Source organism: Budorcas taxicolor, chromosome 7 (assembly GCF_023091745.1).
Source record: "Budorcas taxicolor isolate Tak-1 chromosome 7, Takin1.1, whole genome shotgun sequence".
NCBI classification, from domain to species: domain Eukaryota; kingdom Metazoa; phylum Chordata; class Mammalia; order Artiodactyla; family Bovidae; genus Budorcas; species Budorcas taxicolor.
In genome coordinates this window covers 97,228,450-97,289,397 of record NC_068916.1, presented here as the reverse complement: position 1 = coordinate 97,289,397, position 60,948 = coordinate 97,228,450, and the positions used below count along the sequence as shown (strand labels likewise).

Here is a 60,948-nt window from a genome sequence, read left to right as displayed (position 1 = left end):
AAGCGACATCCTCTTTGCTACCAGTCTGGTAGTGCCACTCATCAAAAGGAAGAAATTTACTTGGCCAACTAAAACTAGGCACAACCTTGACCCAAATCTCTGCGGCCTTTCAAGTTCACCGTCTGCTTGCATTTATGTAAATGATTCAACTACAAACTCTACCACTAATTCTTGGAACCAGATATTTACATTTTAGGTATAACAATAGAAACCTTCCTATCCTGGAGTTCACGTTCGCAGCTACTGCTCTTGCCGTTGGGTGGTGGTGGTTTCCTTTTTTCAAGAGGTGCCAACAATGATGGAATGGAAGAAGGAAGGAGTGTAGCTCGGTGAAATCACTATCAAGTTAAACGAGCAACTAATAAGTCACCTACGCATATGAAGAGGGAAAGTGATTAAATCGAGAGGCCACGTGGGGAGCAACACTGGCCAATGAGAATGTCTGACCAACCAGCACCCAGTCAAGCTGCATACAGGGTCAGGCCAAGGAAGCACGTCCATTGTCAGGACCCCAGTCCATCCCATCACACACACAGACACAAAGTGGGAGACAGGAAGACCACGGTGGGGGGGGGGGGGGGGGTGGCAAGGAAGAGGAAACCTTTGTGATGGGATCTGGGTCTTCACATGAAAGAATCAAATACACCCCAGAGCCTGGGCTCCCGGGCTCCAAGAATGAGCCTGGGGAGGGCTTACTGGGCGTGGACACGGTGAGTACAAGTCCAGACAGCCGGAGAGGAGGCGGCTGAGAACGCGGGCTTGTACAAATCACAGAGGGACGAGCAAGGCACGATCGCTGCACTTAGGTGTTTGCCGTTCTTTGTTCAATGTAGAATGGAGTTAAAAGAGGGAAAAGAAACAGTTTGAACAGGGAATGAGGGATGACAGAAGTCTGAGAGGGCTCTAGCAAGGTGCCTGCTATCTCCTTACCCATTGCCATCTGGAGCCCCTCCCGACCTCGAAAAACAGCAGTTCCATACCGTTTAACCTGCCACGCTCTAAGTGCTCGGATGTAACAATCCTAGTTAATAAGAACTGTGCTAACATTCTCCCCACCCTCTGAAAACAAGTGGCAGCTGTCCAAGAGGGAGAGGGCTTCCTAGAATCAGTGTTTAACAGCCAAAAGCACCTGTCGGGGGGTGGGGTGGGGCGGTTAACAATCCTTCCGCATGGAGCGAGGGCAGGAGAAGTGGGCAAGGACCTAGTTCCAAAGAACGAGGCAGTGGCACCAGGAGGGCAGCAGGTGAAAGCTGGGCGCGGTGATGGCCAAGGCCGTGAGGGCACCGCCAGCAAGAGCTGCAAACGAGGTCGCCGGTCCTCTGCCAAGGGCGCGAGACGCATCCGGTGTCTGTGCGCGTGTACTATATACGTACTGACCAGGTACACACATAAATATTTAATATATAAAAAATAAAGTGCTTTCTAACAGGTCCCCGGGCAGGGACATTATAAAACATTTCACAAAACTGCAAAAAAAAAAAAACAAAAAACAAAAAACAAAACCAAAACACCAAAAACCAAAATTGGTAACGGTCCAAAACACTACATCCAACATTACGTGGAAAACAGCCAAACGCGATATGTACAAATCAGGTGGGCATCCCGGGACACACGCATCCTGTCATATACATGGTATATACATATATACTCTTTTTACTCAATATATTATGACAATATATATTTTTTAAAAATTTTGTTATAGACAGGAGAAACGGAACAGGGAAAAAAAAAAAAAACGAAAAAGACAATCCCTTACAAAAACACAACAAGGATCAAACATGTGAGTCCCAGACTGACAGACGACAGGGGGCGTCCACGGGGAGCCCCGCGGGCACTGCTCGGGAAAATATGCCAGCGTTCCTTCCTGGGGTGCAGCGCCTCCACGTCCTCCAGGGCGCTGTGCGCGGCGGCCGTGAAGTTGGCATCGCCGGTGGTGAGCAGGTCAAATACACAGGACTGGAAGTAGATGTCCTTCACCGGCATTTGCTCGTGGCACCGTGCACTGGCTGTCTCTAGCGTGTAGCCGGGCCAGGCCGCGGTCGCGGGGCTGCGGGGCAGGCTGGGCCCCAGGATGGCGGATACCTGGCCCTGCCCATCGTCGATGCGCTCGCCCAGGGGGCAGCCGGTCACGCACAGCTGCAGGTCCTGGCTCTCCTCGTAGGCCATGGCCAGCGCCTCGGGCATGCGGATGGCCAGCGTCAGGTAGCGGCCCAGCTGCCGCACGAACACCGTGGTCCCCATGTAGCGCGCGTGCATCTCCACTGAGCGGCCGCTCTCCCGCTCCACGATCCGCAGGCTCTTGGGGTCGCCGTCCCCGCCGCTGGTGCTGCCGTCCACGAAGGCGGCCGGCAGGTCATCGGTCACGGCTTGGTACACTTTCTGATCCGTACACTCCCGGTGCGCTTTGAAGATGATGGTGATCTGTGCGGGAAGGAAGGCGGACAAAGTTTTAACACAGATGGGAGGGATATGGGCGCGACAGCATCCTTGGGCCGTGAGAGCTGCCCTCCAGTTCTGGAGGCTGAACCGGCTAGAGACAGAATCTCCCGACTCAGCCTGTATCTGCTTCTGCTTGCAAGCGAATGGTGTCACTGTTAGGGACAATTTTGAAGATCCTATGTATTCATTCATTGGAAGGATGGATGCTGAAGCTGAAACTCTAATACTCTGGCCATCTGATGAGAAGAGCTGACTCATCGGTAAAGACCCTGATGCTGGGAAAGATTGAGGGCAGGAGAAGGGGACGACAGGGGATGAGGTGGTTGGATGGCACCATTAACTCAATGGACTTGAATTTGAGCCACTGAACTCATGTATTTTTTCTTGATGTGGACTTTTTTTTTTTAACTTTTTATTTCATATTGGAGAACAGCTGATTAACAATGTTGCAATAGTTTCCTGGTGGACAGCAAAGGGACTCAACCATACATATACACGTATTCATTCTGATGTGGACCATTTTTTAAAAGTCTTTATTGAATTTGTTACGCTACTGTTTCAGTTTTATGGGCGGTTTTTCTGGCCATGAGGCAGGTGGGATCTTAGCCCTTCACCAGGGATCGAACCTGCACTCCTCTACACTGGAAGGCGAAGAAGTCTTAACCACTAGACGGCCAGGGAAGTCCCAAAGTCCTATGTATTTAGAATGTAAAACTGACACAGATCCAGAGAGTGTCTCAACAAAAAATTTTTATTTTCCCAAGACTGAAAAATGTTGTCGTTGGGATATAGGCAAGTTTTATTGATCATCTGTATCCTATCTCCTCAAAGACAGATGAGTTGTGGTAGATAGCTCTGAGAAAAAAAGAAAGAAGATTCCTTTCTGAGTTATGCAGATGCTCTAAGTGGCTTCACTAATAATAAACCTACCAGAACTGTGATTTCTAAAAAGTTTCTCCCTTGGACTCTAAAACAATATCCTATGACTCATCACTGCAAACTGAGCTATACACACATACTCAGGGAAGAGAGAAAGCTGAGGAGGGAGCCAGCCCAGCAACAGCTACCAACCATGTGCCTCAGGAAAGATTCTCTTAAGTCTCTTAATCAAACGTTTCACATGACCAGCTAATCCTTGGGACAGCGAAATCACTTGGCAAGTGCGCTCCCAAGCACTGGCAGAGAATAAATACCCTAAACCTAGTTACCGCAAATGTTTTCCCCAAACAGCATGCCGGCCCTTCAGCTTCTCAGAAATCTGTCCCCCAGTCAACTCTCAACTCTCCAAATTAAGCAGAAAATTCATGGAGGGGAAAAAAAAAATCTACTGATAATATAAAAACTTCCCTTTAGTGAACTTTCTTTCCTTAATTAGAACAGTACTTAGGAAAAAAAAAACAAACTCTGAGCACCTTCACCTCCAAACTCCTCGACATCTCTGCTACAGAGAATAGAAAGATGCTAAGACAGATACGGGCTTCTGGATCACCCAAGGTGGGAGAATGGCCCCCAAGCGGCAGCGGGGCGGGGAGAGGAGGGAGACAACATTTTGAGATTTGAGTTATTGTCTGTAAGTGAGGTAATGGCTTATTATGCTTTCTTCTTAAAGAAAAGAAAAAAGTATCAGGTGACTTCAGTCAAGGAGGAAGGGAGACAGGCCAAACACTCTACAAATTACTCTGGATGGAGGCAAACGGCCACCTCCTGCAAGGGGACTAATCAAAACAATAGACCCTTGTTAAAAGGCCACGAGGGCCTCCCTCCCCACCCTTCTCCCTACAAGCCCCCCCGCCACCCTCAGGCTTATGTCTGAAGGCTTTCCCCCCGGCTCAGCCGGCATTTGCTCACGCTATTTAATTCCACATGTTCCCACTGGTGTTACTTGACTGGAATTTTCCAGCCATTTCATTTCACTTCAGCCAGTTGTAAAGCCAGATCCGAACCAGCTGTGGCTGCAGCAACTGGTTAAATTCATATCCGTTGTTTGCAGCTGCAACCAAAAGCCAGACAATGCACTGTGAGAATGCCTGGTGTTCTCCCTGCCTAATTACTCTGAGCCACAATTTAATTTCATGACCAGCCTTCTCACGTTTCAACACCTTCCTAACAACCTGAAGGAGGTGTACCAGAGATGATTTCAGGAAATTTTCTGTGCATCCAACCGTACGACCTTCCAGAGCGAGTGGGATTTTTCGAGCTAGGTATCTAATGGGACTATAAAATAGATTTATTTGGTGACTCTAAAGACAGTTTGACAAGTGCTTTTTAGAGGCAAGCTTCGATCTCTTGGAGGTGAAAAGATTAATTCAAGTAAATTCTGCACCTGAAAGGACCACAAGTTAATACAGATGGCTACAATAAGAGTAACAGACTTTGCATACAGCCGCTATTCTCATTTTCAACCAGAACATCCACACTCAAAGAGTAACTGAATTCTTCTACAACAGCTAAGCCATTTGTCCTTCCAATCTAACAAACCTCAAATTTAAACCAACTTGGCCTTATCTGCAACAATTAAGGACTTTTCAGTTCGCCTTAGGAAAAACACAGAGGAATTAGTTTTGTTGGGACAACACAGCAGAGATCCAATTCCAAACAAGTTTCCTACAAAGGCAAGCAAGGGTCAATATTAACATGAATGGAACAGTTCCTTGTCTCACCAAGTCTCTGCTGTTTTCATTAAAAACACCAATTCCAACTCAGGAGTCATTTCAAACACCTCTCACGCTACTGTTCTCTGCTCTACCTGTGACACCAACAGGTAACTCCCATGCCTCTGGGAGATCAGGTGAACCTTAAAGTTTGACCTCTGTACTGCTATCTACACGCACAAAATATTCCAGTTTACCTAATGCATTTTTGTCTATCTGTCGAATTTCCTAGGAGTGACTTTCTCTGCAAGACAAGGAAGTTGATGTTTCTCTAGTTGTTTCTCTTTTCGGTGAGATAATTTGCTCTCAGAGTCTATGTATAGAATCAGCCCTTGAATCAAAACGTTGAGGGGAATGAATTAACCTCAAAGCATAAGAGAGGTTTCCTGAGCGGTCCTCAGGAGTTTCAGTAGATATTGAAGAGGTACCTAGAGATATAAGCAATGAAAATGTAGAAAGCACAGGTAACAGTCCCTGACAAGCTGTGTAAGGTATTTTCATCCCTCATACAATTACAATCTCAGGTCTTAAGCAAGCACTTAACCAGAAAGGGCCAGAAATTCATTTTCCAGTTCTATCCTCCTCTTCAGAAAAATTAAATAAAATTTATTCATTCTCAATAATTCTTCCTTTAAAAACACTCAAATGTTAATGGAAATGTTTGGAAATTCCACACGTTTTCTATTTCCAGCTAGCAGCTATCAGAGGGTCAGAACAGGACATTCAAAATTGTATTCTAAAGCTCTTAAACAGATCATTTAGAAACAGCTATGGGAGTTGGTGATGGACAGGGAGGCCTGGCGTGCTGCGATTCATGGGGTCGCAAAGAGTCGGACACGACTGAGCGACTGAACTGAACTGAACTGATGCTCTTTACTTTTCCCCCCTCTATGAACTGATCCATATGCTGTAATAACTCAATTTGGCACATCTGTTCTGTGCCACACCATTTATTATTGATGGATGGCATTTCTGTGCATTTAAAACATCAATGCCTTTTGTTAAACCTTCCCCGCCCAGCTCCTCCCAACCCCCACCTCAGACACACTACTCCAGTCTCCTCATTCATTTTTAACGTTTCACTGCCTGAGATCTTTACCACCTACAGGGTCTCTTAGGAGAAGCAAGACAGCAGCTACAAATCAACCTTGCCACATGAGAAAGGCAATGAGGATTCAGGGTCTGCTGTGAAATGCCAACACTGAGAGGCACCTGTCTCCTTTCCATCAGGAAAAAACATAAAAATAAAAATGAACTAAATGAAAGGGAGGTCACCTAGAGAACCAAGCACTGCCTTGCCAAAGCACAGAGCTTCTCCAAGCTCAACAGCCTTGCACAGTGCTGTGAGGTTTTCAAACAGCAGAATTCCCCATAGGCTGTGCCCTGAACTATTTGTGCTTGTCATTCTTTGGAAGAAACGTTTATCGGGGTTTAAATCAGACCATTTGGCACTGCATGTGTGGGACCTTACTGGAATTCTCTTAATACCAGAATTGGGACTTTTATAGACAAGGGGCTCCAGCTCTCGGGTTAAGATGGGCCAGCAAACCAAACTGAAAATCACAGGAAATCAGCCTGGAACACGGGGAAACCCAATGTTGACAGGTATCCAGTTAAAATTCTGCTTGTGTTAAGAAAGCTAAGATTAATTTTATTTCATGTAATTAGCTGATATGTCTGCTTCCTCAGATCCTCTGGGTGCAATTATAGGTTGAAAAAACAGATGACTGTGGGAGAAATCAGAGAACGCTGTGCCCATGGCCTTTGCTCTTACCAGGTCAGCAGCATACAGCCTCTGCTTAGTCCTCAGAGCGGAACACAAAGGAGATCATTCCTACGAGAGCGTGTGTTTCAAAGAAATAAACACACCTGCTCTATCACTAGCTCTAAAACACATCATCTTAACTCAAGGGGGCCAATGTTTCTCAACGTTGAGAAGTCTGAGACTAGGAAGCTCCAAAGCACTAAGGAAGGATCTCGGTTAGGCTGGGGAGAACTCTGGATTTCGCTCCTTTTTATGAGGCAGGAAATAAAAGCATATCCGTCTAGAATAACTTTCTGTTTGAACAATTTCACACAAAGCCTAGGAGAGTACATGGACCATACATAAGGAGGTCAGGAATTGATGTCATTGATCATTTTCCTGAAAAACTAAAAAAAAAAAAAAAAGAAATGAAAAAAAAGTCTGCCAGGAAGGCGTGAACTCAATGAAACAAATGGAATGTTACCATTGCAATTCAGCCTAGCATCAGCTATCTACCTACAGGAACTCTGAATTCAACATCTACAAAAGCACAGTTTAAGTCATTTCACTGGGCCAGGACAAGATAGCTCACAGGAAGATAGCCATACATGAGTTTCAGAGGAGGGTGGCAGAAGAAATTTCCCCCTAGATTCTTTTTCGGGCTTGAATGAGACTACAAAAATCTACAGCCTCCTAAAGATACCCAAAGAGGTTTCTCTGTCATCTTGAGTTTCTTTCCACCGAGCTCTGCTGTATCAGCAATCACAGGATTCCAGAGACACAGAATGGATCAGACTTATTTATTCTTCAGGGTTGCCCTAGGTAATACATGCAGGAACAAGGGCTGCCTTGGCTGCTGGAGGGGTTCTTGGCAGCAGCTGGAGAAAGAAGAAACCAAACCAGAGGAGAAGGACACCCACGGCTGAGGCTGCTAGGGTGGTCCAGGGGGGAAGCATTAAGCTCGGTGGCTGGAAGGCGCATGCGAGAGAGAGAGAGAGAGAGAGAGAGAGAGAGAGAGAGAGAGAGAGAGAGAGAGAGAGAGAGAGAGAAGCAGGCCCAGGGATAATACATAAAAGTGACAGGCCTAAAAAAAAAAAAGTCGACATCCAAAGAGCAATTTTTGTACATTTAAAACAAGGAAGGCTGGAAGCATAAATAGGCTCAGAGGGAAATGGGCCAGCTTCCTTGTACAGACCAGAGGCACAAGGTGCTGAGTTTACAGGGAGGAGGGAAGGCCTGGGGTGCTTTGGCCTTCCTGGTACCCCGAGAACTCCAGAGGGACCTTCTTACTTGTTGTGCCCGGTCTCTGCATTGTCAGGAGGCCCTTGCTAGACCTCTGGATGGGAAGTCAGGCGCGTGGGGACAGTATTCCAGGCCGAGGCTGCCGCTACACTTTGGAAAAGTGAAAGTGAAGTTGCTCAGTCGTGTCCGACTCTTTGCGACCCCATGGACTAGAGTCTACCAGGCTCCTCTGTCCATGGAATTTTCCAGGCAAGAATACTGGAGTGGGTTGACATTTCCTTCTCCAGGGGATCTTCCTGACCCAGGGATCAAACCCAGGTCTCCCACATCACAGGCAGACGCTTTACCCTCTGAGCCACCAGGGAAGCTGCTGCGGTTTGGACCAGAGGCTAAAAATATTGCAGTCACTCAGGGGCAGGAATCTGTCCCGGCAGGTCTGGCTTTCTGGGATCTCCCTCCTAATGGGGTGGAGGGGGGGCACACAGATCCCCAGGTTCTCGCAGCACCCCGGGTGAACGCTCTGGGCCGAGGTTCAGCACAGCTGTTTCCCAAACCAATGGGGATTATCAGGAAATCACAGCCCCTTTGATCATTTTTCAGTTTGGGGAGGTGATTTAAAAAGCAAAAGGCCTTAAAGGTCTCACAATGCACTCACATTCTGTCACTTCTAGGTTGAGTTTCAGGTTCCCAGGGCTATTAAAAAAAAAAAAAAAGCAAAGCCCAGTCAGGAACAAGGTGGTTAGAGCTGGTGACCATATATTCCAAGAAGCCAGTTAACTGGAAAGTTCCAAAACAATATCCTTCTGTCTTCATTTTCCTGAGGCAGGGAGTGGGGAAGGCATGAACCCCACATAAACACACACGTGTGCTTGTGTGTGTACTCACACCTTTAAAAAGGAAAGAGCAAACACTGACACCCTTTTCAGGGGCACATGCAGAGCAGATGAGAAGCTGGCCTTTAAATGCCGTCACATTAATCCTATCCACAGTGTACACAGTCAGTTCCAGCACGGAGACAACCCCACCGGCAGGAGCTAAGGTTTTTTGGGCTCTGACTCTTAAAAGAACCAGCTCACTGGGACATACTGAGCTCCTCTCTGCACGGACCCAATTTCATCTGAAGTTCTTTCTAGACCCAACAGCGACAGGTTTTCACTGCAAGGCTCCCCCGTTAACTTCTGCATCTTAGATGTGAGCTGCTATTCTTGTTATACTGAGGACAAGCTGAGCAGCTTAAGAAGTCCTGAAGTTACCCCACCCAGGAGAACACAAAATCCAAACCAGTGGAAGAGCAAGTTCTACTTGCAGTCAAAACAAATAAAGACGAAACGGGTAAGGTAGCAGCTTTCATTGTTCGACACTGTAGGTACGACTCTTTTTACTTGCCACATTCCACAGGGGCAGAAACTGTTTGGTTAGCATTAATTGAAGCCAACAACCAAAAAAAAAAAAAAGTACCAACCATCCAATGTTTCCTGCTTACCCCTTCCTCTCAAAATGTTGACTCAAAGAAAATTTAACAGGGCAGAGAGAGACATTTGGAAACGTTACAGAAAAACAAGTTCTAACTCTCAGCTGTGTATCAGACTTGGCTGGGCGCCTCTGGTTCCAACTATGGAGGAGGGTGGGTTTGTTTTAAAGTAGCAGAGGCCCAGAGCACTCGCAGGGAATTCCGGCTGGCTCAGGCAGGCACTGGGTTACTGTCACTTACACATGGGGGATTCGGAAGGTCCTTTTCATCCTTCCAAACCACGTCTGGGACGGAGACACTGGCACACGCAGAGATTCGAAATGTGAAACTGACAAGGTATACACAGACAAATTTTATACATTTTTAGACAGTTTTCACTGACATATATTTCTTCCTCCAGGGAACAGAGAGAAGACAGAGGCCTAGTTACCCAGAGTACATGCAATTTGTACGGACAAAATGAAGGCAGACCTTGTTAAAGTATGGTCTAAAGAATAAGCCAGGTAGGCCTGTTTTCATCCCACAAAATGATCGTTCACATTACGGGTACATCATGGAGCTAAGAATGTCGCCCCCTTTTCTTCTGCTTAATTTGCCCAAATATACTTTCACCCCCAGGCAGTCTGCTGAAACCTATATGAAGCGAAGTTGAAAGTTTCTGGGCCTAAGACCTTAAAATCCAGTACAAACCAGAGCTATGCAGGAAGCAGAAAAGGGCCAATAGGTATACCACCACCTGGAACAACTATAGCTGGTTTCTGTTCTTCTAGAAACTATTCTTTTAATATTGTCTCTACAATAAGGAAATTCAGGGAGGATGAGGATTATCTAAGACATGCGTTTATGAGTCTTAAAAGATGAGACAGAATGCTGAAAAATCAACTTAACTAAGAACTGGTGATTCTGATGCTCAACTACCCTAGCAAGCTTCTGGGTATTAAAGATCAACTACCTTTCAACAACGGCAACCAGGGTTCCAGACCCTGCTAGGGTATCTCAGAGGAGTGAGGATATCTGGGTAGGTGAGGGACCACCTTGATGGTGGGAGGTGAAAAGGGAAACGGTACCAAGTCCTGGGAGTGAGAACACTGACCTGTGACAGTGGCTGGTGGGCAGAGTTATGTCCGAGGTACAGCAGCCCATCTCTCTGGCCCAACCTCCCGGTCCTGACCCCCGGAAGTAACTTGCAGCACTTGGAACCAGCCTATAGCGTGGGCCCCTAATGTTCTGAAAAGAAACCCTAAAAACGGCTCCCCCCACCCTCACAAAAACCCCGTAATTCTCCATGACATGAAGGCAGCAAAGTTTAGTTATGAGCTTAGACTGAGGCAGAGACGACATTCACCTCGGCATCTCCCAGACATGATAGGCCCCTCAATGCTTGGGGTTTCCAACGTAACACTAAATTGTACATTTTATCAGAGAAATGAACACAGGATACTGCGCAGGGAGCTATACAACTGCAAACTTCTTTCCCATCTGTTCTGCAATATATCTCAACATATCTTGCAACTCTTATCTTTAAGACATTTCTGCAAAACAAGGAGGACCAGGACGAGATGCAAAACTTAAAGATGGCAAGAGTTATCTGTATTAACAGATAATCATAACAAAGAGAAATCTCAGATTTTAAGGGTTAGTTACAATGAATCTGCAAGGCAACTTGTGCGCTCCCGGAAGAACCTATATTCTCAAAGAATAGTGTATCGCCTCTGTAACAGTGTTGCATGCAAGGACAGTGTCCATGTATTCAAAACCTAATTCTGTACACAAGAGGAAGAGGCATCTTCCTTAGTGGACAAAAATAAGAATGATCACCACTGTGCAGCTCACAGAGTCTCCATAAAGATACTAAAAACATAACTGGTTACAAAAACTTAGCTACAAAAAAAAAATCCACTAGGCTTAGGGTCAAAAGAGGACAGATTCCCAAAGCCTGATCCAGAGATACATCTAAAAAAAAAAAAGATCATTGGAAGACTTTGCAACAGAGGCACCTCTGGCTCTGACTTTATAACCAACAGAGAATGACCCAGAGCATTGGTTTAGATGCCCACATTCTCCTGCTGAACAACAGGGCATGCTAAGGGGCATCAAAAGCAGGAGAGGACCCAACTCGTGCTCCAGGACCCTACAAGGAAAGGGCATTTTATCCCCAGGGAACACTGTGGGCAGCCAGCGAGAATGGAGCCCAGGAACTCAAGACTTCCTGTGTCTCCAGTATCATCAGCCAGCGGCGATTTCCAGGAAAATCTCTCAGCAAGTAGCCAGAGCTCCAGAGGTACAGATATTTATGGACTTTGAAAGACAGGCTCTCTTCTCGTGCTTTGGACAGGCACAGAGCCCTGCTGCCCATGGGTTACTGCAGCTGGTGGCCCGTGGCAGCAGCAAGGACATACGAAGCACCTGAGTGTCCACTTGCCTGGCTTGGTCAAGCACAAGGAACACACCTCCTCCCCAAAACCAAACTGCCTGAAGGTAAACCACCTTCTCTCACTAAAGTGTAGCAAGATCTGAAGATCTATTAAGGACTGGCTGTCATCTCAATATCTCCTCCTACTTGTGATTTTGTTTCCCTGACTTTGAAGAATAGGATAAGAAGCTAGAATGTTGAAGAAAGGACATGATTACATTGAAAGGAAAGGTTTGAAAGACAAAGCAAAAGTACACGAGTTATTTGTACAAAATAATTGTTAAAAGTATTGCTACTGTTTGGTGGTTTAGTCGCTTAGTCATGTCTGACTCTTGGGACCCTATGGACTGTAGCCCGCCAGGCTCCTCTGTCCATGGGATTCTCCAGGCAAGAACACTGGAGTGGGTTGCCATTTCCTTCTCCAGGGGATCTTCCCGACCCAGGGATCAAACCCTGGTCTCCTGCATTGCAGGCAGATTCTTTACCAACTGAGCTACATTAGATGTGTAATAAATGCATCCTTGAAATTTTGGGGAAAAGGAAATGATTTTAAATGCACCTGAGAGATTGGAGATTTTCATACACGCTACTAGGACTCCATTTGTGAAGTACAAAATCTTTTTATGAAATAATTCACATCAAAATTGCCTTCTGCAATCATGGCATATGCAATTCCTTCTTAGATCCACATAAACAGGGATTCATAGTTACACAACATGAAGCTGAGACTGAGGGGCGGGCAAAGAGAATGTGGAAGAGAAGATACGCCACCCAGCACCCTCCACAGATGATCTGCTTGTTTACCTGTGTGAGGATCAAGAGAGAAAACAGTACTGTATCCCCTCGAAGCCCCAAACACAAACAGTGCTCCTTCCCACAGAGCCAAACCTGCCCGTTCTCAGCCCGTCCCCTCTCTCGTATCTTTCTGCAGAGCATTTGCAGGTCTGAAGCTGCGTGCCTCTTATAGCCAAAGGTGGGAACAGTGGCCCAGAGTGGACACAGATCTCAGCAGAGGTGTGCGCAGGTGTGCCAAGGAGCCCTGGCAGCCCCCGGGGTGGCGAGGGGGGAAAAACAGCCATGGTGTCCCCTTCAGGAACACACCAAGCTAGCCAGGTGGCCAAGCACACAGACTCTGGGGAAGGGAGGGAACTGGACAGGCTGGTGCAGGGCACAGCCCGGAGCCTGGGCCCTGAGGAGGCATACCTTTGCACAGCTGGGAAGGGGAAGAGGACGTGGACCAGGGGAGATGAGACCACACCGCCAAGCACTGCAGGCCTGGCGAAGAAAGGCTTAGCTGGCAGGAGGAGAAGGGGACCATAGACGATGAGATGGCTGGGTGGCATCCCCGACTCAATGCACATGAGTGTGAGTAGACTCCGGGAGTGGGTGATGGACAGGGAGGCCTGGCGTGCTGTGGTCCGTGGGGCTGTGAAGAGTCAGACATGACTGAGCAACTGAACGGAACTGAACTGAACTGACAAGAGATGACTTCGTTTTCTTTCCCTCTGTTGTTTAGATTTCTTTCCCCACTCAGCTTTGTCTTTCCATAATGAGGGAAACCTGGGTGTTCAGGGGGAAGGCAGAGCTCACAAAGACAGCCTTGACGATGATGGCCTGCTCAAGAAGCCCACGGCCCCAGGACTGAGTTGCCTGTGCAAAATACCTGAGTCCAGTGCTTTACTTTTGTGCTGAGGGTGCTGCTTAGATAGGATAGTTTCAGCATCGCATTTTTTTCGTGGCATGTGTGTGTGTGTGTTAGCCACTCAGTCGTGTCTGACTCTATGGGACCCCATGGATAGTAACCCACCAGGTTTCTCTGTTCGTGGGATTCTCCAGGCGTGAATACTGGAGTGGACTGTTTTCACTGCTTAGAAATTTTTAAAAAGTTTTATTTTGGTCCTGGGTACAGCAAAAGGAACTGCAGTGCAAGATTTTAGGTCTTTGTTTGATTTCACCAGCAAAGGCCATACCACCATGGAGACAGGCCCTCAAATAGTAACCTTCACATGCTTCTGGGGGGCTTTGGAGAGAGTTACAAGAAGAGAAAAGTAAAAACAAAAAAAAACAAAAACAACCAACCACTGGAGGTCATGAAGCCACAGAGCAATTTGTTGCTGCACAGCATGGTCACCAGATGTGGGGGAATACTTTCCCATAGGGCAATTAAAGACCAAGCATTCTCGTTGTCTGCTTGAATTTATGTTAAAAGATAACTTTTCCCTCTCCTTTCTGGAAAGGGCAAAACCTTTGATCCTCACCAAAGTGAGGGAGAAAACAAATTGTACTTACGTATTTGCTAAAAGCTATGATAGGCTCAACCACAACGGAAACAGAACGATCTAAAGTACTTCAGCGTCAACTGTCGCGTTCATGTACTACATGTACTCATAAGGCAACCAGCTGTCCCCAGATTATTTTCAACACGATCAGTAAAAAGTACAGAGTTTTGAATGGCTGAACACCAAATAGGAGTGACATGTGACTGGATACAAGGTTTGGAAAATAAATCTCTGGGCTTGTGAAAGAAACAATACAGCTGACCCCTGAACAACAGGGGAGTTAGCTGCAATGACCCCTGGGCAGTTGAAAACCCACATGTAACGTTACAGCTAACCCTCTGTATACAGGGTTCTGTACCCAAGGATTCACCCAAGCAGGGATCCTATAGTATTGTAGTATTTACTGCTGAAAAAAAGCCACATATGTGGACTGGCTGCGTTCAAACCCATGTTGTCCAAGGGTCAACTGTAAAATTTCCCATGCACACAGCAGTTATTAATCTCAAAAGTATCATGTGAGGGCTACCCTTCCAAGCCCTCAATTATCTGCAAAATTGATGATTTTCTGAATTTTCAATGGAATTGCCTTCTTGAATTTTCAGTGCCATGTCTTTTCAAAAACTATTACCAGGTTTTATGCCCTTTCAGTCTGCAATGATGAATTGTGGCTCACTGCTTATCTTATGACTTTGCAGCTATTAACTTTATAACATATAGCAAATACATATTGTAATATACAGATACGGAAAATTATGTCACAAAAACCAGAAAAAGAAAAGTTTACTTGAGACATAAGGTTTGGAAAGGCAACCTTGGGTTTTATTGGGAACTGAAGTGTAAATAGTTTTTAAGTTCCCCTAAGATGTCTAGACCAATGTATGGTCTCCTTTGATCAGGGTGATGACTTCTAATTTTAGACTTGTGACACCCCAGGGTGTCTCCATACAGTCTCTGGAAGTGTGCCAATATTCTCTCCACAAAATGCCAAGTAAAATAATTTAAATTCACTTAAAAACTATGCTATATACATTTGGAGGCAAGGCCTGGAATCAAGAGAACAGTCCTTAAGTATTATAAAAGCATGCTAGCTGTCAATTACATTTTAGTCTAACCCAACTGATGAAAAGATACAATAAACAAAATGAAATGATACAAAATAAGAAAACCTGTATGTGTGATTTTATAGTTGGAGAAGCAGCCAAGGAGCTGGTTCCTTGTTGTTACACTTTTTTTTAACAATAGAAACATTTGAAAAAATTTGTTTATGGGTCTTGCTTGCTATCTGCAGGCCTTCTCCAGCTGCCCAGAGTCGGGGGTGGGGGGTAATCTCCAGGTGTGGGGGGCAGCCTCTCATTGCGGGGGCTTCTCTTGCTGCGGGACACGGGCGCGAGAGCTCTGACTCAGTAGAAGTGGTATGTAAGCTTAGCAGTCTGGAGGCAAGTGGGATCTTCCTGGACCAGGGATTGAGCCCGCATCCCCTGCATAGCAGGTGGATTCTTCTTTACCACTGAGCCACCAGGGAAGCCCCTGGGACACCATTTTTGTGGAAAACCCTTTTGGACCTCTTTATTTACTAACGCCTGAATCAGCTTGGCCTGACAACTGGAAACCCAGCCACAGCTCCTTGCCACCTGTTTGCACTAAGACTTAACGCTGGCTTCCAGGCTCCCTCTTCAGTGTCAAAGTTTCTTTAAAATGAACAAACAAACACCAACCACAGACAATGGCAGCTAGACGCGGTGAGCTTAATTTTGTCAGTTTTCCCCTCTGGCTGACTTAAATTTTATCCTGAGGTTACACAGAATTAGCTATTACTGCTCTGCAAAATCCACTTCTTAACTTCCCCGGTCACACGTTTTACTATAGCTTCCAAGTTTCCAGTAAGATTTCCTGATGAGTCGTGCTCTTTAGGCTTCACGGCGCTCTTTGTTCAGAACACCCACTGCAGTCATCTGATAAATCTGAACGTGGATTTCTTCAAGAGCCACAGACATCTGCACTCAAAAATGACATCACTGGAAAAAAAGAACTTTTTTTTTCATTAAACAGGCCTGCCTTTTCCCTAGAGAACCCAACTTCACTGTTTCCTTTTTATTTTTCGTATCATTGCCTATTTAAACTTAGACCCACAAGAATTCCAGTGAGAAATTTTTTTTTTTTTTACCAAGTAACTTTCATTTAATCCTTCATCCACCTTCTGTGCTAAGCTGACCAACAGAAGTTCCTTTTAAACAAGGTCTTTCGTATCGTACTTCAACAGTTGTCTGAAGGATCAAACATCTGAAAGTTACAGAAGAAAAGAAGAAGAAGGAAAAAAAATAAGTACACTTGCCTTATTTGTCGCAGTAGCACTGGATCCGGGGACCACGGGCACGTTCGTCACTTGAACCGAAAGATAATTATTGTCTATGAGCGGCCAAGCCCCTTCCACTTTGCATGTCTGGAAGTGATCCTTGAAAGTTCTAAGGTGAGGGTCTCCGAACAAGCCACAGAAAAGGTAATTGGGAGGGTTCTGGCCCCCGCCCCTGTGATAGTTACAAGGGTCATGGGTCACTTCCGGGTTGGTAGACGATGTGGGTCCATCCTTGGAACAGTTTCTCTGGCTCATGAGGTCGCTGATACCCAACACAGCAGAGTGGTACACGAGGTTACCACGGCAGGCTTTGGAAGTCCGCTGGGTGCAGCCAGCGTAGGCACGCAGAGCCTTGCAGAACTCAGAGTCGAAGCCATCGACGGCGGAGTTCAGGTGTGAAGTCAGGGACACAAAGTCCGTGGTGCATTTCTGGATTCGACACTGGGCTGGCTGCTGGCAGTCACCTAGGAGAAAGAAGATTAAGACCGAATGTTTTTAAAAGGCTTCACAACTTTCTGAGCTGCATGAGAAAAGGACATTCTCCTCTGGGAACTGTTTGTTCTATTTCCTATACTCCTATTTTAAGAAGGCCTTCAGAAATAGGGTTGCATTGTGGCTTCTTGGCCTCTCACAAAGTCAGCCACTGGGAGAACCACTGCATGCAGCTGGTTAACTTAACAGCTAAAGCGTGGGCCATTGCGAGTGAACAGGAGTTTAGCCAGGTGTTCTTAGGCTAAACTACAAGGGAACAACAAAGGAAATATTTTATCAACTTTGCTCTTGTTTATAGATTTTGAGAAAGATCCCTTTGCTCTAAGGCCAAGTCAAAGATGTGAACTTTGTTTTGATTTTGAAAACTGCTTAAGTAATTTGCTTTGAAAAGCACAGTCTGTACACAAAACCATGAGTAAAGCCTGCACATTTCAGGGAGGGGAAACTCCTAAATTATAGCATGATTAGTTAAAACACCTTTACCCGATTCTACTCTAGCTACAGGGGAAGAATACCAGGAAAAAAATCCAGGTACTAAGTTATTCTGTCTTTCTTGAGAAATATTTACCGACAAATTGCATGTAAACTAACACATGTAACCCCCTGGTTTCTACAAAGTGTAAATGATCATTTAAAAAAATAAAGTGACTGATTTGACCAAGCTAGGTATTCACTATCCCATAACATCAATCACTCCAGGATTCTAACTCCTCGACAGTTCACAGTAAAAGTATGCTAACTCAGAATGTACACAACACTGACAGGTGATTCCACCAACTATGCTTTTTTCTAGAAACAGAACTGGAGACAGAATTCTTTGCATATATATAAAACTACTTTCCCCCCTTAAATCAATGATTCACATAAACTTAATGATTTAAGTGAAGCTAACATAAAGTAATGAAAAATCATATGATTATTGCCCTACTACGTAAACCAGTAAGTTTTCAAATTATGGTTTGCCCCTAACTTTTTACACAAAAGTTTGTAAAATCTCTCAAAGCACAAAACCCACAACAAACTGCCAATACTAGGTCAGTGTGTGTACTAATCAGTTTAATATTGTATTCCTTAAAAGGAGAACACCAGAATCATGGAAAAGAAAAACAACTTTCTTTATTGTTCACCTCAAATTTTATAGAAATGAACTGCAACACATATTTGTGTTACCTGCACATTCCTTATAGGTATCTCAACTATGGAGGAGCCTCAATCTCAAGTCTTAGGTTCCTCATTTGAGAAATGAATAGGTTGTTCTAAAGTAAATTCTGTGATTGTTTCTAGGCATAAAATATCCGAGGGGGTGCATCAGTCAGTGGAGTATTATTAAATGTGTAATTATTCAAGATTTAGGCATAACAAAACTTCAGGATGATATCAAGATTTAGGACATTATCTGATAAAGACTTAAAACTAACCCTAATAATCACTGTAGAGAGATATTTTAGTCTTTTCAGTAGTAAACTGCTTTTAAATGAGTGAAATAGCCTGTAATCTTTGTTCATGGCATCAGCTGGGGAAACGAGGAGTAGGAGATGACCACCTCGTAAGGCACTTCCCCAACCATTCCTAAGTTTCCAAAACCAAAAAGGGAAACTGTAGTCAAGACTGGATATCTGACTTAACACAAGTAAAAGAGGAGATTAAAATATTTTAATATTTTGGAGCTGTGAATTTACAGCTATTACTTAAAGGCAGTAAATAAAAATCACAGATACATCTTTCTGCATTTGGCCTCTTTCACGTTTTCTCATTCCAAAGCTGACAAAAGCAGCTCTAGTATTTATAGCATTCTTCTCTACAAAGTAGATCAAATCATCTTTCAACTGTTTTTACTCAAAAAGGCAAAAGGGGAAACAAAAAAATAAAACCAGCCAACAACCCCCAAAGTGGCATTAAAGCCATTTTACAGATGGGAAAATCAAGGCAAAGGGACACTAAAGGCCTTGACCTGGCTGGACTGTAAACTGTGAGCGTGAAGCCCAGGACATGTGCCCTTCCTCAAATCTCATTTTCATTCCCTCAACAAAATTTCTGATTCTCAAGACAGTACTTAATAGCTTAAAAAAAAAAGTCAGAAACAGCAACATCCTTTCTCTTTTTCTTTTAAAATCAGATTCACAGCAAGCAGTAAGCAAGAAAATAAATATATGAGCCAAGGCTCATTCAGTACCGAACAGCTTTTGGACGACACATAAATGACAACACAAGAACTTCCCGCTAAACTTGCAGTGCTTATTCTGTTCTTTTTATGGTCTATAAAATCTAGCCGAGCGTACGCTTACTTATAATTATTTCAAATAGTCATAAAAATATCAAAAGTAAGACCAGCATGGAAATGCAGATGCAACTGTTTAGAAAGGAAAAGCAGAATCTAGACTCCCAGATCCTTTTCTGTTCCCTTCCTCCCTTCCCCATGCCCTTTTTCATAGCAGGTAGGTGCTGATTCCTTTGAGAAATCTCACACAAAACACAGTTCCTTGGATTCCTTTGTTTTGGATGAGGTTTCTAACAGACTTTTTGAATAGAGACGGTGGGATGTAGGAGGGCTAACCAGAGAGAAAGTGTATGTGGGTCAGCAGTTTCAGCCCCATCACAGGCTCCTGTATATAATGACTAATTTGCAGCATACACCCAGAAATATCCAGGCTTCATGAATTTATAATGACAATGCACACTTTGCCTGTAAGAGGCAGTAAAGTAAACCTCCTGTCAAAATGCCAAGACAATGCAGAGCAGAAACAATTCAAGGATGCAGCCAAGAAAACCATGGAGTGTATGAGTAAGCAAGGAACTCCCATATTGGATCTCCATTCAGGAAGTGCAGAGGTTTGCTTAAGAAAAAAAAAAAGAATAAAAGTATCCTTTTCATTTCCCAAGGGCAGAATTCAAAATCTGCAGCTACAGACCTATTTTTTCAGATCATACCATCTATGATCTGACCGTATTTTCATCCCAGTAAATGAAATTTACTAAAGGATTTGTCAGTCTAGAGCTCTCATGAATGATCCAGACATAAAGACCTCACCATTCAAGGCGGTTTCCGCAATGTCAGGCCTGCACGGGTGAATCTGCAGCCCAATCATCAGATTATAATAAAAGAAATGAGATATGCTGAAATGAATTAAGTGAAACGCAGAGCCATCTGGGGTGTGGAGGCAAATTATAAGGATCCGGGCATAAAACATATGGTGGCCCATCTGTAAAGAGCATGAGGTGAGGCTGGCTGCCCTGAGGAGACACAACCCCTGCATTTCAATAGCACCATTCTTCAAAGAACTCTCTCAAAAGGAGCCCTCCTTCCTAAAACCGGATTAATTGCTTCATTCCAACAAGCTATCCACAGATATCACTCACTACAGCAACTCTGGGTAGAATCTAATGGGGACTTCAGTGTGAGCACATTAGGATATTGAGAGGAGTTTCACATTCCAAGTTCTTGAACTAAGGCACCTTAATTTTCTAAACCTTTAAACCAAACTTCTTAGGCTTTTCAGAGGCCATCGAAGAAACCTTCAAGGACCACATTCCAATCCTGTTACAGGACCCTATGGCAACTAAAGGAAACAATATCTATGCAGTCAAGAGGGTCACAGTCCTGCCCACCAGCTCAATTTCCCTTTCAAGAAATCTACACTTTGACATTATGGACACTTTTTTTCCCCCCCCCACAGAAAACACTCCTATATTTTTTGACACGTCATAAAAAGTTTTCCATGCAACCGTGAGCAGACTGACTTTATTTTCTAAGGTTCTAAAATCACTAATTAAAAACCTTCATCATTGTAAAACTTGCTATTTACACTCTCTATTAAGACTTCAGTTTGCTTCCACAAGTGACAGTGTTAAAATGCAGCTGTTACATCACAATGCAAAGTTACGCAAAACTAAATTTAGTCGTCTGCTCAAATGTCACATTTTTTCCCCATTACTTAAAAGACCTCCCGGATTTTTAACACTGCTGGTATGACTTAATAAATAAATAAAAATTAACTCTGGCACAGTTGGGTGGCATTACAGTTCAGTATTCTCCAGATCAGAGTCTGGTGATTGCTGTCCCACAAATACAGGACAAAAAGATCTCAAAGGATAACGTATCTAATGCTCTAAGTGCTCTCAAACTAAAAGATAGATTCTTTTTCAATTTGGCACTGAAGAAACTTTTTGTCTAGATATACTGCTAGGAATGGTACTTATTTGTAAAGGGCGTTCTAGATTTTTCCCCCCAGCTTTCTTGAGATATAACTGACATGTATCATTGTGTTCATGAAAAGATCTTAAAAAGAAAAACAGGCAAAACAAGCTAGAAGGCTCATCGTCGCTAAGACAAAAAGGTTTTACTTCGCTAAGAACGGATTCCTCACTGCTGCTTCCACGGGGGAAGTTCCCGAAGGCAAGAGATCGGTCACACTCTCCTGGAACGCCCCAAAACACGCGGCTAGCCACAAAGCACGAAGTTTTCCCAAAGAGGAGGTGAAAGCTGAAATTAAAAGGGGCTTTCGCAAATACGAAAGCGATCTCAGTTTAAAGAAGTTTTAAGTGACTTCGAGATGAACCCCCAGGTTTTCAAACGGGTAGAATTATCTTCCCATCGGGTGCCATTTCTTCGCCTCGACGCCACCCCCAACTCCAGGGCAGCAGCAGCAACCAGGCTCCTCGTCTCCTCAGCCTAGGAGGCGGCGGCGGAAACCTGATCCCAGCCTGACTTTCAGTAAAACACCCATGCAGAGAGCAATAGAGCATCCGGAACGTTTGTCTCGGGAGCGCAGCCCCCCGCCCGCGCCGCTACATCTTTGATAAGCGGCTGCGGGAGGAGAGATCCATCCACTGTCCGAGCAGAAGGCGGGGACGGCGGGCGGGCGGGAGGCAGGGCGAAAGGCCGCTCCGGTGTGCCCTGGGCGCGCCGCTCGGTTGGCGGGTGTGTTCCTGCCGCCGCGCCGCCAGCCGGGCCACGGTGCGGGTCAGGAGCTGGGGAGGCCTTTTCTGCCCCGGCCAGCGCCTTCTGCCCCCCCGGGAGTAGGGGGATAGGGGAACCCAGCCCCCCTGGCCCTACAGGCGGCTCCCCACCCCCAACCCGCGCGCGCGCCCCCCGTACCTGCATGAAGCAGCCCAAGGCTGAGCAGCAACAGCAGCAGCAGCGCCAGGGGCGGCGGGCCGAGCCTGGGGCGGCGGCGGGGGCGGCGGCGCGGCTCAGCCCCGGCGGCAGCGGCGGCGGAGGCTGGGGCGGCGGCGGCGCAGGAGGGCGATGCTGCTCTCAAGCCCATGCCCGTCCATGCAGCTCTCGTGGGCTCCGGCGAGGGCGGCGGCGCGGGGGCCGTGGCGGGTCCCGGGCCGGGGCGGCGGCATGGGCCGGAGGGAGCGCCCCGCTTCCTCTTCTTCCTCCTTCAGCCCCGCGTCGGACGCGGGCCGCCGCCGCCGCCGCCGCAGGAGCAGCAGAAGCGAGCAGGGCGCCGCGGGCGGAGCGCGTCGGCGGCGTCGGCCGCGGGGAGCGGAGGCATCGTGGCGGCCGGAGTCGGCGGGCGAGCGGGCGGAGGGCGGGAGGAGAGAGCGGAGGGCGGGGAAGGAAAAGACACAAAGACGGTGAGCGAGTGCGAAGTCCGGCCGGCAGCGCGCGCGCGGGGCGTCCCTGGTCCAGCGTGGGCTCGGCGGGCGCGGAAACGCACCGGACGGAGCCCAGAGCGGCAGCCCGCAGCCGCCGGCTGCCGCGATCACTCTGTGCCGCTGGGGCCCCCGCGCTCGATCAATCTCAGCCCCGCACTGCCGCCCCGCCCCTCCCAACGCCCCGCCAATCCGCGCCGGCCCCGCCCCGCCCCGCCCCGCCCCCTCTAACTCCATTGGCCGAGAGGCGGGAGCTGTGGACCCAGTCGGCCACTCATAGGGCCCCAAGCGCCCGCCCCGCCCTCCGGCCCCACCCCTCCGGGCCCCCGCCCCCTGCTCCCAGCCTCCCCGGGGTGATTCGAGTTCCGCGTCCCGCCCGCCGCCGGTTGGGTCGGTGGCGCTGCGGCCCAGCCTCCCTATTGCTGGCTGCGGCCTCCGCGCTCCCCTCCACCCTCTCCTGCAATGTACTGTCGCCCCGCGCCCAGTGGAGACGGGCGACGGCAGCTCCGTCGTTACAAAGGAGCCAGCCTTTAGCCTTTCCGAGAAGGAAAGTGATCGGGTTCAACGTCCCTCTTCGTAACGCATTTATTTAGATTACCAGCCCCCGACCCTGTCCCTGCCCTCCAGCCCTGGCTCCTCGGAGGAAACGGGCGCCTTTATGCCTAGCGCCCGGCGGCAGGTCCCTTCGAGGCCAATCGCATCTGCTGAGCCGCGTTCTGAGCCCGCTGAGGGCTTTTTTTTTTTTTTTTTTAAGTAAGTTCCGTTCAGTTCAGTCACTCAGTCGTGTCCGACTCTTTGCGACCCCGTGGACCGCAGCACGCCAGGCCTCCCTGTCAATCACCAGCTCCCGGAGTTTACTCAAACCCATGTCCATTGAGTCGGTGATGCCATCCAACCATCTCATCCTGTGTCGGCCCCTTCTTCTCCCACCTTCAATCTTTCCCAGCATCAGGGTGTTTTCAAATGAGTCTTTTTTTTTTTTTTTTCAGTAAAGCCACCGCCTTCTGAGCCCATTCGGGACGTTTGGTAAAGCCAGTCGCGTTGGAAATGCGAATGTGACCGGTGGTCCGGAACGAATCGGATGGCCTGGGAAGGTAGCCACCAGCTCCCTGGTGGAGTTCGCGGGCAGCTGGTGTTCCCGTCACTCTGACATTTTTCCCTTCCTGAAAGCAGTTGGGGAGGGGGTTCTGAGAGTAGGGAGGACGTCTACGTGTTCCGTTACACTGTAGTTAGATTCATGAGGATAGTGAGTTTTATTGCAGTGTAATTTTATACCATGATCTGTTGTTGCTCCGTGGCTTTTCCACAAATGTTCATCGTCTATTAGCAAATTAATTCAATAGCAGGTCCGCTTCTACTTTTGCGATGGAATGGTTGCAAAAATGAGAGGGAAACCAATTGCTGGCGGGAAAGGAGACTTCCAGAGATACAGGAAAGCATGTTTTATGAGGTCGATGATAGGTTCCAATTTGTTATCAGCAGGTGTGAAGTGGTATCTAATCTCAAGAATGGCCTCAAAGGCCAGGAGCCACTTCATACTGTCCTCGTCTTTGCCTTTCTCCAACACTCCAGCGTTCTTGCCTGGAGAATCCCCTGGACAGGGCAACGGTCCGTAGGGTCGCAAAGAGTCCGACATGACTGAGCGACTTGGCACAGCACAGCAGCACCGCAAACGGCAATGGGCTGCCATTTTAAATGAACTTATATGCAAGTCGCAGTCTGCAACTCTGCTTGCTACATTACTCACAATCCCTAATTTAGGAATTTTCGTATCAACCACAGACATGTTAGTATTCCACATGTTAAAAAGTGCCAGTCAATGGACCAGGATAATTGAGGGCAAGCCCTCCATCACTCCAGCTTCCTCATTACACACCTTCTGAATTATACAAACCACTAGCTCCCTAATGAAGGATGCCTATCTATTTTTACTGCAACTTTTCATTACTTACTTATTACATACTATGATGACTCAAGTGGTAAACATACCTTTCACTGCCCACGATATAACCCAAGTCTTGTGTGTATCCATAATATGCTTAATAGTAGCTTCAGAGTTGCCCGGAGAAATGACTTTTTTGGGGGAGTTATGGGATATGATTTTTAGGTGATACTGTGAAGTAAATACTGTTAAGCCCCAAATTGATTTTCTTGCAATTACTACATATTACCAATGAAATCAAGTCAATGAAACCCTGGTAAACCTCTTTTTCAAAGTAATCAAATGTAAACAGCATCTTTCAAAACATTTTGCTAACAAAGACTAATAGTAAGATGTTTCCTCTTCCTTAACCCAAGATTTAGTTCGACTCCTATGAAAGAAGAATCCCACTTTATTGACCATACTTTAAAACATATAACCAAGAGTTAAGGATCAAATTCAGTTTAGTTTGAGTTCAGGAGTTTTTTCACTCCTGATTTTCTGTAATTTTCCTCCGTTTCCTCTTCTCCCTTTTATATCCTGTTCCTTAAGTACATGGTTGCTCTAGATTTTACCAACAGAGGGCACCCCCGAGTCATTGCACGTCCTAGCGTCCTGAAATGGAACTATTGTTCTTTAGAGGAAAAACTTCATTTCTTTTGAGGTGCTTTATTGCTCCTCTGTTGTAAACATTTGACAAGCCCAAGATTTATACGTCTAAGGATTCACTTTTTATTGCTGCATAAGTGTTCAGCATGCTAGAGGAAAATGTTAATTTTCACAATTAAACCGCAAGGTGGTTCTTATTTTCAGGACATTAGGTTAGTTGACACATTCGCCGGGTACATTCGGACTGTTAACAAGATCCGAAGTCAGCTTGGGAAGCAAGAGCGTGGTGAATGGTCAATTATAGAGTACCCACTTCCCCAGCTAGAATGCCGCAAGTTAAGGAGTCTTTTAAGACTCTACGAAGAAAAATCTGGAGAGGGAGCTAGAACACAAACATAAAATCGATGACTTATAAAAGTTTTATATTTTAATAGAAAAGAAAACCGTGACGTGACAGCTTGCACAACTCAAATCCATCCCGTTTCTTGCCCCTTGTATTCTTCCTTCCTTCCTTTTTATTTTCAGGAAGAAAAGAGGAAAGCAGAACAGTACAATTAGGGGACACAGGAAAGCATCCCATAGTATGAACGTGCCAAATGGGTAGAAATAAAACACATGTCAGCAACATTAATGGATTCTAAACAGACGTGGTTTCTTTTCGGGAACCTTTACATGATGTCTAAACTGTTCCCCTGTTAATATACAGAATCTCCATTTCCAGAAAGCTACCAGGACCCCCTTCTAACAGACCACCCCGAGGCAGAGGAGCCAGGAATCAGACCCGGGGCTGCGATGTGTACCACCCATTTTAGAGGAAAGGTTCCCCACTGTTCCCCAGCAAAGCCGGGGAGAAGCCCGGAGTCCTACAGCCCGGCGGCTAGCGGCTTGTGTATCGTACTTACATCATTCTTAACCCTTCCGCTCCTGGAGGGGGCCTGGCGGGATCGGGGGACCCCTGAGTTCCGGAACACGCAGCACCTGGGTGTGACAGAGGATTTCCAGGGCCGGGGGTGAGCGCTGCGCCCCCGGAAGGAGAGGGCCCGGGGCGTGCGTGGGGCTCATCACCCGCTCGTACCAGACTGGCCCCCGCGATCCCTGCGGGCTCAGCAGCGGCTCGCGCTGCTCAGAGCGGCAGGTGCAAAAAGCATTTGGGAGTCGCTTGCCAGCGCGCGGAGGTAATGCGCTTCCTGTCCATTTATCTCAGGAAACCAGCGCAGCCTTCCCTTCCAAACAGAATTAACCTCTCATTAGCCAGCCACTCATTCCCGAGAAGGCCTTAAAAGCTTTACCAGCTCGCTAATGTATTTAGGCTTTTCTTCCAGGCAAACGCAGCCGCTGCCGCGACTGCCATCAGCCCCTGGTGGCTGGGGGTGGGTGGGTGGGGGGCGTCCTCTGGCTCCCCTGGGAGCCAACCGCTTACCTTCTCCCCTCCTCCCCCTAGCTTCAAGTCAGGGAAACTCTGGCCAACCCAGATCCCCAGACTGTAATCACGGGCAGACCCGACACCGCTGAACCGACTTGCTGCGGGAAACCGCCCCAACAAGTCCCCACTGATTTCGCGAGCGCCCGTCGCATCAAAGCCTCCAGCTCTGTGAGCCTCATGGAACCAGCGAGGGTACCCGGGAAGGAACTTCGACGGCCAGCTGGGCCAGGTTCGCGGGTGCTGATTCCCCATTTGGGGCTCCAGCCCCGTTCTCAGCACTGAGCAAGGTCGGGGGTGGGGGATGGCGTGGGGTGGGGGTGGGGGGTTGTGGGGAGGCAGTGTTCGCCGGGATCCCGCGGATCCAGCCGACGCCGGGAGTGGGGAGTCCAGTGCGGTTCTAGGTCTGCACGTGGCAAGAAGGGGCCTTTGCAGAGCTGGGCTTTTCTCACCCTGGCTCCCCGCCGCCCCGAGGCGGGCAGATTTATACCACACAGGTGGACGGAGACCTAAACAAAACAGTCCCGGTCGCTGCCTGCCGCTCGCCATCCCCCCACCCCGGCCCTCTGGCCCACCGCAAACTTCAGCAAAATAAACAGCTCACCACAGGCATTCTCTTGTCCGCAGCACGACGCTTGCCAGCTGGGAAAACAAGCCGCAAGCCACGCGGCCGGGGCGCTGAGCGAGGCAGCGCGGCGCCCGCTTCTCTTTCCCCGGTGGGGGCGGCGGGAACCAGGGGGCGCCGGGGGGGCTCCGCCTCGCGGTGGGGTGGGGGCTCGCTCTCCCGGTTCCCCGACTGTGAGGGAGCGCCCGGTGAGGCGCTGCGCCCTTGCAGCCCCCGCGATCTCTCCGGCTCCCTAGGGGAGGGGGGCGGGAGGCAAAAAGCCCTTAGCTGCGTCCTCACTTTCTCCAAGCTGCTGTCTCTTCCCTTCCGTTATCAAAGACCAAATCTAGGGGGGGTCTCCACCCCACTCCTCCACGTCTCCCCCTGCCGGCGCGCACCGGATCTGTGCAGCGCGGCTGCAGAGGGGCGCGCAGCCGCGGGCCAGGACCCCCAGCCTCCAGGTCCGCTCGCCCGCGTTCCCCCTACCCCGAGAGCCGGCACAAAGAGCCTTTCGCGCGGCCAAAGCCACCCTCCTCGCCGGCTGCATTGCATTTTGCTCCCCGTCCCCCGCCCCGCCCCCCGCCTCACCAACCTATTCCCGGTTGGTGGCTGTGCCAGCTGTCGCTAGGGCAGGGCGGCAGGGAACGTGGGCACGTGGCTCCTACTCTGCGCTTTTCCGCACAGACGCGGATGCCCTGCTTTCCACCTCTCTCTCGCTGCCCACCAGCGGCGTCTAAATGCCTTCCTCCCTTTCCATACACGACCTCTGAGTGTCTTCCTAATACGTCTAAACTAGGGAGGGGGGCAGTATTGGTCCTCTGGAGTTTCGCTGAAATAAGGAATCCAGCCATTTGTCCCGTCCCTCTAAAAGGGGTTTGAGTTTATAGCTTAAGACAAGCCCAGGACAACGATTTGGGCATCACGAGGGGAGAGAGGGGCTTCCCTGGTAGCACAGTTGGTAAAGAATCTGTCTGTAATTCAGGAGAGCTGGGTTCGATCCCTGGCTGGGAAGATTCCGCTGGAGAAGGAAATGGCAACCCACTCCTGGAGAATCCCATGGACAGAGGAGCCTGGCGGGCTACAGTCCATGGGGTCGCAGAGTCGGACACGACTTAGCGACTAAACCACCACCACCAGGGGAGAGAGACATCTAAGATACAGGCGAGGAAGTGTGTTATAAAGAACAAGCCCAAGTGCACGCAACGTTCAAGGGAAGACAATCCCTTGGGTAAGAGCAGAAGGCGGGATGAGGGGCGGGGGGCTAGAGGGAAGGGACTAGCTGACTTTCCAAAGGTGAAAGTAAGCATCACTGTTATTCAGCAGTAGCTATGATTATTCTGTGCGATCAAGGCCTGAGACAAGCAGGCTGCGTCTCCTCGTTTGGACAAATAGTCCAGCGTCTTGACCTAGGCACTTCACTTCTTGCCTCCTTAGAAGTTTCTCCGACCCTCTCTAGCTTTTCTTCGCCTTCTGCTGTCCCCGCTCTGGTGCTGCTTGGCCTGTCGCTAGAGGCAGCGTAGAGCAGGGCAAAGAGGGCGGGGTGGGAATCCAGGGAGCAGGGTCCTTGAGGGACTTTCTGAAGAGAAGTCAGGCAACTGATGTCTTTGGCTCCTGGGTCACTATGGAGAAAGGGTGGGTTAGGGGCAGTGGCCGGGTTCCTTCTGGTTCTGAAATCCTATGATGAGACACACCTGCTGGCACCCTTTCTGTAGGTTCCTTTTCCTCTTTTAAAGCATTTATCCACTTGGCTTTATCTTGTCCAAGGGCCAATCAAATTGGAAAAAAATCAATAAAACCAAAAACTGGGGATGTTTCATGATAAACGTAAGATACATTGGAAAATGCTCTTTTTGCTACTGAGAATTAAAAAAATAATAATAACCCTCAGCTCCTGGTCCACAGAAACAAGGAATTTTAATGTCCTCACTTTGAAAAGCCACTCCAACAATCAGTAGAGCAGAGCTTTGATTTAAAACCTAAAGGCAAGCCTCCTGTGTTTTTCTTTTCCCTTCCACCAACACAAAGACAAGCTGCCACATAAAATAATGATGAACAAGAGTTCAAAGCAAGCTCAGGGAGCCAGCCCAGAGGACGTTTGCTAATGCAGCCGGAGTCCTTCACCACAGCCCCTGCTAAAGCTGGCCTTGGACAGCACATAAATAGTAGGCAGGAGCTGCCAGAACCCCTTTCCCTTCACCCCTTCCCATAAATATTGGTGAGTGGAACCTGTATGCTAACTTGTCAGCTATCATGTAAATGCATTAATCAAATCAATACACTAAACTTTCCCTTAGCCTCATGGGAAAGCCCAATAGCTTCCCTGGTGGCTCAGAGGGTAAAGCGTCTGCCTGCAATGTGGGAGACCAGGTTTCGATCCCTGGGTGGGGAAGATGCCCTGGAGGAGGAAATGGCAACCCACTCCAGTATTCTTGGCCTGGAGAATCCCAAGGATGGAGGAGCCTCGAACAGGCTACAGTCCCTGGGTTGCAAAGAGTCAGACATGACTGAGAGACCTCACTTTCACTTTCTTTCATAATTCTTTCCAGAATTTTTGATTCACTACTCACTTTGGAATCTTTAGCCTTATTTCTCCCTCTGGACAAACCTGACTGTTTTCTGTGAATCTTTTCTGAAACCAAGACAATAAAAGGTGAAATTTTATAATGAAGTATTAATTTTTAAACTATAAATCTCTTGCTTCTTCATTTTCAACAAAAGAATTTTAGAACTGCTTAGCTTTCATACCAATGCACACTTAAAAAATTATATATTGAAGAGAATTCTTAAGCACACTTGCATTGGGAAATAGAAGTTATTGTTTAAACAATAGTGATGGAGGAACATTTTGAGCTTGTCTAATTCTGTTCCTTTCATTTCTATCCATCACACTACTCTCATGACTGGCCCATTTCATTAGTAAAAGAACATGTCACATTTTCAGTTCAGTCCAGTCGCTCAGTCGTGTCGACTCTTTGTGACCCCATGAACCACAGCACACCAGGCCTCCCTGTCCATCACCAATTCCCAGAGTTTACCCAAACTCAAGTCCATTGAGTCGGTGATGCCATCCAGCCATCTCATCCTCTGTCATCCCCTTCTCCTCCCGCCTTCAATCTTTCCCAGCATCAGGGTCTTTTCAAATGAGTCAGAACTTCACATCAGATGGCCAAAATGTTGGAGTTTCAGTTTCAACATCAGTCCTTCCAATGAACACCCAGGACTGATCTCCTTTAAGATGGACTGGCTGGATCTCCTTGCAGTCCAACAAGGGTCTTCTCTGTTGCTGCAAATGGCAACACTGTGTTCTTGTTTATGGCTTTGAGTGGTACTTTGCTGTCTGTATATTTGTATCCTCTTTATCCATTCATCTATTGAAGGACACATGTTGTTTCTTTATCTTAGCTATTGCAAATAATGCTGCTATGCACTTGGGGTATATATATATATTTAAATTTGTGTGTGTGTGTGTTTTTCTGGGCATATATTCAGCAATGGAATTACTGGGTCAGATGGTAGTTCTGCTTTTAGTTTTTTGAGAAACCTCCATCAGTGGCTGCATCAGTTTACATTCCTACCAACAGTGTACACAGATTTTCTTGTCTCTATACCCTTGTCAATATTCATTATTTGTGTTCTTTTTGATGACAGCCTTTCTGACTGGTGTGAAATGTTATCTCATTGTGGTTTTGATTAGCATTTCTCTAATGATTAATGATGTTGAACAACACATTTTCATGTATTTATTGGCCATCTGTGTTTCCTCTGTCAAAAATATGTTTGGTTATTCTGCCTATTTTAATTTAATTTTTAAATGTTGAGTTGTATGAGCTGTTTATATATTTTGGATATTACCCCCATCAGTCATATCACTGGTAAATATTTCCCCCCAAGCAGTAGGTTTGCTTTTTGTTTTGTTGACAAATTTCCTTTCTGTGCAAAAGTTTTTAGGCTTAATTAGATAGCACGTATTTTCTTGTTCCTCTTTAGTCTCTAAGTCATGTCTGACTCTTTGTGACCCCATGAACTCTAGCTTGACACTCCTCTGTCCATGGGATTTCCCAAGCAAGAATACTGGAGTGGGTTGCCATTTCCTGGACCCACTTGTTTATTGTCGTTAAATCTTAAGAGGCAACATATACATCCTCCAAATATTCACTTTCTTTTACATTTGCTCTGTAAAAGGTAAAGCTCAAGAAATTGTAAAAGAACCTTTATAGAGAGGTAAAAAATTGTGAAGTTACTCTTCTGTAAACCAATTTAGACCTACCATGGTAACTCATAACTTCTTACAGAGGTGTAATCTCTTTTCCCACACTCACCTGTATACACAGTGGTAGGAACATTATAAAAATATGACACCATGAAACATATGAAAATCCTTAAAATACCATGAAACCTAAGACATTTGAGAAATTGGATAACCTCACTTCTAATAGCCAACATTACCAATGAGAGTTTAAATAATAATAAAAAAGTGTGCTCTCATATAAAAATGATATATGTTTATACCTACAGATAGGAGAGAAAATTCCAAGGAGATATATTTTAATCCAACTTAATAAATTGAAAAAAAACAATGGGGCCAAAGGAATCAATGTTCAGATAATCACAAACGCAAAAAAACAGTATTTTCTTTTTTTCCCTCATATTTCATCATGTCATCATTTCAAGTTGTCTAACCACACAAAGTGGAGAAGGCAATGGCACCCTACTCCAGTACTCTTGTCTGGAAAATCCCATGGACGGTAGGCTGCAGTCCATGGGGTCGCTAGAGTCAGACATGACTAAGTGACTTCACTTCACTTTTCACTTTCATGCATTGGAGAAGGAAATGGCAACCCACTCCAGTGTTCTTGCCTGGAGTATCCCAGGGACAGTGGAGCCTGGTGGGCTGCCGTCTCTGGGGTCTCAGAGAGTTGGACACGACTGAAGCGACTTAGCGGCAGCAGCAACCACACAAAGAGACTCAGGCCGCGTTACTCCGTGCCAGAAGAAAGGTGAGATTCAAGCCTGAGAATGAACCTATGGACGGATGAAAACAGTGCATGTTCATCACAAGTTTGAATGAGATAAATCTGCCTGAATTCAAGAGTGGGGCTCATTTCAAACGAAGAGCGGGAGACGATTCTCAGAGGTCAGGCTCTTGCTGCTGAGTTGTTAATGTGCTCTTCAGCTGTCCCAGCTGGGGCTGTCCATCAACCAAGAATGTGAGGAATGCATGGCTGGCACAGGGATCTCTGTGAAATAGATGACGTTTCCCTTGCCCCTGCCCCCTGGAGGGGGTGCCACAAGGGAGATGGGGGGTACACAGCCCTAGGCCCCCTGAAGCATACAGCATCCAGGACACTTGGTCTTTGCTAAAGAAAGGATCATGCGCAGATGTAATTCCTTTCTTTTAATCCTTCCATTAAGCAAATACTTTTTGAGCACACATCAATGAGCCTGGCAAGCTTCAAAATTTGTGGATGTTGCTGAAAATAATTCAGACAGGGCTCTGAATGTACATTCTCATGGTGGGAACACAAACAAGTACAAGCCAATAAACAAAATAATTTTAATAATGCTATCGAGTTTAACGAATAGGCTTTTGTTAGTAATGAGGGTGAGAAGGAGTCACCATTACCAGAAAGGGCTTTCTGAGATATCATGGAAAGGCCTGGAATAATGTGGAAGGGAAAGGGTTCCAGGCAGAGGTCAGTGTCTCGAGGTATGAAGAATCCCGTAGTGTTCAAGGAAGAGAAAAAAATCTATGTCAAAAAATTACCTTACATGGGAGAATTTTAAGCAATCTAAGGTAAAGTTCTTTAATTCTCAGTTGGAATTTGAATGAGGGAGATGTCCTGGTTGTTCCCAAGCCTTAGGAAGGTAAGAAACAGAAGGAACATTTATTTAATTATTATTAGGAACGACACCCTGTGTCTGACTCGGAGGTGGGGGTGGGTGAGCTCTAACTGCCTCGTAACCTCTCTCTAAGCAGAGATTATTGTTTTCCTTTCATAGATGAGAACATTTAGATCGAAAGATTGAAAAACCTGTCCAAAGGTATGTGGCACGTAGTTGGTACAGGATTTGAACCAAGTCTTTCTGATTCTAAAGTCCAATTTTGTTTCCGTTAGACCTTACTGCTCTGTGTTATTTAGGGGCAATCCTGGGGTTAGAGTGCACAGGATTAAATTTTTGTGTCACCGACATATAAAATGAGTGTAATTAATAGGAGAATTAAAAAGTGAGCTTTTGGGAAAAAGCATTAAGAATTATTTTTAGAAATTTAAAATTAAACCTGTAGTCCTCATCTAGCCCACTCAAGAATCTCTCCTCAACTGTGCAAAGACCTGAAGATTTTCTCCACTCACATCTGTCACTCTGTACAGCTCTCGTCAAGACTTGAGTGAACAGTCTTCACTTGATAAAATGTCCAGTAAGTAGCCTATGGCTTGATCATGGGACTACGTGGTCAGATGCACACTCCTGCGGTGGGATGCCTGTATGTTTTCAGTGAATTCACAAACAGAATGATCTTATGCACATAATTGTGCCCATTTCACAACATAGCTTGTGCCGTTTTCTTAGTCAGGGCTGTGTGACTATGGCAATGCTTGTGTGGTGTCCGTGGTCGTTTCCTACCACATTTAGAGCCTGGAAGGAGCACTAGAGGTAATTTTGTGGAAAAAATCTGATTGAATCACAATGGAAAATAATCTGAGTTATTGGTGCACATCTTCATTACTGTGCTCATTATTACTTTTAAAAGAATTAGTACTGTTTTATCCCTACTTCATTCATTCAGTCAGTTAGCTATTCGGCCCATCTGTCTTTCCGCAAACACTTACTGAACTACCTACTATGTGCCATTATTGGTATGCATGCTCAGTCACTCAGTCATGTCCGACTCTTTGCAACCCCATGGACTTTGGCCCACCAGGCTCCTCTGTCCATTGAATTTTCCAGGCAAGAATACTGGACTGGGTTACCGTTTACTACTCCAGGGGATCTGCCTGACCCAAGGACTGAACCTGCTTCTCCTGCTTGGCAGGTGGATTCTTTACCACTGAGCTACCTGGGAAGCCCTTTTCTAGGAACTAGGGATAGACAATGAAAGGGAATAAAAAGACTTAGGAACTGAGACATATATTAATGCATGAATCATAAAAGTCCTCCCTGCTAGCGGGAAAGAGAAATAAACATAAACTTGCAGACAGTGTAGAGTATACTGAAAGGAGTAACATGCTCTGGGAAAAACAGAACATGACAGTGAGATGTGGAATGTTGATTTGTAGGTAACGTTCTTTAAAAGGGTGGTGAAGGTGGGCTTAACTGAGAAGTGACATCTGAGCAAAGACTTGGAGGATTTGATTGAGTGACCCAGGCAGCTATCTGAAGCAATGGAGTTCAAGGCAATAGCCAGTGCAATGATTCTGAGGTGGGAACGTGCCCGGCATTTTTGAGAAAGAGAAAAGAGGCCAGTTTGCTCAGAACAGAGTGAGAAAGGGAGACTTATGAGTTCAGATGTGTTATGGGGCCCCAGATCTTTAAGGCTTTTGTAAGGAGTCTGGAGTCTAACTGAATTTGGGAACCTGAGGAGAAATTTGAGCAGAGGAATGAGGAGTGATTTGATTTAAATTTTAGGAATTCATTCATGTTGTTTGGTTGAGAATTCACGATGGCCAGGCCAGGGTGGGAGCTGAGAGTCCAGTGGGATGATTATTTCAATAAACTGTGTAAGAGATGATAGTGGCTCGGCCCAGTAGTGGTAGCAAAGGAATTGTTTAGAAGTGTTTTGATTCTGGATATATTTCGATGTTTGAATCACGAGAATTTCTTTCAAATGGAGGTGTTAGAAAGACAGGAGTCAAGGAATGCTGTCAGGATTTTGGCCTGAGGCACCGTCAAGATGTACTGCTATCAGCTGAGCTGAGTTGGAACAGGTTTTGGGTATGAAAAACAAAATGCACCAGTTAAGGAAATGATTTTATTCAGTCCGTTGCAATAAGGAGAAAAGTTCTTTAATGGGGGCCATCTCAAAGGAAAGGAAAGGACCTTGAGAGAGAGGCAGATACGAAATGGAATCATCAGGTCGTCTCATGGCAGTCACGAGGAAGGACGGGGTGGGCTCTTTCCCATCTGAGTCCTTTGAGGAAGAGTGGAAGTGAGTTATCTTCAAAAATATTTGAGGGAAGGGTGGTGATTTTTGGTTAGCCAGTTCTTCAGACACAAAAGAGTGGGAGCAGAGGGCGCAGGTAAAGGTAAATATTTTCTGTGAGGAAAAGCAGAACTTTAGGTTTGGACTTATCAGCTTTAAGATTTCTGTTAGATTTCATAGTGAAAAATCCCTTCAACATTTCCTTGCCTGACATCGAGATGAGTGTTATATCCAGCACTGAATTCTCATGCTGCATGTAAAAATGTGCAATTTGAATAATCAATTTTATTTCATTTCAGTAAGCAGATGAAGTCTCGGAATTATTTTTCTCTTGTATAAATATTTTTGTTTTTAACAGCCTTCATATTACTAAAATTACTTTAATGAAATTGGAACCAAATTTTCCTTCATCTGACATTTCAGATGTTTCACTTTTCAGTGATAGGCTTCATGGATCATGAAAGATTGCAGGGTGCTGGTTATGACTGATTTCATATTCATACCTATCTTTGTGTATCTTTGGAGAAGGCAATGGCACCCTACTCCAGTACTCTTGCCTGGAAAATCCCATGGACGGAGGAGCCTGGTAGGTAGCAGTCTGTGGGGTCTCTAAGAGTTCGGACATGATTGAGCGACTTGTGTGTGTATCTTATGTTCTTTCTCTTGTAGATACCCAGATGACCAGTAAATTTTAAAAAACATACCTAGCTTTAGTAAATTTGCCTAAAGATACACAAAACTCTTTTTGATAACGATATACAATAAAATACATAAAATGATGCATTTGGTTATAGTGTTAGAGGTTAATGGTCTAGGTTTTTCTCACATGTCCTGCCAACACCTAGAGTGCCTCATATTTCATATGAAATTCAGGACAGCCGGTTTGATCAAAGCAGCCAGAGAAGTGATAGGAAATGTAGGCCTTTTGGGAAAAAGACTGAAAAAAAGTAGATTGGAAATCATATGAATGTGGAACGAGCAAAGATGAGTAGAGAGCGGTTTTAGGCAGGAAAGAACATGTTGAGTTTAGAAATCTTATCTTAGAAGTTAAAATTTAAGGAACAAAAGGTAATAAGGGTGAGAACAAAGGATAGTTTTGTCTAAAGACAAAAGTCACTCTTGAAATATAACCAAGTATTATGAACAAGCTTTGTCTGCACATTTGGGAATATGATTTAGACTATCCCCTTTATTTGGGGGAAAAAAAGAACTTGATTTTAAAGTAATCCATAGTTGAGATCTGTGTTGTATTACTTGTTTTGGGCTTTAAAAAGGCATAATTGTAACTAAATTCTCTTAATGTAGGAAATTAGCTCAGAAACCCAATGTAAACTACACTATTATCTCATTAAGTTCTCATAACAACCCTCCAATCTGTTACCATTATTTTCTGCATTGTACAGATAAGGAAATGAAAAGGTGAAGTCATGCTTGGTAGTTGAGGAGGTAGGATTCAAACATGTGTCTGTAGGAGACTTCAGAGTCTGAAGAGCTAGCTGAACTGTATCGCTAATATCTGTGAGAAGGAGATGATTAAAAATCACTGACTGACATGTCTCTTATAGAGTTGCCATGTGATCCAGCAGCCCCACTCCTGGGAATATACCCAGACAAAACTATAATTCAAAAAGATGCATGTTCCCCAACGTTCACAGCAACACTATTTACAATAGCCAAGATACGGAAACAATTTAAATCTCCATCTACAGGATGAAGGGATACTGAGGATGTGGTGCATATATACAATGGAGTACTATTCAGGAATTAAAAAAAAAAGTGAAATAGTATGCCATTTGCAGCAACATGGACTGACTTAGAGATGATTGTACTGAGTGAAGTAAGTCAGAAAGAGAAAGATTAGGGACGCGTCACTTATACGTGGAATCTAAAATATGAAACAAATGAATCTATCTACAAAACAGAAACAGACTCACAGACACAGAGAACACACTTGTGGTTGCCAATGAGAACTGGGTGGAAGAGGGCTGGATCGGGAGTTTGCGGTTAGCAGATGCAAGCTCTCATATATAGAATGGGTAAACAAGGTCCTACTGTATAGTGGAGGGAACTGTATTCAGCATCCTGTGCTAAACTATAGTGGAAAAGAATGTAAGAAAGAATGTATACATAGGCATAACTGAATCACTTTGCTGTACAGCAGAAACCAACATTTTAGATCAACTCTACCTTAATTAAAAAAATAAAATAAGATCCCTTAAACATTATCCCTAGTACTATTTTCCATTTATATATTATACAAGAGTTTCATCATTTTTGCTTTGTCTTCTTTTTCTTTCTGGAATAAAACATTTCTATCACTTTTGCATTGAAGTAATTTCTTTATTGACCTTTTAGCAACTCTTATGTTTTCTTCTGAATGAAAGAATTTGTATCTCTTTTATTGTGTAATACTCCCCGAGTGAATTTCACTTGTACTAAAACAAAGCGTTGCAAGTGAAACTCACTCAATTGTGTTAAATACTATATTTAAGGAAGGATAAAGTGCATTAAAGAATTTTTGTCTTAGCGACACATTATTGATGTTTTTCCCTTTTACGCTCTTTGTGTTCTGTTCTCATTAGTGTTTTATACTACTCAGTGCTTTCTATGTGAATAACTTCACAGTTTTCTTTACCGAATGAACTATTTTTATTTTTAATCCATTTTACCAGCTTTCTGGTTCATATTCTATTTTAATTCTAATTTTCCAAAAATATTGTCATATATATATTCTCCTAGTCATTTATAAATTTGATTAGTATTAAAATCTCCACTCCAAGCTTTTAATGAAAATATTGAGGATACTGGCTCCTAAAGGACTACTATAGAACTCTAAGTAGCATTTTCTCCCAATCAGTTTAGTTGGAATATCTTACGTTCACATATAATTACTTTCTGGGTTTGTTTTATTGTCAAATGGCATTTGTTTTTGGGTTTGTGTTGTTGCTTGTTTGTTTAGCAATGTTTTCTAACCAATCGTTTGATTTTAGTTTCTCCGATCTCTGGTCACGGAAGAAATTACACACATTTAGTATTGGCTTGAATGATAATTCCTAGAAAAGCAGTACGACAAGGCTGTATATTGTCACCTTGTTTATCTAACTTGTATGCATAGTACATCCTGAGAAATGCCAGACGGGATGAATCACAAGCTGGCATCAACACTGCTGAGAGAAATAGCAACAATCTCAGATATGCAGATAATACCACTCTAATGGCAGAAAGTGAAGAGGAACTAAAGAGCCTCTTGATGAGGGTGAAAGAGGGTGAAAAAGCTAGCTTGAAGTTCAACATTAAAAAAAATTGAGATCATGGTATCTGCTCCCATCATTTCATGGCAAATAGAAGGGGGAAAAGTCAAAGCAGTGACAGATTTTATTTTCTTGGGCTCCAAAATCACTGTGGACAATAACTGCAGCCATGAAATTAAAAGACACTTGTTCTTTGGAAGAAAAGCTAAGACAAACCTAAACAGCATATTGAAAAGCAAAGACATCAGTTTGCCAACAAAAGTCCGTCTAGTCAAAGCTATGGTTTTTCCAGTAGTCATGTACAGATGTGACAGTTGGACCATAAAGAAGGCTGAAGGCTGAAGAATTGATGCTTTTTAATTGTGGTGTTTTAGAAGACTCTTAAGGGTCCCTTGGACGGCAAGGAGATCCAACCAGTCCATCCTAAAGGAAATTAACCCTGAATATTCACTGGACTGATGCTAAGCTGAAGCTCCAATACTTTGGCCACCTGATGCAAAAAGTTGACTCATTAGAAAAGACCCTGATTCTGGGAAAGATTGAAGGTAAAAGGAGAAGGGGGTGGCAGAGGATGAGATTGTTGGTTAGCATCAGCAACTCAATGGACATGGACTGTAGCCCATCAGGCTCCTCCGTCCATGGGATTTTCCAGGCAAGAGTGCTGGAGTGGATTGCCATTTCCTTCTCCAGGGGATATTCTTGACCCAGGAATCAAACCCAGGTCTCCTGCATTGCAGGCAGACGCTTTACCATCTGAGCCACCAGGGAAGCAATGGACATGAGTCTAAGCAAATTCTAGGAGATAGTGAAGGACAGGGAAGCCTGGCATGCTGCAATCCATGGGGCTGCAGAGTCTGAAATGACTTAGCAACTGAACAACAACAACGACAGGTACAGCTATTTTGGCTATCAGTGCTTTTGGTCATCTTTCCCTCCAGCTGCCAAAATGCTAATGTTTCAAGGGTCGCTGTCAAGGGCCAAGTCACTTAAAAAGCACACATCAGTGTGCATTTGCAATACTCATAACCTGGTGGCTTCAGGAATGCAGTCTCACCCATGGATCCTGGAGCTAATCAATACTGGGTAATCCAGTAAGGGAGTTGTTAAACAAATTACAAAGCTGGTTGAGGGGAGTAACTAAACTCTATGAGAAAGAGGTAAATAAAAATTTAACTTATCATTGAATTCACTGTCTGACCTAACACTTGTCACGAGGAATCTGAGTCCCGGTGTATCCCTTAGTTTTTTTATACTTCTTTGCAAGGCCCTCCATGTTAACTCACTGATTTCTTTAACTGTCAAGACTGATGTTAAACAAGATGCTCATCAAATCCCTTCTCTTTTTTTTTCCCCAGTGTGAAACTTCTAGTTTCTGTTTGGGTTTCTCCCGGAATAGCTTTATTATTATATAAGTCCTCAAGTGAATCTTTCTCTTTTATTTTCTTGAAAATAACTCAATAAAATGTATCTAGATGGGAATTTTTTTTTCTTTCCCTTTCTGTTATCCTTTATAGGATGTTTCGAATCAGGAGGGTTAAAAAAAAGTAAAATAATTTGACATTTTAAATTGAATAGGAGACCATACTCACCCTCTGGGACAGCCCACACTCTGTCTGTGGAGTGTGTTTCTCTGAATGAATTCACTTCTTACCACTTTCTCTCTCACCAAATTCTTTCTGCGATGAGACATCAAGAACCTGAGCTTCACTAGGTCCTGAAACGAGGTCTATGATCTCTGTTTGAAGACTGTGGGATTCCAGGCCCAGCCATGTGGGTTCGAGTACCAAACTGGGTGTTGGCTGGGATCCAGTCCTGAACACGTGGGTTCAAGTCCCAGGGTGAGGTGAGCGGTTTCAGCTGGACATGGCAAGCCTGTGGTCTTTGGCAAAGTGAAAGATGTGAATACGGTGGAGGTGCTGCCATCCAAGAAAGGCAAGACCAGCAGAAGATCACAATGGCTGACTGGACAAATCTAATAAACCTGACTTGTGTTTTATCTTAACCAGGAGACCATCCCCTCTGTAGCTCAGGAGAGCACCCCGTCTCCCCCATAAATCAACAAATTGAATAGGAGAGAGAATTCCGTTATGTACTTTTTATTACTGTCCTTTGTTCTGAGAATAAGCATCAAAACTGATACAACACTTGAAGCTTTCCAATCATCCACCCTCCCGTGTCTGGTTTGACAAGTATGCAGTTTGCATGCTCATACTATAATGTACAGCTGTAAGAATTCATGGTATATTGAGGAGAACTGTGCTATAATTGTTTTTGGGCTTTTACAAAAAGACTGTGTCACAACTGTATGAATTCTTAACTGATTCACAGAAGAGTGTTAAGCTTGGTAGATTTTTTTGTATCTACGTTATAGACCAGAGGTCTCCAACCCCCAGGCCACCGACTGGTCCATGGCCTGTTAGGAACCAGGCTGCACAGCGGGAGCTGAGTGGCCGGTGTGCTAGGGATGCTTCAGTTATATTTACAGCTGCTCGCCATTGCTTGCATTACCACCTGGGCTCCACCTTTTATCAGATCAGTGGTGGCCTTAGGTTCTCAAAAGAGTGTGAACACTAAAAAAAAAAAAAGTGTGAACACTAACTTTAAAGTCAAGGTGGAATATCCTGAGATTGCCACAAACAGAAATAAAGTGTACAATGAACGTAGTGTGCTTATATCATCCCGAAACCACCCTTCCCACCCTGGTCCACAGAAAAATTGTCATCCACGAAACGAGCCCTTGATGCCAAAAAGGTTGGGGACAGCTGTTATAGCCAGTGGATCATGTATTATTTTGCAGTTCTTGGACATCAACAAAAAATATGTTGATTAAATGTTTTGATAGGGAAAGTAGGCTTTCTGGTTTATTATGTTAAATACATTTTATTAATAAAACAAAATAGTCACAGAATGATAGAAAAATGAAATGAATGATGTCACAGTAGAAATATATATAACAGATGGAATGTAACATCTCTGTCAAATGTTTGGTATGCAGAGGAGTCTGAAGGAAAGATGTTATTCTGAAAAGTACGTGCTGAAAACACTTGGTGCTGGAAGAGCAATTCACTTTATTTTCTATTTATGTTTCTCAACTCTTTACACTTTACACTTTACATGTGTAAAAATACACATGTATTTTCATTAGTTTGTGTTATGCAACATGTTCACAAAACACAAAGATGCATTGAAACAAAGTGAGCAAGGAAGTGAATAGATAGATACACAACAGAAATAAAAGGACTCAGAATATTTGAGGTTTTACTAATTAGGGAAACTGGTTGCATACTGTAGTTAAAATCTATGAGAGATAATTCAAAATTTAGTGTAAGCCTCTCTTAGTGATAAAATATATCAAGATTAGCTTCAGTGTCCCAAAGTAACTTCCCTCTCACAAAAGCATATTTGCTAGCCTGTCATTGCCACACTTCTCCTGCTTGAAATAAAATTCCTTTTAGTTAGCATTTTTCTGTGGAAAATATACATTAACAGTGTGCCTAGATGGAATCCAGGGGAGAACCAAAAGACCTGAGACATTTTGCAGGTCATGAAAGTCAAACATAAAGTTTGTGCTCCAGACTTCAGAGCCTATAATTCGTGTGTTTCTTCCTCACTGGGTAGCTCAGTGGACCTCAAAGAGTGGTCCCTGTACACGCCATCTCCTGGAGAGTACCCCAGTACTGCCTAGGGAGGTGTTAGAGATGCTAATTCTTGGGTCTCACCACACCCTGAATCCGCTGAATCAGAATATCTGAGAGTGGGGTCCAATAACCTGTGTTTTAACAAACCCTTCAAGTGATTCTGGTGCATGTTGTGAGAACTTCTGGACTGGCCCCTTGCTGATTCAATAGAGTGGCTTTTAAGCCAGTAGCAACGGTATCACTTGGAAATTATTGAGAGATTCACATTCTCGGACTCTGCCCCAGACCCAGGGAATCAGAATATGTATTTTAACTGGATTCTCAGATGATATCTCTGCATGTTAAGCTTCCCTCTCACAAAAGCATATTGGCTAGCCTGCCTTTGTCACATTTCTCCTTCTCAAAATAAAATTTGGAACCCACGAGCTAGCCATTCTCTCATGGTTTTCAGCTTTGGGTGCATAATGAAACCACTTGGGAGGCTGAAAAGACTACCTCCAGAGATTCTGATTTAATTGGCCTGGGATGTTGTCTAGACACTACCTTTCTTTCAAAGCTTCCCAGGTGATTCTATTGTGCAGGCAAGGTTGAGAGCCACTGTTTTGAGCCCTCAAACAGCATTGATTTACTTTTGTTCTTGACAAATGTCTTTATATGAATATTTTCAACATTGCTGGATGTCTTAATCTTCAGCTATGTGGTAGAAGAACATCCCGGGTAAGAGAGGTGACTTTACTCCAGATGATCAGATCACACCCAAAGCACCACCTTAAGCTCTGGGCTCCCTCCTGGAGAAGAATGTAGAAAAACTAGAGCATGTTTAGAGGGGTGGGACCAAGAGAAGAAATGCAACTCATTCCTGTGAGAAACGGTTACAGGAATTTGTAATGTTTGGGCAGCCGGAATGATCTTTTCAAACGTAAATCAGATTTTATCACGTTCATGCCTGTCACTTGCCTTTGGATTTGGAAGGAAATCTAAGCCTTTTACCAAGTCCCTACATGATCTGGTGGTGTGTGCCTCTTCCACCTCACCTCACGCTCCTTGCTCCTCCCGTTCCTCACCCTCTCCAGTGGCTGTTGTTTGTCTCACTTTGGGAGTTTCCTTATCTAAGAGTGAATTCATGTTGCGTTCCTTCTGCCGGAACTGCTTTCCCTTTGGCTTTTCCTGTGGGTGGAGCACCAACTTTCAGGTCTCTACTCAGATACGATGCTCCCTTATGTACTTAGTATCTTCTAGTGCCTTTCTGGAACAAAAGCCCATTTAGGTTCTGCCTGATAACTCCTGGGATCTATAATTGTCTTATTTTACTTATTCATTTTCTTGATATTATCTCCCTTCCTAGAATGTGAGTTGGATGAGGACAGGGACCTAATTGGACTTATTCATTGCTACATTCCCAGTGTCTAGAGCAGTGCCCCTCACCAAAGAAAGAAAGAAAGAAAGAGAAAGAAAGAAAGAAAAAGAAAGAAAGAAAGATAGGAAGAAAGGTAGAAAGAAAGAAAGAGTGAAGTCGTTCAGTTGTGTCTGACTCTTTGTAACCCCATGGACTATAGCTCACCAGGCTCTTCTGTCCATGGGATTTCCCAGGCAAGAATACTGGAGTGGGTTGCCATTTCTCCTTCCAGGGGATCGTCCTGACCCAGATATCGAACCCAGGTCTCCTGCCTTGCAGGCAGACACTTTACTCTGAGCCACCAGGGAAGCCCTGCTGCTACTGCTGCTAGGTTGCTTCAGTCGTGTCTGACTCTCTGCGACCCCATAGATGGCAGCCCACCAGGCTCCACTGTCCCTGGGATTCTCCAGGCAAGAACACTGGAGTGGGTTGCCATTTCCTTCTCCAATGCATGAAAGTGAAAAGTGAAAGTAAAGTCGCTCAGTCGTGTCCGACCCTCAGCGACCCCATGAGTCCAAGCTCCCCTGTCCAAGGGATTTTCCAGGCAAGAGTACTGGAGTGGGGTGCCATTGCCTTCTCCGAAGGGAAGCCCTAGTAGGGTGTAAATAATGATTCACTGAATGAAAAATGAAGGAAGAGAGAAAACTTTGATAGTTATTTTTAAATATTTAAAAACCTGTAACTAGAAAGGAGTTCAGATTTGAATGGCTATCATTAAAAGCAAAAGATGAATATTGTAAGGGGATTAATAGATAAAAAAAAAATTCACAAGGCTGAAAGGAGCTATATGCAGCCAGAGGATGAAGTCAACTGTCCAGGTAGATGGGTCCAGGTTTCAGCTGGATGGCACTTGACAGGGTTGTCAATGAGGTGACGTAAACATCTGGAAGGTGATTGGTTTCAGGGATCACTGGTGTCCTATTCAACCTCATGATGCTGAGAGAATGAAAATGAAGGCAGGCTGCTAGGGACAGGTGTCCTGTCAGTGTCGAGAAGATGGAGCAGACAGCCTTACAGCCTTGAAGAAAGGCAGAAACATTTCACAAGTCAGGTCAAGATCTGAAGAGGACTCTGCTAGAGCCTGATTGTTGTATGTGTGTTAGAGCAAATAGCTCTATACTCATTCGTAGCTCCGAAGGTCACTACATCACGGCACAATATCTTTCACAGTACCGTTTATATTTTCTTTCTTAAAAAGTGTGACATATTTACCGTCATTTTTCACTTTGTAAACATATTGTAACTGTTGCATAGTCTATTCATATTCTATACTATTTCCATGGCTTTTGAGTATACATCAGATAATCATTTCTGAAACTGATCTTATATGAGTATCTTTGAAGTAAAATACTTGCATGTGTTTATGATTATGCTCTAAAAGTAAATTCCTAGTAATGAAAATAATAGTTGGAAGGGTGTTCAAGTATTGAGGCTTTAATAATTGTAATTTATAACGATCAGTTTGAGTCATTAATATTCTTTGTTTAAAGAGTCAGGCAAAATTAGTGGTTTATTTTAGAAAAAATTCAGCACAATTGAAAGAGTTTGGGTGCATAAATTATGAAATCAGCTTTCCAAAAAAGTTAACTATCCAGATATATAGATATATCTATTCACCAAAAGTCCAATAGCCTAGATGCTACCCTCCTTGCCTAATTTTTTTTTTTTTGGCCAAACCACATGGCCTGTGGGATCTTGGTTCCCAGATTAGGGATTAAACCTGGGCCATTGCAGTTAAACCACAGAGTCCCAACCACTGGACAGCCAGGGAATTCCCCTGTCTAAATTTGTTACAGAGATTTATATTGCTTGAACAGAAATACCGATAATATACACATAATCTCTTTGACCTTATTGGTACTGTCCACTCCATCAGTGGAAATGCATTGTCAAAATTAGGTTGAACTCTTTTCTAAGTAAGGGGAAGAGGTTATTGGGCTAAATTATTTCATTCACTGATCTGTGCTGCAGCCATAGGCTGAATAGATGTTTCAGCCTTCCCTTCATTTTATTATTTAGACATTCCTCATGTTTCCAGTTGGCAAATCTCATCAGAAGGGTTCAGTGGACATTCCAAGAAGGCCTGGTACCAACCAAATATTGAGATTATCTCTAAGGGTAGCTTTACCTCACTTTGGATATTCAGCTGTTTCTTTTCTGCTGTTGCCATATGCTATGTGTTATCATTAAATTGTTTATCAATGAGCTCAGTGCTTACAACTTAATTTGGGCAATTAGTTACTGGAATGGCTGATGGAGGCCCTAACAGAGAATTAGAGTCTGACTAATAAACATGTTCACAGCAGTTAAATTATAGTTTACCACTGCAACTGCCAATTACATTGTTGGAACTTTGGAGGAGGATTTGTTCATCAGCAATAACATGGTCTGTGCTTTTTTTTCTCCCTCCCTGCATCATGATGAAATCATCAGTGGTCGCTCAGTACTCACATCTTCTAGGTTACATTCAATTACCTTTTTTTTTTCAGTCCTTCACCAAAATTTGTTATTTTACTTTATATTTTATATATATATATATATTTATATTTATAAATATATATTTATATTTATATTATATATATTATATATATTTACTTTATTATCTCCTAAACTTGGTCTTCTTTTTTTCCTATAACTGTAGTTCTCTCACATTCTCATTGCCACTTGCTTGAATTATCAATTAATATAATATTTACTGGGAATGGAGTTGGAAAAAACCAACAATTATTGAGGACTTTCTGTAAGCGAGGGATCATAGAGACATGTTTCAAACATTATCTAACTTTTACTCCAAATTGTGAAAGTTATTATTCCCATTTTACATACGGGGAAACTGAGGTACCAAGATGCTATGCGTCTGTGGGTGTGTGTTGGTTACTCAGTTGTGTCTGACTGTTTGTGACCCCATGGACTGTAGCCTGCTAGGCTCCTCTTCATGGATTCTCCAGGCAAGAATACTGGAGTGGGTTGCTATGCCCTCCTCTGGGGATCTTCCCGACCCAGGGATCCAGCTCACGTCTCCTACACTGCAGGCAGATTCTTTACTGTCTGAGCCCCAGGGAAGCCCTCAGATGCTCTATACTATAGACAATATCCAGTTTAAATCTAGCTGTGCTTGCTTTACAAGTCTCTCCACAATGCCACACACATGATCTTGACAATTAGTTTGAGTGCCTAATATGTTCCAGAAGTTAAATTGTGTAGGATCTGTGAAAAGAATAAGATTATAATCCTTTTCCTGGGTGAATTCATATTTTGGAAGGCAAACAGTCCTATACACACATAAGACCATTCTGAAACCCAGGTACATCTGGGGAGGGGCAGAACGAGAGGGCTCACAAAAAACAAGGATGGTTGTGAGGATCAGAATCATTTAGTGAAGGCTGAAGAAAAGAGAAAGAGGTCCATTTTCTTTGATGAAGCCTGGGTTTCAAAGTAGCAACTGACTGGCAGACATGTGGTCCAGCTGGATATAGGGACTCAGTCAATGCCAACTGGGACTGGGATTTCTCTTTCTATCTCTCATCTCTACATTGTCCTGGTCAACTTTGACCTCAGGAGGGTCCTCCCTCGTGATCAGCAGCAGTTATTAACCTTTTGTGGTCTGGTCTTCAGATGCCATGCAAAAAAGCTTGCAAATCTTTGTCCTCGAATTGCAAGAAGTATTTCTTTGTCTCTCGTTGGATCAGGGGCCCATCCCTGGTCAGTCAGCCTGGTCCAGGGTACTGTGCCATGCTGGCTGGTTTAGGTCTGTGTCTCACACCATCCCCAAGCTATCTGGGGCAGCTCACCTGCAACCTACATGTTGAGAGGAGGGAGAAATAGCATCAGGGTTCTGTGCCAAGAGAAACATGAGTGGGTCCTGGGTGGTAAAAACAGCCATTCACTGTCATTGTTCTCCACACCTGTTGGCTTTTCTAGTGGCCCTTTTTCATCTCAGATCCAGTTAAATGCATGCAAAAGACACAGGTCCTATTTTCAGGAAGATCATACATAAGAAAACATCTAATCTCTCAATAGCTAATGTGTATTTTCTTGACATAGTTAACTGTGGCTCAGATCATGAACTCCTTATTGCTAAATTCAGACTTAAATTGAAGAAAGTAGGGAAAACCATAAGACCATTCGGGTCTGACCTAAATCAAATCCCTTATGATTATACAGTGGAAGTGACAAGTAGATTCAAGGGATTGGATTTGATAGACAGAGTGCCTGAAGAACTATGGACAGAGGTTTGTAACACTGTACAGGAGGCAGTGATCAAAACCATCCCCAAGAAAAAGAAATGCAAAATGGCTGACTGAGGAGACCTTCCAAATAGCTGGGAAAAGAGAAGCAAGTAGATACCTATAGAAGAAAAGGCAAAGGAGAAAAGGAAAGATATATCCATCTGAATGCAGGGTTCCAAAGAATAGCAAGGAGAGATGATCAATGCAAAGAAATAGAGGCAAACAATAGAATGGGAAAGACTAGAGATCTCTTTAAGAAAATTGGAGATACCAAGGGAACATTTCATGCAAAGATGGGCTCAATAAAGGACAGAAATGGTATGGACCTAGCAGAAGCAGAAGATAATAAGAAGAGGTGGCAAGAATACACAGAGGAACTGTACAAAAAAAGATCTTCATGACCCAGATAACCACAATGGTGTGATCACTTACCTAGAGCCAGACAGCCTGGAATGTGAAGTCAAGAGGGTCTTAGGAAGCATCACTATGAAAAAAACTAGTGGAGATGATGGAATTCTAGTTAAACTATTTTAAATCTTGAAAGATGATGCTGTGAAAGTGCTGCACTCAATATGTCAGCAAATTTGGAAAACTCAGCAGTGGCCACAGGACTGGAAAAGGTCAGTTTTCATTCCAATCCCAAAGAAAGGCAATGCCAAAGAATACTCAAACTACCGCACAATTGCATTCATCTCACATGTCAGTAAAGTAATGCTCAAAATTCTCCAAGTCAGGCTTCAATAGTATATGAACCGTGGACTATCAGATGTTCAAGCTGGCTTTAGAAAAGGCAGAGGAGCCAGAGATCAAATTGCCAACATCTGTTGGATCATCAAGAAAGCAAGAGAGTTCCAGGAAAACATCTATTTCTGCTTTATTGACTATACCAAAGCCTTTGACTGTGTGGATCACAACAAACTGTGGGAAATTCTTAAGGAGTTGGGAATACCAGACCACCTGACCTGCCTCCTGATAAATCTGTATGCAGATCAAGGAGCAACAGTTAGAACCGGACATGAAACAATAGACTGGTTCTAAATTGGGAAAGGAGTATATCAAGGCTGTATATTGTCACCCTGTTTATTTAACTTCTGTGCAGAGTACATCATGTGAAATGCCAGATGAAGCACAAGCTTGAATCAAGATTGCCCAGAGAAACATCAATAACCTCAGATATGCAGATGACACCACCCTTATGGCAGAAAGCAAAGAGAAACTAAAGAGCCTCTTGATAAAAGAGAAAGAGGAGAGTGAAAAAGCTGGTTTAAAACTCAACATTCAAGAAATGAAGATTATGGCATCTGGTCCCATCACTTTATGGCAAATAGATGGGGAAACAATTGAAACAGTGAGAGACTTTATTTTCTTGGGCTCCAAAATCACTGCAGATGGTGATTGCAGGCTTCAAATTAAAAGATGCTTGCTCCTTGGGAGAAAAACTATGACAAACCTAGACAGTATATTAAAAAGCAGAGACATTACTTTGCCAACAAAGGTTCGTCTAGTCAAGGGTATGGTTTTTCCAGTAATGTATGGATGTGAGAGTTGGACCATAAAAAAAAGCTGAGTGCTATGGAATTGATGCTTTTAAACTGTGGTGTTGGAGAAGACTCTTGAGAGTCCCTTGGATTGCAAGGAGATCAAACCAGTCAATCCTAAAGAAAATCAGCCCTGAATATTCATTGGAAGGACTGATGCTGAAGATGAAGCTCCATTACTTTGGCCATCTGATGCGAAGAAGTGAATTTGCTTTCTAAGTTCATGCTACTAGATGCATACAAATTCATGAGTATGAATAATGCTGATTCTACTTACACATAAGCATATATGTGCCTTTTCGTATTGTCCAACAGGTCCCTAAAGTTTTAATCTCTTAAAAAATTTTTTTAAGATTTTTCTGTTCTTCAGATTGCATTATTTCTATTGAAGAAACTTCAAGTTCATTGGCTAGCTACTGTCACCTTCATTCTAGTAAACTATCTAAATATATATTTAAAAAAATTTCTGACAAAAACATAAGGTTTTCAGTTCTGGAATTTCCATCTTTTAAATTTGTTTATTGTGTACACATTTTCCTTTATGTATTGGAGCACAGTTATAATAGCTGCTTTAAAAAACCTTGCCTGCTCTTTTCAATTTATGATCATCAAGGATTTGTCTCTGTTTATTAAATTTTTCTCTTGAAAATGGATCATATTTTCCATTGAGTAATTTTGGACTTTATCCTAGATATTGTGCAATGTTATGTTGTGCAAAGTCTGTTATATTCCTCCAAAGAGTGTTGATTTCTGTGTTTTCTTGCACTCAAATTGCAAACTCTGACTCCTGGGAAACTGTTCAAATCTTAGACCGGGTTCTTTTTTCTTTAGTGGAGTCTCTCCAACACATGCATGGTTCAGGGATTAACCAGAGATTTGTGCAGAGTCTAAACACAGAATTTGGGACTTTCCTTCTCTGTTTTCTTTTTTTGTTCTAGAATTCCCCTCTTTCCCACTTGCCAGTGTTTGTGGTTACTCTGAACTCTGCCCTCTGATTCTTGAGGCAAGAAAGACTGTGGTTTTTCTACTGAAGTTTTAGCCACCTTGTGCAATGTTAGCTTCCGGTTGCCCTTAGGCCAAAAGCTGTAAAAAAAATGAGAACCTCAACCCTTGCTGTGGTCTACTCTCTGATGCCTTCAGGTTGTTGCTTTTGGTATTTTGTTGAGAGTTTATGGTTGTTGTATGCAGGGAGTCAGATGTGGTAAGAGAGTATACACCCACATCATGAGGGGAACCCTGATTAACTCCTCTTAATATGAACTTAATCTTATATCCTTTGTGCCTCATTTGGTGTCACGGTGTCTTGTTATTTCTGTGTGGACATTGCACCCTTATTTCTCTTTGAAATTCTCTTTGAATTTCTCTTTGAAATGCTATTTCAAACTCATTTTTATGTTGTATGAAATAAGCTCCACTTCAAGTATAATTTATATTCTCCATTGCTTCTTTTCCTCTTCTAATTAAAAAAAAAATTTGTTTTAGAATTTGAAGGCTTATTTTGAGTGCATTTGTTTTTGCTTTCTCTATCCCCTGTACTTTTGCTACGTTATGTTTTTGTGTTTTGGCCACACCAAAAGGCTTGTGGAATCTTCGTTCCCCGACCAGGGATTGAACCCACGCCATGGCAGTGAAAGCTCTGAGGCCTAACAGCTGGACTGCTCGGGAGCTCCCTGTTTTATGGAGGACTCCACTAAGCTTTCTGGCCCTCAGTCGAAAACTAGGATTTATAATCATACTTCAATAATATATGGGAATGTGGAAGACCTAGTAAGCAGTTTAGCTGAGCTTCTAGTAGCAAGGTTATGCTTTTCCTTGAGCTCACAGCTACTGATAAGCTATAGCCCCTGCCAACAGATCTGCCATGTTCCTCTCCCAGGTGAGAGAACTCACGTCAGGCCCTGATTTCAAGCAGTGACACAACTGTCTCCCTCTTGCACAAAGTACTTTCCTCTTCCTCCATAAGAATCAAATTCCCAATGGCTGTTCCTCTCTTTTGACCTGGGTGGAAACTCCCACCTACCCTTTGGGTGAGTGAAGTCGCTCAGTCGTGTCCAACTCTTTGCGACCCTGTGAACTGTAGCCCACAAGGCTCCTCCGTCCTTGGGATTCTCCAGGCAAGAATACTGGAGTGGGTTGCCATCTCCTTCTCCAGGGGAACTTCCCCACCCAGGGATCGAACCTAGGTCTCCCGCATTGCAGGCAGACGCTTTACCCTCTGAGCCACCAGGGAAGCTATTGGCCTTTGGGTAGCCTGGATATTATCTTTTCTACAAATCTGAGTATGTGTTTTTGGGTCTATCTTAATAGTTCACCTATTATTGCTATGGTTTGGAGTAGATGGTTTATAAAGCATGACCTCATTGCAACGTTTGACTCTGAAGTCAAGACAAGCATTTCTATCTTGTCTACTATATACAGCAATGCTTCTATATCTTCTTTCACTTCTCCATTGTGTGTTTACCAAAAAATACATTTAGTTTTCCTTTCCATTTTCTCCTGAAGCAGGTAGATGCAATCATATTTGAGTGAAGCAGGACTTCTGATTTTTAGAATTAAGGTCAGGAAGATGGAGTTATAGAGTATTTACATGTGAGGTGGGATATCAAAGGCAGGAAGGAATGGTATTTTTGAAAAGGAAACATCATAACTTGGGGGTTAAGATAATAGGATATGGCCAAGATGCAGTAGGAAGATTCTGTGGTCAATTCTTTACATGGGCATACCAAAATAATTATTTATAGAGTAACTGTTGATGAGACTGACCTAAAGATGAACAGAAAGGATTTTCTATGATGAAAGGTATAAATAAGGAACCATAATGAGATGGGTCGGAGGGGCACAATATGGCCCAGGTAAAGTGTTAGTCACTCAGTCGTGTCTGACTCCTTTGTGACCTAACGGACTGTAGCCCACCAGGCTCCTCTGTTCATAGAATTCTCCAGGCAAGAATACTGGAGTGGGCAGCTATTCCCTTCTCCGGGGGATCGTCTAGATCCAGGGATTGAATGCAGGTCTCCTGTACTGAAGGCAGATTCTTTACCATCTGAACCACGAGGGAAGATCCAGGCAGGCAATCCACAAATAGGAGGTTAATCACCATGGCAGAGGTCCTCCCCTAGGAGTGAGGGGTCCATTGTGCTCCCTAGGCCTGGTGCTTCTGCCTCAGGAAGATGAGCCCTGAGAATGACCAGTGGTGCTTGCATACAGGAGAGCTGGGCAGTTATAGGAAACAGAGAGCATGTGCCTTACTCTTAAAGGGCAGATGTGGAATCTCACATATTCCAAGACCTAGGGTAGAAGCAGTCATTTCAAATTAGATCGAATCCACCTGCTGATCTTGGTTGTGTTGTTGTTTAGTGGTTAAGTCACATCCAACTCTTTGTGACCCCCATGGGCTGTAGCCCACTAGCTTCCTCAGTCCATGGGATTTTCCAGGCAAGAATACTGGCATGGGTTGCCACTTCCTCTTTCAGGAGATCTTCCAGACCCAGGGATTGAACCAGCGTCTCCTGCATTGGCAGGTGGATTCTTTACTGCTGAGCCACCAGGGAAGCCCCCCAAAAGGCAGGAGGTAATGGGGACTCCTCTAGGGACAGAGACCCAAGTGGAGTCACTTTGGGGCACTCATTCTACCATGAAGATGCTGGTGCTGGTGAGCCCCATTTTGGCACCATCCTAGTCCATGAGCACTGGAGGCTTGTCTATGTACCAGCCACTCAGCAGCAGTCCTGAGGCCCCTTCCCCTGGCCCTGGCTCTGCAGTAGTAGCTGCCCCAGAACTTGCTCCCCACCAACAGGGGACACTCTGGGTCCCAGTGCCAGCTGTGCCAGGACCTAGACCCACTCACCAGAGGCCTGGCAGCCTCCATACAATGCAGGACTGTCCACCAGCTGGACTGGGGCTAGAGATGCATACCAGTGCACCCACAGCAGCTGGCCTGCCATAACAGAGGGGTGGGCTCAGGTCATGAAGGCTTTACTGCAAAATTCAGACTTGAATTGAAGAAGGTAGGGAAAACCACAGACCATTCGGGTATGACTTAAATCAAATCCCTTATGATTACACAGTGGAAGTGACAAATAGATTCAAGGGATTAGATCTGATAGACAGAGTGCCTGAAGAACTATGGACCAAGGTTCATGGCACTGTACAAGAGGCAAGGATCAAGACCATCCCCAAGAGAAAGAGACACAAAAAGGCAAAATTATTGTCTGAGGAGGCCTTACAAATAGCTGAGAAAAGAATAGAAGCTAAAGGCAAAGGAGAAAAGGAAAGATATACCCATCTGAATGCAGAGTTCCAAAGAACAGCAAGGAGAGATGAGAAAGCCTTCCTTAGTGATCAATGCAAAGAAATAGAGGCAAACAATAGAATGGGAAAGACTAGAGATCTCTTCAAGAAAATTGGAGATACCAAGGGAACATTTCATGCAAAGATGGGCTCAATAAAGGACAGAAATGGTCTGGACCTAACAGAAGCAGAAAATATTAAGAAGAGGTGGCAAGAATACACAGAACTGTACAAAAAAGATCTTCATAACTCAGATAACCACAATGGTGTGATCACTCACCTAGAGCCAGACATTTTGGAATGTGAAGTCAAGTGGTCTTAGGAAGCATTACTATGAACAATGCTAGTGGAGGTGATGGAATTCCAGTTGAGCTATTTCAAATCCTAAAAGATAATGCTGTTAAAGTCTTGAACTCAATATGCCAGCAAATTTGGAAAGCTCAGCAGTGGCCACAGGACTGGGAAAGGTCAGTTTTCATTCCAATCCCAAAGAAAGGCAATGCCAAAGAATTTCAAACTACAGCACAATTGTACTCTTCTCACACACTAGTAAAGTAGTGCTCAAAATTCTCCAAGCCAGACTTCAACAGTACATGAATTGTGAACTTCAGATGTTCAAGCTGGTTTTAGAAAAGGCAGAGGAGCCAGAGATCAAATTGCCAACATCTGTTGGATCAGTGAAAAAGCAAGAGAGTTCCAAAAAAAAATGTCTGCTTTTGCTTTATTGACTATACCAAAGTCTTTGACTGTGTTGACCACAACAAACTGTGGGAAATTCTTCGAGAGATGGGAATACTAGACCACCTGACCTACCTCCTGAGAAATCTATATGCAGGTCAAAAAGCAACAGTTAGAACTGGACATGGAACAACAGACTGGTTCCAAATCAGGAAAGGTATACGTCAAGGCTGCATATTGTCACCCTGCTTATTTAACTTCTGTGCAGAGTACATCGTGTGAAACAACAGGCTGAATGAAACACAAGCTGGAATCAAGATTATCGGGAGAAATATCAATAACCTCAGATATGCAGATAATACCACCCTTACAGCAGAATGCGAATAAAAACTAAACAGCCTCGTGATGAAAGTGAAAGAGGAGACGGAAAAGTTGTCTTAAAGCTTAACATTCAGAAAACTAAGATCATGGCATTTGGTCCCATCACTTCATGGCAAATACATGGGGAAACAATGAAAACAGTGACAAACTGTGTTTTCTCAGGCTCCAAAATCACTGCTGATGGTGACTGCAGCCATGAAATTAAAAGACACTTGCTCCTTGGAAGAAAAGCTAAGACCAACCTAGAAAACATATTAAAAAGCAGAGACATTACTTTGCTGACAAAGCTCTGTCTAGTCAAGGCTATAGTTTTCCAGTAGCCATGTATGGATGTGAAAGTTGGACTCTAAAGAAAGCTAAGTGCCAGAGAATTGATGATTTTGAACTGTGGTGTTGGAGAAGACTCTTGAGAGTCCCTTGGACTGCAAGGAGATCCAACCAGTGCATCCTAAAGGAAATAAGTCTTGAATATTCATTGGAAGGACTGATGTTGAAGTTGAAGCTCCAATACTTTGGTAACCTGATGTGAAAAGCTGACTCATTTGAAAAGACCCTGATTCTGGGAAAGATTAAAGGCGGGAGAAGAAGGGGACGACAGAGGATGAGTTGGTTGGATGGAATCACCGACTCAATGGACATGAGTTTGAATAAGCTCTGAGAGTTGGTAATGGACAGGGAAGCCTGGCATGCTACAGTCTATGGGGTCTCAAAGAGTTGGACATAACTGAGCGACTGAACTGAACTGAGTAGCCGAAAACTTCTCTCACTGGGGAAAGGAAACAATCATCCAGGTCCAGAAAGAACAGAGAGTCCTATACAAGATAAACCTAAAGAGATCCATACTAAGACACATTGTAATTAAAATGAAAAAAATTAAAGATAAAGAAGGAATCTGAAAAGCAACAAGGGAAATACAACTCCTTGGGAAATCACAAGCCAAAAATCTATAATAGATACACAAACAAAAGAAAAAAGAATCTAAATATAACACTAAATATAGTCATCAAATCACAAGGAAAAAGAGAAAAAAGAAAGGAAAAAAAGAAAAGAGAAAATGACAAAAACAGCCAGAAAACAATCAGCAAAATGATAAGTATGTACCAATGAAGTCCATGTGGGATAGTGGTAAAGAACCCACCTACCAGTGCAGGAGACAGAGAGACGAGAGTTCAATGCCTATGTCAGGAAGATCCCCTGGGGTAGGAAATGGCAACTCGTTCCAGTGTTCTTGCCTGGAAAATTAGATCCCCTGGGGTAGGAAATGGCAACTCGTTCCAGTGTTCCTTCCTGGAAAATTCCAGGGACAGAAGAGCCTGGCGGGCTACAGTTCTTGGGGTCACAAAGAGTTGGACAGAACAGAGCGATTGAGCACACAGCACATGCATCAGTGAGTGATCGCTTTAAATGTAAATGGAATAAATACTTCAATCAAAAGACAGAGGGGCTGAATGGATAAAAAACAAGGCCCATCTGTGTGCTGTTTCTGAGGCTCACTTCAGATCTTATTAAAAGTAGATAAATAAGTGCATAGTGCATAGATTAAAAATGAGGGGATGGAAAAAATGCAAATAGAAACTCAAAGAAAGCTGGGATAGAGTACCTCTATCAGATAAAATCGATTTTAAAAACTGTATCGTTAAAGACTGTAACCAGAGACAGAGAAGAGCATTACGTAATGGTAAAGGAATCAGTGGGACAGGAAGATATAACAATTGTAAGTATATGTACACCCAACGTAGGAGCACCTAAATACATAAAGCATATATGAACAAACATAAGGGGAGAAATTGACAGTAACACAATAATAGTAGGAGACTTATACCCCTTACGTCAATGGACAGATCATCCAGAAAGAAAAATCACTAAGAAAACACTGGTTTTGAAACACATTAGGCCAGATGGATAGCTATGTATCTTTACCTATCTATATCTATAATTCCAGCAAGTCCACTTCTGGGTATGTTTCTGAAGAAAACAAGAACACCAATTTTAAAATATATATATGTACTCCTATAAAGGTAAAGAGTCTGCCTGCAATGCAGGAGACCTGGGTTTGATCCCTGGGTTGGGAAGATCCCCTGGAGAAAGGAATAGCAACCCACTCCAGTATTCTTGCCTGAAGAATTCCATGGACAGAGGAGCCTGGTGGGCTACAGTGCATGGGGTTGCAAAGAGTCAGACACGAATGAGCAACTAATACACACACATGTTCATCACAGCATATTTTACAGCCAAGATATGGAAGCAACGTAAGCCCATCAAAGGATGAATGGATAAAGACGTGGTATATATATCTACAATAGAATATCACTCAGCCATAAGAAAGGAGGAAACTTTGCCATTTGTAACAATATAGGTGGGCCTAAAGAGTATTATACAAAATGAAATGTCAGACAAAGACAAATACTACATAATTTCATTTATATACGGAATCTAAAAAACAAAACCAAAGGAACAAACCTAACACAGAAGCATAGTCATAGGTGCAGAGAACTGACTGTTGTCAGAAGGGAGCGGAAGGTTTCCAGTGATAGTGCAGCTGTAAGGTATCGTAAGAGTAAGAATGCACAATATTCACTCTAATGTATGTTGTTTACCTGAATTATGATTTTTGTCCTGTTTCCAGAGGCCCCACACTTCAGGTGATAACACTCAACTTGTCCCTGGCTTATATGAAATTTATATGTATTTAAAATTTAGAGTGAGGCAGTCCATAGACTGAATGACATCCTCAGAACCAGTAGAATGAATCCGAGGTGAGAAGAAACCATATACTCCTTGAGTATTTGTATCAGTCCCAAGAGGGGTTTCAGATGTCTATCGGGATTTGAGCCTGTTATATTAACTAGGAGATCTCAAGTTATGAGGTAGGGGTGGAAGGTAACCAAAGCTCTGGACTGAGTAGAAGGTAGTAACAGACCAGCTGAGGGCAGCTATGCAATCACGTGAAGCGCACCTTGATGGTCTTCCCATCACCTGATCATCTGAAGACAAATTCTGACCACAAGTATTTACAGAAGATTCGGGTTTTTTGCAGTGGCTTCCCCATTGTCTCAGTGGTAAAGAATCTGCCTGCAATGCAGGAGATATGGGTTCAATCTCTGGGTTGGCAAGATTCCCTGGAGAAGGAAATGGCTACCCACTCCAGTGTTCTTGCCTGGGAAATCCCATGGACAGAGGAGCCTGGCGAGCTAGAGTTTGTGGGGTCACAAAGAGTCTGACTTGACTTGGTGACTAAATAACAATAACAGCCACAACTGTTCTCTAGAGTTGCTACAAACCCTGAATTAATATGGATACTGAACTAGGGGAAAACAAGGTGATGTTCCTACGAGGCTCTGGTTACAACATTGACCTGACTGACTGATACATAATCTTTTATTGGAGTTTCTGTTTAAAGACGCCTTATTTAATATGCATTATTAACTCATTAACATTGCACTCATGGCCACCAGTGCTATAACTTGGCCTGAAAGACGCTTATCTAATATATGCATTTTCTCTTTAAGAGATATTAAGCCTTTTTGTGCTCAGCAACACTAGACAGAGCTTTATTATTTTGCTCAAGGATATTTCACATAGTGAAATGACCAAGAAAAAGCACAAAAATGTGAAAAATGTGGCACTGCATAGACCACAAAATGGACACTTGTTTATAGTACTGAAACGGGAAGGCAGAATGTTGCCTTGTCCAGCCTCAGCTGGGATGTGGCCACTGGATGACTCAGTTTTTTTGCTTCTCCGCAGGTGTCTGTGAACAGCCCTCAAGAGCTCAGCGGTATTGATTTTAGGGTTATGAATAACTTTTAGCAAGTAGGTAAATTCACAAACACAGACTCTATAAATAATAATGATTGACTGCATATTTATTTTGATAGGTGTCAGCACATGCTTAGGACTTGGCAGCCACAAGTAGAATCTTCAATTCTACTTTTAATATTCCAAGTAAAAAGAAAAAAATAGAACATGAGCTTTAATTATATATTTTCATTCCTCTACATAGTCAGAGAAAATATGACTTGTCTAGCAACTCTTGTAGAGGCTGTGCTTTTGTGCAAAAGGTGCATCTACCCCAGAAAATTGATGGAATAAGTTCCTAAAAAGTTAAAGCGCATAAGTTTATTGCCTTATGTGTTCTTTTCTAACTGCACAAAAAATTGTAGAAAAATTTAGAGTAATTTGACACATTAAAATCAATTTTACTCTGCATTCCCAAAAGTCCCAATTGCTTTTGAAATTTGAGTACATAAAAGCATTTATGAAACTACAGTAATTACTAACAGAGTATATAAAAATTTGCAGTTACTAAAGATTCTCCCTTCACACTCTCAGCTTCAAACTCAACAATTCAGATTACATTGATGGGATCAAAATTATAACATTCTCATAAAAAGCAATTTAAACACATTAGTGATTAAAAAAAATGTAGTATTAGGTACCTTACTTCTGAGAAAGAATTGTATTTTTTAAACTTTGGCAACCATAATCTGTTAGCTGTTCTGGTGTCTCTATCTTTCCTTCCCTTTTATTATTCCTGAGCAGCCAAGGTTCGCTAAATATAAAAGTTATTTACAGCAATAGGGAACCTTTGATTTTTTTTAAAGAAACAGTATTTATACGAGGTATTCATTAGGGTAAGCTGGAAGGAAGGGAGTCACCTTCTATACATGGAAGGTGTCAGCATAAGAATAAGTAAGACTGCTGAGCACAAGATAATTGAATAGTGATCGTTTTTTAAGGGTTAGAAGTGAAACTCCTAAATCCTGCCATATGGACTGCTTTTAATTTGACTAAAGTTTTTAAAAGCTCAGAATTGTAGACACCTGACTTAGGGTCAGAATTTCTCTATCAGGTGGAAGAGAGAGTGGGTAGACTGCTTATGTCTTTCCCTTGGAGGCCAGTAGCTCACCCTGAGGGTTTTGTCTAATGGACCTATAATCTCTTGCTTGTTCCTCTTTTTCTCCAAGGAGTGTATGTGTTTAATTGTGTGGTTCTAGGATTAAGAAAGCACTGTGTGACTAGATGCTAGATCTGTATTAACTGAATGATACGGGAGCTTGATTTTACAAATGTGCCCTCTCTGGCACCGTGCTTGACCTAAATAAACTAAATGTAGCATCTGATATTCTTGTCTGCTTATGGTAAGAAATGGAAGCATTAAGTGCTTATTGATATTAATTAAAGTGGACACAATACCTGGATTGAAAAGCATATATATATGCTTGTATATATAAGCATGTATATATAAGCATATATATTTGCTGGTTTACCACTATTTGGATTATTAGATACTAGAGTGTGAGAGAAAATGAAGGGCATTAATTACAGAAACAGATTAGATACTAATTGATTTAGGACTTTTGGCCTGATGAGAGACAGGATCATATAGTGCAGAACCTTTGGAGGCTCCTTTGATGATCCCATTTTATAGATGGAGATAGAAATAAATGTACAGAAAGACTATGTGACATGTCTATGAGAATTGAGCTTAATCAGAGACAGAAATTGATATGAAATTTACAAATCATAAACTCCTTTACCTTATTATTTACCTAGCTCTTTTGTTTCTAGTCCAGGAAGTAGCTTTTTGTGTGATTTCAAGGATTCTGGTTGGAGCTTGTTAAAACCAACTGGACCAAAAGCCCTAGGGGCTGTTAACAAATAGTAAAATACATGCTTTGGCTTGGTTAGTAATTGCTTAGAACATTAATCATGCTCATCATCTGACTAAATTGTCTACCCTCTGCTTTATTTCAATTTCCACTTAGTTGTCAATAGAGAGAAAACATTTTGCAGTACAGTTTATTTTCTACTTGTCTGACTTCTCTTAATGCAGTCGGCTTTGTCTTTGAAAGATAAGTACAGAAATATACAATGATTTAAAGGAAGAGAGAAACTTCCTGATCAGATTCTATCCTTCCCTTTGTGACTGGGAAAAAGGGTAAACTCACGAAGGCAGGATTTGATATCCTAACAAGTACCAGAGTCACCAATGCAGTTGATGTTGTAAGCAGTCCATTTACTCACACAGTAGGCACTTCTCCTGCTTTAGGACTCTCACATACACGTGGCAAGAGCAGTCTAACTTCTTTACTCTGATCGGATATGACCTACCTTTCCTGGTCATGCTCAGCATCGATTCATAGTTTCTTTTCTTTTCTTTTTTTTGCC

At 43.7% G+C, this 60,948-nt stretch overlaps 1 protein-coding gene across 1 annotated transcript; it reads right to left on the bottom strand.

Moving 5' to 3' along the window:
- Window positions 1-563: 563 nt before the first annotated feature.
- RGMB (repulsive guidance molecule BMP co-receptor b) lies at window positions 564-23,999 on the bottom strand. Its single transcript, XM_052643557.1, has 6 exons — window positions 23,958-23,999; window positions 23,681-23,845; window positions 22,498-23,210; window positions 22,180-22,466; window positions 16,572-17,056; window positions 564-2,421 (listed from the first exon to the last, which is right to left on the bottom strand). The coding sequence occupies exons 1-6, from the start codon at window positions 23,997-23,999 to the stop codon at window positions 1,753-1,755; spliced, it is 2,361 nt and encodes a 786-aa protein (XP_052499517.1). The 3' UTR covers window positions 564-1,752.
- Window positions 24,000-60,948: the final 36,949 nt, after the last annotated feature.

Coding starts and splice junctions, on each gene's coding strand:
- RGMB (XM_052643557.1), bottom strand. CDS start 23,999: ATGAACATTTGTGGAAAAGCCACGGAGCAACAACAGATCATG. Junction 22,467..22,497: donor CTGCTCCTGCGGCGGCGGCG/GCGGCGGCCCGC, acceptor GCGGGGCTGAAG/GAGGAAGAAGAGGAAGCGGG. Junction 17,057..22,179: donor CCTTGGGCTGCTTCATGCAG/GTACGGGGGGCG, acceptor TCTTTCTCCTAG/GTGACTGCCAGCAGCCAGCC.